The sequence below is a fragment of the Puma concolor genome, chromosome D4 (genome assembly GCF_028749965.1).
Source record: "Puma concolor isolate L17-30 chromosome D4, mPumCon1.1.hap2, whole genome shotgun sequence".
Taxonomy (NCBI): domain Eukaryota; kingdom Metazoa; phylum Chordata; class Mammalia; order Carnivora; family Felidae; genus Puma; species Puma concolor.
The window spans coordinates 14276312-14336125 of NC_141679.1; the positions used below are offsets into that span (position 1 = coordinate 14276312).

At 41.1% G+C, this 59814-nt stretch overlaps 1 long non-coding RNA gene and 2 pseudogenes across 1 annotated transcript; 2 read left to right on the forward strand and 1 right to left on the reverse strand.

The window, feature by feature from the left end:
- Nucleotides 1-10900: 10900 nt before the first annotated feature.
- LOC147574725 (uncharacterized) lies at nt 10901-44814 on the reverse strand. The gene is made up of 4 exons (XR_015243462.1): nt 44549-44814; nt 37600-37786; nt 21356-21493; nt 10901-11077 (listed from the first exon to the last, which is right to left on the reverse strand). It is a non-coding gene; the product is annotated as an uncharacterized LOC147574725 (long non-coding RNA).
- On the forward strand, nt 17131-17244 carry LOC112868762 (U2 spliceosomal RNA; annotated as a pseudogene).
- On the forward strand, nt 17406-18115 carry LOC112868621 (glucosamine-6-phosphate deaminase 2 pseudogene; annotated as a pseudogene).
- Nucleotides 44815-59814: the final 15000 nt, after the last annotated feature.

Here is a 59814-nt window from a genome sequence, read left to right on the forward strand (position 1 = left end):
AGTCAGATGCTTAACTGACTGAGCCACCAAGGCACCCCTATAATCCTTCCCTTTTTAAATAAATGCATATAGGTGTGTGTGGAAGTAGAAAAACTCTGAAAAATAAATATACTGAAATATCACTAGTGATGGATGGCCTCCAGGAAAGACTAAAATTGTGAATTTTTATATCAATTATTACTTCATTAAACAGGAAAAATAGTTATTTTATTGCAAGAAGAAGCAAATATCTTCTTTTCATTCTCACTTCTACCAGTGAATATTAACCACTGCCAAAAGTATGTGGAACAATGTTATGAAATTGTTATTGGAGACATTATTCATAATATCCAAGATCAGAATTTCACTAAAGATACAGGGAAGAAAGCCATACCAACAGTGTGTTTGAAAGTGGAATTATGTAACTGGGGTTAGAATACGAAAAGGGGGTGCCTAGGCAGCTCAGTCGGTTAGGTGTTTGACTCTTGATTTCGGCTCAAGTCATGATCTTGCGGTTAGTGAGACTGAGCCTGCATTGGGCCCTGTGCCGATGGCTCTGCACATCTCTCTCTCAAAATAAATAAATAAACATTAGAAAAAAAAGAATCTGAAAAAGAAAACAGGGTATAGCTCATTCATTTGAGAATAGCATGTTGTGGGAAATTTTTTGTATGGCTAGGTGGAAGGATGGTTGGAAGGACAGATGGATGGACAGATGGGTAGGAGATGGAGAGATGGATGCATGTATGCCTACATGAGTGGATGGATGGGTGGATGGATGGATGGTTGGGTGGGTGGATGGATGGATGGGTGGGTGGGTGGATGGACAGATGGACTTAAGTATGTGTGAATATGTATGACCTACCATCCCATAAAGAATCTGAGGTGGCTGGAGAGATGGTCTGCTAGATTGATCCTAGCTTTTCCTTTAGTATTTACACTCAACTTTCACAGTAACTGTACATATTTCAAGTTATTACACTCTCTTAAGAAAGAGAAAGGAGAAGTTCAGGCCTCTGCTACCCCTCCAATCTCTGCCCAATCAATGCCCTATATTAGCAACAAAGAGTAGATGAAGGCCAATAATCACCACTATTTGAGGAATTCTTAACCTCTGGAGGAGAAGTTGGGGCCCCTGCAAAATCCAGAAAAATGTATACCCAATTCTGGCTCAATTCCAGGAGACTGTTGAGCCTCCAGAATCCTATCCATTAACTTCACTGAGGTTCATCAAGTCCATGTTAAGAACTCCCAAGCTAACCTGTAGCAAGAGGTGACTGGACCTGGCAGTGACAGGCAGAACTGACCATAAAAGCTTTAGAGACCAAGCCCTAGTATTTCCATTTGACACAGGGGATCTTGCTACCCTGAATGTAGCTGAAGCGAACAGGCACTTAGAATTAGGAAGGAAGGGCATGGAGGTTAGTATATTTTTCTGGTTAATACTTCGAGTTAAAACAATGCCTTTCAGAATAAATCATTCACCCCAGTCCCAAGCGGTGAAGTAAGGACAAGAGTCCATAATTCCTTACAAAGAAAAAGAAAGAAAGACAACTGAGCATGCATTTATTTATCCAACAAATCTATATTGAGTTTCCACTATACACCAGGCCTTGTTCCAGGAGCTAGACACAGAACAAGGAACAAAACAGACAAAGTGCCTGCCACGTGGAACTCACTTTCCTCTGGCGATGGGGGGAGGAAGACAATAAACAAGTAAACAAACAATTATGTGATATAATGTCACAATGCAGTAAGTGCCAGAAAGAGAGAGAGAAAGAGCAATGGGAAGGTTTTAGGACAGAGGAGAGTGAGGGAAGACTTGGCTGAGAAAGACGCTTGAACAGATGCCAGAATGGAATGAAGGAGCAAGGCATGCAAGCATCTGGGGAAAGAGTTTTCCAAGAAAACAGTACAGGAAATGCAAAAGCCCTGAAGAAGGAATGTGCTCCATGTGTTAGGAACAGCTAGGAGGCCAGTGTCGTTGGAGGGAGGTGAACAAGGGAGACAGTGGAGCAAAGTCTAGGAGATGTCCTGGAGTCAAACCATGTAAAGGCTTGGAGGACAGAGAAGGGGCTTTGGATTGTCTCTAAGAATCATGGGAAGCCACTGGAAGGAGGCTTTTCAGAAGGGCAGTATCACGATCTGACTTCTATTTTACATGACAGGTCACTCTAGCTGCTATGTTGAAAAGAGAACACCAGGCGCCTGGGTGGCTCAGTCGGTTAAGTGCATGACTTTGGCTCAGGTCATGATCTCACAGTTTGTGAGTTCTAGCCCCACATCAGGCTCTGTGCTGATGGCTTCAGATTCTGTGTCTTCCTCTCTCTCTGCCGCTCCCCTGCTCGCACTCTGTCTCTCTCTCAAAAATAAACATTAAGAAAAAAAAAGGGAAAGAGGAGAGACAGCAGGAGGGTGAGAGCGAAAGCAGAAAAGAGAAAAGAGAATGCTTATTTGTCCCTTTCTACATGGCAACAGTGATTTTTGGTGGCCCTGGGGAAAAGAAGATAGATATAAAGATTATTGGATCAAACTGAGTCCTTTAGACCAGTTCTACCGTATGTCACCAATATCCTGGAAATGAGACAGCAATCACCCACTTAATGTTAGCTGGGATACTGTGATTTGTAATAATATATATTTTGTCTTTGTCCCCATTTCTGGCACAGGGCTTCTAAAACCCTTGGAACTTCCTAGCTAATGAGAGTGACAGCAGTATCTTTGGTTATATTAACAAGATGTCTTCAGGAGACATTCTCTCTTCAGGAGAGAACCTAAGGATGGGGGCTGGTTACCTGGGGAACCAGCCAGGTGACCAGAGCCTTGCAGATTGAATCAATCTCCAGTGGTCAGTAATTTAAGAATAAAAAATTTTTAATTTATTTATTTATTGAGAGAGAGAGAGAGAGAGAGGAGTAAACAGAGAGGGAGAGAGAAAATCCCAGTTTCTGTGCTGTCAGTGCAGACCCTGACGCGGGGCTCAATCTCACAAACCGTGAGATCATGACCTGAGCCGAAATCAAGAGTCAAAGGCATAACCTACTGAGCCACCCGGGCACTCCTCCAATGGCCAATAATTTAATCCACCATTCCTTTGTAATCAAGCCTCCATGAAAACCCAAAAGGACAGGGTTCAAAAAACTTCCCGTTTGGTGAACACCTGGGATTCGGGGAGAGTGTCCTGCTCTAGAGAGACCATGGAAGTTCCACATCCTCCCTTGCCCCATACCTTCCTTGCCCTGTGCATCTCCTGAATCTGACTGCTCCTAGTTATATTCTTATAAAATAAACCAGTAATTTAGTAAGTAAAATGTTTCTTTGAGTTCTGTGAGCCCATCTAGTAAATTAGTCAAACGCAAGTTGAGGGTCTCGGGAACCTCCAATCTATAGCTGGCCAGTGTGAGGCCCAGGTGACAAACTGACTTGTGGTCGGAATGTGACGTGGGGAGGTAGGGGGTGGTCTTGTAGGACTGAGCCCTTAACCTGTGGACTATGACACTATCTCCAGGTAGTCGGTGTCTGAATTGAATTTAATTATAGGACACCCAACTGGTGTCCAAAAATTGCTTGTGGTATGTGTGGCGGCAGATGTAGCCCATACCTCGTTAAAAAAAACAAGCAGTATTGCATTCTAACATCTAAAGGATTTAGGGGTCATGGCCTCCATCATATTTCCATTAATTCACCAGTGTGGCACCTGTAGAATGCATCTGGTAGGATGATGTAGACTATTGCAAACTGAACCAAGTAGTAAGTAGCCTGATCGCGGCTGCCAGGCCAGATGCAGTATCTTAGACAGAAGATGTTCACATGACCTCAGGCACAGAGACTGTAGAAGACCTATCAAAAGACATTGGTAGACACAGTGCTTCTGTTGGACACGTGCACCCAGCAATATCAGTTGTAAGCACAGATGATAATCTAGCTTGACCTCTGAGACAAATCTCGACACTGAAGGTCGAAACCGATAATACATCACTTTAGAAAGGTAACTGAGATAACAGCTGAAGTCTCTTTCTTCTTCCAGCCTGGAAGAGTATCAAGATATCTTTCCATCAGGGAAATACAAATCAAAACCACAATGAGATACCACCTCACACCAGTCAGAGTGGCTAAAATTAACAAGTCAGGCAACAACAGATGTTGGCGAGGATGCGGAGAAAGAGGATCTCTTTTGCATTGTTGGTGGGAATGCAAGCTGGTGCAGCCACTCTGGAAAGCAGCATAGAGGTTCCTCAAAAAGTTAAAAATACAACTACCCTACGACCTAGCAGTTGTGCTACTAGGCATTTATTAATGGGATACAGGTGTGCTGTTTCGAAGGGACACATGTACCCCAATGTTTATAGCAGTACTATTGACAATAGCCAAAGTATGGCAAGAGCCCAAATGTCCATCGATGGATGAATGAATAAAGAAGATGTGGTGTATATATATATATATACATATATATATATATGTATATATATACACACACACACACACACACATATATATATACATATATATTTTTTATTTTAATTTTTTTTCAACGTTTTTTATTTATTTTTGGGACAGAGAGAGACAGAGCATGAACGGGGGAGGGGCAGAGAGAGAGGGAGACACAGAATCGGAAACAGGCTCCAGGCTCCGAGCCATCAGCCCAGAGCCTGATGCGGGGCTCGAACTCACGGACCGCGAGATCGTGACCTGGTTGAAGTCGGACGCTTAACCGACTGCGCCACCCAGGCACCCCATATACATATATATATGTGTGTATATACACACACACACACACACACACACACACACACACACACACACAATGGAGTATTACTCGGCAATCAAAAAGAACGAAATTTTGCCATTTGCAACTATGTGGATGGAACTAGAGGGTATTATGCTAAGCGAAATCAGTCAGTCAGAGAAAGACAAATATCATATGACTTCACTCATATGTGGAATTTAAAATACAAAACAGAGGGGCGCCTGGGTGGCGCAGTCGGTTAAGCGTCCGACTTCAGCCAGGTCACGATCTCGCGGTCCGTGAGTTCGAGCCCCGCGTCGGGCTCTGGGCTGATGGCTCAGAACCTGGAGACTGTTTCCGATTCTGTGTCTCCCTCTCTCTCTCTGCCCCTCCCCCGTTCATGCTCTGTCTCTCTCTGTCCCAAAAACAAATAAACGTTGAAAAAAAAAAATTTAAAAAAATAAATAAATAAATAAAATAAAATACAAAACAGATAAACATAAGGGAAGGGAAGCAAAAATAATATAAAAACAGGGAGGGAGACAAAACATAAGAGACTCTTATAGAGAACAAACAGAGGGTGGCTGGAGGGGTTGTGGGTAGGGGGATGGGCTAAATGGGTAAGAGGCATTAAGGAAGACACTTGTTGGGATGAGCACTGGGTGTTAGACATAGGGAATGAATCAGTGGAATCGACTCCTGAAATCATTATTGCACTATATGCTAACTAACTGGGATTAAAAAAAAAAAAAAAAAAAGGATATCTTTCCATAGATCAAGCTTGTATACTTGATCAGTTTTATATTGCTTTTGTCAATATTCCTGTCCATATTCTACTTCAGCTTTGGATATAGCCACCAAGTGTCTAAACCCTGAATTTCTAGACAGTATTGCCCTCTCTCCAAATATTCACTTACCCTAGAAAGCCCTCATATTCCAACCACGACACTGGCTATAGTGTATGCCACCTGTCATTGTATAGGCCATCTGTAAATATCCCAGACGACAATCACCATTCGTGAAGCACTCTGAAAATATTTCTATGTCATTATTTTAAATAATTTCAATGGTTGGGACAATGAAAATTGATTTTGATTTTGCAAATGTGTTCTTTTCTATCCCAATCAGAAAAGAAGGACCAGAAACCATTTGAATTCACATGTAATAGACAACAATATACATTGATAGTTTTCCCTCAGTGTTATATATATTCTTTGAAGTTTGTTTGTTTCTTTGTTTCTTTGTTTATTTATTTAGTGGGGGGTACAGGAAGAATGGGAGAGAGAGAGAATCCCAAGCAGGCTTCTCACTGTCAGCGCACACCCTGACACAGGACTCGAACTCATAACAAGGAGATCATGACCTGAGCCAAACTCAAGAGTCTGATGCTTAACCAACTGAGCCACCCAGGTGTCCTCCCTGTCAACGTTGTATTAACCTTCCTTCGTCACAATATAGTCCAAAGAAATCTAGACCATCTTAACAGACCACAGAACATCCCATTGATCTATTACACTTGTGACATTGTGTTGATTGAGCCGGATGGCCTCAGAAGCCTTGGTAAGACACAAGTGATCGAGAGGGTGAGGGAGAAACCCTGTGAAGATTCATGGCCTGCCAAATTTATATTTGAAGGGGTATTTCATCTTGTATCTCCTACCGTGAAGAAGGAAGCACAGTGCCTTTTGGGCCTCTTTGGGTTCCAAAGGCAGTACATTGCACACCTAGAGGTAAGGCTTTGAACCATATACTGAGTGACACAAAAGGCTGCCAGCCTTGAGTGAGGCCCAGGTCTGTATCAAGTCCAAGTGGTGGTGCCCGCAGTCCTGCAACCAGGCCACATGATCTGTCAGACCCTATGGTGTCAGAGATACAGAGTGGTGTTTAAAGGTTCTCCCAGTGGAGAATCCTGGCACAGGCTACCCTCTCCAAGTATGGCCTCTGAGCTGTCCTCAAGTTGTGCCTTCAACAGGCTGTTCCAACACTCCCTCCACACTGCAGCTTCTGGCGGCATGGTATGTGAGAAGACAACCACAGACCCACTCCGACATTTCCTATGCTATAAATTGAGTCCCCGGGCTGATGCAAAGTTGCGTGGGATCCCATACGAGTGACTTAAACTCTTTGTAAGCCCACAGACAGTGGTTCTGGCTGAGGCTCAGAATGCAGAGAAAGGCAAACCCAGGCTCAGAATATGTACCTATTCCTGAGACTAAACTGCGGGCACTTCCAGGATAAAAGGGACCCGGTGCAGTCAACCTCTTCCCTAGGGTCTGTTGCTGGTAGTTGGACATCCATCAGGGGCAGTCTTGGTAAGTGGAAATCAGTAATGCTTGTTCTCTGCCTGGTCTCCATTCCTACTACCATGGCCACTTGATTTCATGTGTCTATCGTGCCAGCACGGAAATGGCCAATGACAGGGACTGGCTGTCAGTCAACTGACCAGGTCGTTCTACTTGGTTGTTTAACTTGTCTTCTGCAGATGCTCTCTGAGAGATGTTAACATTTGACGTGTCATGCCCACTCCTATGCCCCCATGCCAGACCTCCTTGTCTGCAACGTTCCGATCTCTTTTTTCCTTCCAGACCCCTGGTCAACTGGCCAGGCCATTTGTCATATATATTCTAACCTCAGGCTACTTCTCTTCCACACAAAGTGGACCCCTCAAAGCTCTGCCCACTAGGAGGATTTTCCCTTGCCGTTGTATTTTAAGGCTGCTGAGGGGTCTGTAGAAAGGATACCATGCATTTTTAGCTTGCACGCACCTGCAGGGTGGACCCGTCTGCAAAACAAACTTGACCCATTTCTCATTCTTTGGTTGGTCATGCAGAATGCCCGCCATACGGCCGGCCGTGAGCATGAGCAGAGGAGGGGCACTGAGGAAACAGTGGGAGGGATCGGGGCGTGGGGTCTGCGATATACTGCTCATGCAGCTTACTTGTACCCTCTGGTCCTGCTTATTCTCAATTCTGGAAGTAGCATCTTCATTTTAGGATGGATTCCTGCCAGGACCCCCTGATTTATGACTTGGTTGATCTGCCCCAGTTCATGAGGAGGAGTTTCACTGCATGATCACTCGGTGATCACTGACGGGCCTTCTGTCTCAACTAGAGCTTTACAGCATGGCAGGAGTCATTTTTAAAAGGCAGATTCTCTGCCGATTCTCTACTGCAGATAGCATGGCCTTGCTCTCAATTCGCAAGGCCCTGAATTGCAATCCCCCACCGGGGTTTGGCAGCCTCTTTCCTACCGCTGATAGTTCCAACGTCATGGGGTCTGCAGGATCAGATGGCCTGAGTGACAGGGCTGCTCAGTCCTTACCCTGGACCTGATGCAGAGCACTTCCCTGCACAAGATCCCACCCAAACCTGGCAGTCTCTTAGGTCACTGAGTATAAGAATTGCAGCAATAACCAAAAAATACATATGCCTTCAAGTTTTCATCCTTTGTGACGAGCATGATAACGAAGGTGGTTAAAACCTGGCAGACCCAGCAGAAACATTTCAATTTGCATGTAGAAACCAAGCCTGGGTAAATAAAAGCTAGAGAATACAAACCCCAAAACCATCTAGGATCTTTTCCTTCTGCGGCATGCAAATATCAGACTTTCTAGTTGATTAGCCAGGCATGAGAGTTCTACCCTGAAAATAAAAAAGTGTATCCTGTTGTCTTTATATCTTGATCTCACATGGGTTCTCGTCAGATATTAATACACTGCATTTTTTTAAGCAGAGGAAGTGGGGAGAGCAAATGATTTTCTCAAAGGCTCAGAATGCTACAATTCTCCATTTCCCTTCCCCACACACTCAGAAAAGATACCTGAGTATCTATCTGGCTGAAATGAGTAAAGTTTTCATTGACTCCAGTCTAGCAGAAAGGTCCCAGCAATAATCCCGTGTCCTAATTGTTCTACTATAAATAAAGGCTTACTGTTTATATATGTTTATTTTAGGGGAATCCACTTTGGAAAATGTTCAGAAAAGTTCAAGGTTGGCTAGTGTCATTTTTCTGTTCCATGTCCTTTAGCATAAGATTCAAATTCACCATGTTATCACAAGATAATAATACTTCTAGTTGCCATTTATTAGTGTTTATTATTATTTACTACTATAATATTATGCGAAGCATAATCATATTTAATTGGCTAGAAAAATCTAATAAAGTAAGGTTGTGTGAGGGGTCTGCAAGGCCACGCCCAGGCTTACTGATTTGCTAGGAAAACTCATGAGTCTCAGTATATTTGCATTCATGGCTATGATTTATAACAGTAAGTGGATTCAAGGAAAAATCAGCATAGGGCAAAGTCGCATGGGGTGTAGTTTAGAGGAAACCATGAGCTTTCAAGAATCTTCTAATACAGTCACACAGGACATGTTTAATTCTTCCAGTAATGAGTTGTCACAATGCATGTAAGAGGTGGTCTCCAAGGAAAGCTCATTAGAAGACTCAGTGCCCAGGATTTTTCTGGGGGACTGCTCATATAGGCAGTCTATGCTTAGCATACACTCAAAGTCCAGACTCCCAGAAGGAAACCAGGTGTGCAGCGAAAACCATATCATTTGCACAATTTCAGCACAGTGAACGACTCTTTAATAAGACAATAGTGGGGCGGCACGTGGGTGGCTCAGTCGGTTAAGCATCTGACTTTGGCTCAGGTCATGATCTCGCGGTTGGTGGGTTCAAGCACCGCATCGGGCTCTGTGCTGACAGCTCGGAGCCTGGAGCCTGCTTCGGATTCTATGTCTCCCTCTCTCTCTGCCCCTCCCCCGGTCATGCTCTATTTCTCTATCTCTCAAAAATAAATAAACATTGAAAAAAAAAGACAATGGGGGAACCTTTACCAAACCCAACCTCCCAAGTGCCAACCCAGGGCCAACCTTGCAGGCAGGGCATTCTCAGTGTTATGTCTGTCTATGCCATATGTCTTTTAACCCTTTTCTGTATACAGGCATTATTAGCCTCCTTAAAATATATTTTACATGTTTATATTTTATATTTTTCTGTTCTATCCTACTTACATTATATATGTATTTAAAATATTTATATTATAGGGGTGCCTAGGTGGCTCAGTCGATTAAGCATCCGACTCTTGATTTCGGCTCAGGTCATGATCTCGTGGTTTGTGAGTTCAAGCCACGCATTGGGCTCTGTGCTGACAGCACAGAGCCTGCTTGGGATCCTCTCTCTCCCTCTTGCTCATTGTCCCTCCCCCACTCATATGCATGCTCTCTTTTTCTCTCTTTCAAAATAAACTTTTAAAAAATAAAAATCAATATTTATACTATACTTTTATATTCATATGTATTACCCACTTTTAAAAGATGTAAAACCAGGGGTGCCTGGGTGGCTCAGTCAGTTGAGTGTCTGACTTTGGCTCAGGTCTTGATCTCACGGATTGTGAGTTCGAGGCCCACGTCGGGCTTTGTGCTGACAGCTTAGAGTCTGGAGCCTACTTTTGATTCTGTGTCCCTCTCTCGCTCTGGCCTTCTCCCACTCATGCTCTGTCTCTCTGTCTCTGTCTCTCTCTCTCAAGAATAAATAAAACATTAAAAAAAAATAAATAAAAGATGTAAAACTGAAACTCAAATACATTAATATCTTGCTCAGAACCCTACAGATCATATATGGCAAGAGCCAGTATCACAGTATATTTGCCTCCAGAAGTCAGTTTACTATTACATTGTAATGTCTCAAATCCTAGCATCTAACATGCATAAAATATGTTTTACATCAAGATTATCTTACTACATACAGATTCCTCTATGAATCAATTCTTGCACTGGTAATTACAGCTGCTATAAATCTACAGACAGAGGAAGAAAAGGAACAGGTTTTAGTCTCAGTATTTCTCATTTCTAAAAGATGCTTGAGAACTTCTGCTGTCCAGTACTGTTTCTAGGAAGCGTGGAAATGCTCACTCCATCCCAATAAAAAGTGAAAAGCTGAGCAAACTAAAAAATCAACAATTCTCTTTAGATTCCTTAGAGAATGGAAGTCACTGGGCAGACTGGTGAGCTTTCAAGAATCTTCTAGTACAGTCACACAGGACATGTTTAATTCTTCCAGTAATGAGTTGTGACAACGCATGTAAGATGTTGTCTCCCAAGAAAGCTCATTAGCGCAGATTTTTCTGGGGGACTGCTCATATAGGCACTCTATGCTTCACCCCCAAATTGGAGAGAATGACAGGTAGATACAGAGGACTTACCAAAGCAGAAACCTCCATGGGAAATCAGTGTCAGGGTAGGGAAAGCTGAACTGTCACTGATGAATTACGAGAGGCTCAGCATGGACAAGTCCAGGAGATAAAAACTTGAGGGAAGTCAGTTATCAGGAGGACCCCCATCCTTCTATGTTTGACGTCCTGGAGCTCTACCAGGCAGGGGGGAGGAAAAAAAGAAACTATTTTGAAATACATCAGATCATTTCCTTCTTAACAGGGTCTGCCCTCAGGAGAGACTCTTTGACCAGAGCCTAACCTGCTGGGGTTTTATCAGAGCCCCAGTGACTTGGGGAAAGGAAAATATCCAATTCCAACCAGCTCTAGTTTTCCAAACGGGAGAGAAGAAATACCCAGCGCCAGCCCCTTCTGGTCATCCTGTCCCACCTAAGGAGAGGAGACAAAAAAAGAGAGAAACACTTGCGAAGTTCACAGTCCAAAAGGCACAGCCTCCCTAAGAGCCCGAGACCTAATGAACAGTACAGAACACTTCCCCTCCCCCACCTCATTATTAAAAGTAAATGGATGGGACAAACAAAAGAAAAACAGACTCAAATACAGAGAACAAACCGGTGGTTGCCGGAATGGAGGGGGGTGAGGGCGTGGGTGACATAGATAAAAAGGACATAAGAGGGACAAATCTGCAGTTATGAAATAAATGAGTCATGGAAATGGAAAATACAGCACAGGGAATAGAGTCAATAATATTGGTCAAAATGGATGAAGAAATAACATATGTGCATTTGTGAGCCTTTTGACCCCAAGATAAGGCCACCCATGAAAACAGGTTACCCACCCTCTTTGCTATATTAAAGCACAACTATGGAAAGGTAAACATGTTGTCTAAAAATAATAACGAATCAATGTATTCTTATCCACTTCTACAGGGCAGAGAGAATAAACCATGACAGGTAGCAGTCTAAACCACGGCGTTTGCTCTGCACGCTTCTTGCATTTGATTCGCGAAGCAGAAAACTATCCTCTTAGGGGGCAGTTTTTACATATCCGCACAACAAATACTTTGATCAACTACCCAATCCTAACACAATGAGGAGTCATTGATGATTCATCTTCGGTCCTACGTGTTTCCTATCAAATCACAGAAGCTTTATACAGATGATCTCAGGTTTAGGCTGAAGGAAGGAAGTCAGTGGTTACTTGAGTCACCCCTTGGCCCATCTGTCCTTCCTTTGTCTCCCTGAACAATGCTTTTATGACCAAAATGCCACTCTGAGCCTTGGTGAAGATTTTAGCCCTGTAATTTACAAATGAAGTGAGCTTGAGCAAGCTACTGTAACTTTCTGGATCTCAGTTTTCTCATTTGTAAAATGGGCATAAGTATAATATTTATCTCATGAAGTGACTATAAGGATTACATGATATAATGCATGTAAAACTGTTGCACACTGACTGGCATTAAAAAAATACTCAATTTTATTAAACAATTTTTTTTTAACCTTTATTTATTTTTTTGAGACAGAGAGAGACAGAGCATGAACGGGGGAGGGGCAGAGAGAGAGGGAGACACAGAATCCGAAGCAGGCTCCAGGCTCTGAGCGGTCAGCACAGAGCCTGATCCTGGGCTCGAACTCACAGACCGTGAGATCATGACCTGAGCCGAAGTCGGATGCTCAACTGACTGAGCTACCCAGGCACCCCCAAAATATTCAGTTTTATTCTTTCTCACTATAATCACAAGGGTCATTAAGTGATCATTGGCAATCTTTTTCTGAAAACTATGCAATCTATCAGAACAGACATCTTTTCTTTCTTTCTTTCTTTCTTTCTTTCTTTCTTTCTTTCTCCCTTTCTTTTCTCCTCTCTCTCTCTCTCTCTCTTTTTTTTACCAGTAGCAATTTATGTAATGTTAGCATTATTCCTATCTAAGAGGGCCAGATATTAGTAAAGTCATGGAAAAACCCAAATGGGACCTTTGGTGCCAAATGCTGAGAGTGTTGGGATCCATCTGGGACTTTTCCAGAGCTCATGAGCAAGAGCTGAATATCACAAGACGCCAGACAGCAGGAAAGGGAGCACCAGCTGAGACGGAGAGATAACTTTGGAACTAGGAAGAGAGGCTGCATTTGCTTAGCACTTTCTTGTAATCTTTCCTGATAAACTTCTGCTTATTTGGCATGTGGATTACTAAGGTGATGAGGTGATGGGAGGGAATTGTGCAACAGATGGTCCTAATAGGTTCTTTCTCTTTTCTTTCTTTCTTTCTTTCTTTCTTTCTTTCTTTCTTTCTTTTTAATTACATTTATTTATTTTTGAGAGACAGAGTGAGACAGAGCACGAGCAGGGGAGGGGCAGAGAGAGAGGGAGACACAGAATCCAAAGCAGGCTCCAGGCTCTGAGCTGTCAGCACAGAGCCCGACACGGGGCTCAAACCCCCAAACTGTGAGATCATGACCTAAGCTGAAATCGAACACTTAACAGACTGAGCCACCCAGGCACCCCGGTTCTTTTTTGTTGTTGTTACATGTTTATTTATTTTGAGAGAGAGAGTACATGAGCAAGCGCACGAGCAGGGGAGGGGCAGAGAGAGACGGAGAGAGAATCCCAGGCAGGCTCCGTGCTGTCAGCACAGAGCTCCATGTGGGGGTCCATCTCAGAAAGTGTGAGATCGTGACCTGAGTGGAAATAAAGAGTCAGATGTGTGACTGACTGAGCCACTCAGGCGCCCCAGTCCTAATATATTTAAACTTTAGTAAAGTTGGCTCCTTCGAGGTAAAGCTGTAACATACACACCGAACTGCCAAGACACCAGGGAGCAGAGTGAACTTAGACCGGCCTATCTTTCCTATATTTCCTTGTGACCCAGCAAGCCACTGCTGGGGCCCAGCAGTAGGAGAGTTTGGCCAGGCGTGGGGAGGGTTGGTAGCAGTAAGAGTTTGCTTATTAAAGGATCTGGTTTTTACTGGGATGAGAATTTCACAATGTATACAAATATCAAATCATTGTGTTGTACACCTGAGACTAATATAATGTTGTTTGTCAATTATACCAGCATGATAATAATAATAAAGCCCTTCCCCCAAAAGGATCTAGAACATTTTGCCCTAAGGTTGTAAGAAAAAGCTGGAGATTTGGAGTCACAAAGATTTGGAGTTCAAAGCTTGCCTCCACTGCTTAATAGCTCTGTGTCCTTGGAGATGTTCATTCAACTCTGGAACCTGATAAAACAGGAAAATAGCAACTGTTTTCACTACCTAAGGATTGTTATAAGAATCAAATGGAGGGGTGCCTGGCTGGCTCAGTCTGTGGAACACACAATTCTTGATCTCAGGGTTGTAAGTTCAAGCCTCACGTTGGATGTAGAGATTACTTAAGCATTTTAAAAATCTAAGAATCAAATGGATTAACAAATGTGCAAACATGTTAGAACAAGTCACATATCATAACATTATTAAGGCACTACCTAAATGAATGCCTTGGAGTGAGGCTTCGTGCAACCTTTTCAGAGAAAGATGCTTCCCGCCTGCCTCCCAGAAGGAGCTGAAGGAACTGAATTAGAAGGTGATGCACTCCAACAATGCAGCAATTTAATGAGCACCCCAAATAAAAACTCTAGAAAAGGGGGCACCTGGCTGGCTCATTCAGTAAAGCACCATGACTCTTGATCTTGGGGTCATGAATTGCAGCCCTATGTTGGGTGTGGAGTTTACTTCAAAACAAAACAAAACATGGGGCTCCTGGGTGGTTCAGTCGGTTAAGTGTCGACTTTGGCTCAGGTCATGATCTCACAGTTTGTGAGTTCGAGCCCCGCATCGGGCTCTGTGCTGACAGCTCGGAGCCTGGAGCCTGCTTCAGATTCTGTGTCTCCCTTTCTAGCGGTCCCTCCCTCTTTCTCTCTCTCAAAAATAAATAAACATTAAAAAAAAAAACAAAAACAAAAACAACTAAAATAGAGATTGGAAGTGGTACAGGTCCCTTTAGACTTTACCTAAATAGAAAAAACCAACCTGTAAAATTTAGTGACACTTCAAATTTTTCTGAAAAATGCAGTTAGCAAGTATGGGTAAGGTTGTTAAATATTTTGGGGGGGTGGCTGGCCAGCTCAGTCGGTGGAGCACGTAACTCTTGATCTTGTGGTCGTGAGTTCAAGCCCCACGTTGGGTGTAGAGATTACTTAAAAATAAAAAATCTTAAAAAAATTTTTTTCACATTGATTTTTCAACCTATTAAAAGGTTTGACAGGCCATGCCTCAGTTTCCTTGCAGTAAGTATTATGAGTTGTTACCAGGCAAAGGTCAAGGCTTCTGTCTTTGGAGTTACAATTTTTAATAATGTGCCTCTAGCTTTGAGATTTTTTTAAACAAGGAAATTAAGACAGAGAGCTTTTTATTTTTATTATATGATTAATTTTTGCCTCTGAGTATTTTTTCTGTCATGTGAGATACATAAGCGTTAAGGGCTTAAATTTGCCTGTGCCCATTAATAACAGCAGAGCAAAACAAATTTCAACATACGTGAAGTTGCCTCAGATCATTTTTTTAAACGTATGCTTCCATTTTCTATCTGTTCTATCTTCAAAAATGCCACATCCTTTGTGAGGAATGTGAACAAAATATAAAGGTATATTTCCATCTCTCCAGGATATATTTCACTTCATTAAACCTAATATATAGATTTTATGTAGACTATTCTAAAATTATTAGAGTGCCTATATTAAGATATAATCAGTTTTTTTATTGTTTTTATTGAAAAGAAAACTTTTTTCTCCATAATATGCCGTATTTTACAAGATTGCAACAACATTTTCAAAAGAATTTTCCTCTTGGTATGAATAGTCTTTTTTCTTCTTAATTATGCAATAAACGGAACTATGCAAAAGAAGCCATTGGTTTAAAAATACATGGCAATATAAAAGACTTTTGTTTTCCCTTGCTTTGAGGAAATTCAATATGGTAGTTTAGCAAGGTTGGCAGGGGTGATCCTAAAGAGAAAAGGAGGCCCCTTTGCCCCACTTTCAAGTGTTTGAAACTGAACTTGTATTCTAGGCCATTTACTACGTGGGGCGCTTAGGTCCTTGAATTAGAATATTTTGTGTAAAGAGAGACCACCCCCTTAAAAATTTTTTAAAAATATTTATTTATTTTTGAGAGAGACAGAGCGTGGTGGGGGGTGGGCAGAGAGAGAGGGACACACAGAATCCAAAGCAGGCTCCAGGCTCTGTGCTGTCAGCACAGAGCCTGAGGCAGGACTTAAACTCATGAAGTGGCCACCCCCCTTTTAAAGCAGGTGTTTCTTAATATATATGTGAAATAAAAATAAGGTGGTAGCAATTCCTACCACACTGTGATGTCAGTCTGCCCGTGCCAGATTCTTCATATCCCCAAACACAGTGGTCCCCAGTGATTGGCTGTGAGATAATCTCAGGCCTCTGTTGGCAATGACAGCATGAAAGAAAAATACAAAGTGAGTATGGTTATTTTGATGCACCCTCTGTTAATGAATGACATGCAGATTACCTCTCTAGATCTGGTTCACTGTCAAATGACTCATCATCTTGGGCTATTCTGCTGACACATTGTATCAGCACAAAGGAGCTTGAAAATCATCATGGTTAAGAACAGAGTATAGCAGTTTAATTTTTAAAAATAGAAAGAGACATCTTTTTTTTTTTTTGTATACACGTGAGTTTGGGTCATTGTGGTGAGGAATCGAAGCAGAGAAATGTTCACCTTAAGCCCGGAAGGCTGACCCATAGCTTGCATAGTTCCCATAAGGATCAGATGCATCCGGGTTGCTACATTCTTAAGGGGTCTCGTGACTGCCTGTATATCTCACCAATACTTAATATAGACCGGAATGAGAAACACCAGAAAAATCTTGTGGAAGTGGTTTTACAAGTAGAACTTCAAAGAAGACATTTATGGTTGGATACTCCCTGCACATCCCCTCCCACTTGAGTACTAAGTGTATAACTACCAGCTTCAGACAACAAAAGTTCGGTTCTTTCTGCCCGCGGGTCCTGTCCCCGAGCTCCTTAAATAAACCTAGTAAGATGCGGCCATACAGAGTGTCAAGGACTCTCGTGCTCGGGGACCCTGCAACAACTGTGTCCAAAAGTGTAGCATTATCCAAGTTACTGTGTTAGTCACTGGAAGTTCAGAAGCTGGTGTTTGTGTACGTGATCATTCACAACTCTTGCCAAGGGAGAAGGAAATCAACACGGTTGAATATTTAATAATGCACGATAATCGCTTCTCGGCCTTTTGGCTAAGATCAAGTGTAGTATCTGCTCTTATCAGTTTAATAATGCACAATCAACTTTTCTCTCTTGAAAAGTTATCAGGGGTTCCTGCCACTCCAGCATCAGAAGAGTGAGTTGGTCTCCCAGGTGTACTAACGTATCATCATTAGTATACATCATTAGTAAAAAAGCCTGATAGTGGTCAACTATACTCACCCCCCCTCCAACAACACAGAAACAAAACCAAAAACCAACAGAGCATCGAATGAGAAATGACCAGAATGAGAAATGACCAGAATGGAGACCTCTCTCTTAAATATACGGAGACATTTAATGTGGATGAATATGTAGAATTTCCCACCCATTGTCCTCAAGTCTCCCAATCGTAGGTGTGGAATACCTTTTTAAAAGCATATTGATGTTGATCCTAAAACAGCTCATACCCTTGTGGGAATGGGAATCCTGCAAACTTACAAACAGAATGTGATGCCTTTGAAAAGAAAATAAAAGCTGGCGGAATAGATCTGTTGCAGGTAATCATTCTCCTAATAGGCATACACAAGGCATTTGTGCTGTCTGTGCACAGCAGTGGAAGAAGGAGTCAGTCACAGGTAGAATATATCATCTTTCCAGCATCATCTCTGAACTACATTTGTGTACGATGAAGATGCTACTTTACTTATTCTTTTAATTTTTTTTTAATTTTAGAGAAAGAGAGCATGAGTGGGGCAGGGGCAGAGGGAGAGACAGAATCCCAAGCAGGCTCCACGCTCAGTGCAGAGCCCAATGTGGGGCTCCATCCCATGACCCTGGGATCATGGACTGAGCCAAAGCCAAGGGTCAGACACTTAACCAACTGAACCACCCAGGCACCCCCGAAGATGTTACTTACTTCAGAACTAAGAGTTAAAACTGTGAACTACTTAACGGTTTAATGCATGTGCACAATAAACTTGTAGGTCCACTATAGAATATGGTAGAAGGAAACTGAAGAAGATTGGAGCAAAGTCCTGCTTGAATGAACACAATGTTTTTTGTAAGAAGTAGATGAATTTCAGCTTTGCAGTATAATAAAACTGGGAATTTAAAAACATTTTTTAAATGTTTATTTATTTTTGAGAGAGAGAGACAGAGTGCAAGCAGGGGAGGGGCAGAGAGAGAGGGAGACACAGAATCCGAAGCCGGCTCCAGGCTCTGAGCTGTCAGCACAGAGCACGATGCGGGGCCTGAACCCATGAACCCTGAGATCGTGATCTGGGCAGAAGTCAGATGCTTAACCAACGGAGCCACCCAGGTGCCCCTTAAGATGGCCATTTTTAAAAGTTCAATATCTATATATTAAACATTCCAGGGCGCCTGGGTGGGTCAGCCAGTTAAGCGTCTGACTCTTGATTTCCACTCAGGTCGTGATCTCACAGTTGTGAGTTCCAGCCCCACACGGGGCTCCTCACTGACAGTGCAGAGCCTCCTTGGGATCCTCTCCCTCTCTCCCTCTCTCTCTGACCCTCTCCTTGCTCTCTATCTCTTAAAAAATAAATTAATTTAAAAATGAAATAAACATTCCATATTTGGAAAGCATGTATTTTACACTAGGGCTTAGAAGAAGTCATTGGTTCTCATAACCGATAAGCTGTTTATCATAAACATTTTATTTAAAAACCAACTTCATTAAAAGTAGTCTATAAAACAGCACAGAAATGAAATACCTGCCTGCGTAGAAAATGTCAACTGTCATTTTAAAGGTGGAGATTCTGCATTTCAAGTACCATTCAAGACATGACTCTTGAGGCACAATATACAAGATTTATGTTTTTTAATTATATAAAGATACAACAAGACTTTCAGATATGAATTGACTATCTTGACAATTTTAATTTTGGAATAATATCTTTATATTTTATCTGCATTACATACATGCTTTTCTGCACACGACTGCCGTAGCCATCTTCCTACAATGCCATCTGGACATTAAAGTCCTGCTATATATTGTTGGTCAAGGAAATTTGAAGAGAAGACAGTGCTGAAAAGTATAGTTTATGTCCTTTTGAAAAAATATGTATAGGGCATTTTTTTGACGTACCTTCTTCTTTAGCACTTTTTCAAGAAATGTGCTTTTATTTTTATTTAATGAGTTGGGTTCAGGCCCTTAATATAAACATCTTGGCTATTTAAAAAAAAATTAATGTTTATTTATATTTGAGAGAGAGAGAGAGAGAGTGCAAGCAGGGGAAGGGCAGAGACAGAGGGAGACACAGAATCCGAAGCAGGATCCAGGCTCTGGGCTGTCAGCACAGAGCCCAATGCGGGGCTCGACCTCATGAACCACAAAATCATAACCTGAGCTGAAGTCAGAGCCTTAACTGACTGAGCCACCCAGGCGCCCCTAAGTGTCTTGGCTATTATGAGCTTTATACCAATAGCACAGTAAGGAAATTTTTTTTGAGGAGAATTTTCTCATTATTGTCAAACTTCCTAAATGATTAACCTTATTCCTTATATATAAAAATGTCTAAAAGGATAATATGACAAAGTGTGTATAACTATTTTAGATTGCCATAGCAACTTTCACCTTAACCTACAAATAAAAGTATATTGTTTTCTACCTTTAATTCAAATAAAGGTTATATAAACAAAAAGCTAGCTGGAAGATCCTAGTATGTGCTATGGCATCAGATTCTGCATTCCCCTTCTGGAAATACTCCACTCTGCCACTAGAGGGCACCATGTACACACTGGGCAGAGAGAGCGCCAAAGGCCTCTTTCTTGGTCTTTATTCCTTTCCCTGAAGGAGTAACCCAGCCAGTGTGGGTATGAGTGGAGATCAGAACTGGTGGGTGGTGTTGCTTCAGCACTTCTGTGCAACTTCGAACTTTTTTATGATGTCCCTAATCATTTCAGCCCCCAGATGAACTTGAGTTCAGCCTTGATTCAGATGGGAACACAGAATGTAATTATGACTGAATGTTTTTGGAGGTTGCTGACAATAGGGACAGAGTTAAGAGTTGAGGAGGGTCTTCTGTGTGTGAAACAGTCCATTGCAACAATCAGACCAAGCCCAGTTCTGTTCTCAGCTACACCAATTTCTGAGTAACTTTGTACAAACTAAGAGGGGGAACCAAGTTCCACATACAAACATTTGGTTGGAAGAATATGTTCATACTTTTTATTCATAGTATGTTTCAGAATTTCACTCTAGGGGTGTGTGGCTGGCTCAGTGGTAGAACATCTGACTCTTGATCTCAGGGTGGTGAGTTCAAGCCCCACATTGGGTATAGAGATTACGTTAAAAAAAAAAAAAGATGAAAAAAGTTAAAAATTGTTATAGTAATCTTTATTTTTAATATTTATATTAATATTTATTTTTAAGAATGTAATGTTAACATAATCCAAACTAACCTAATTTTATATCTAGCAAAGAACACACAGCAATAGCTGACGTTATTGTAGAAATCTGCAAAGTTGTGAATATTTGATTCAATATTTATTTGAGACACTCCTAAAAGCAGACCTGCAACGTCTCAACATAAGATTGCCCAGCTTTTCAAAGGCATAATGTTAGATGGGGGGAAAATCTATATCCGAGGAATTGTTCAAAATATTAAAGAAAATCTATGAGGAGAAGCTGATACATAAGAAAGGGTCTGTTTTTCTGTTTTAAAATAACATTATGAGTGATGCCTGCAATTGACGTAGCTCTCCCTAGCTTTTAAATCAAACCTAAAAACAACGGGACCATGTCATGTGCAGGTATCTCACGTTGTCATGTCTATAAGGAAGGAAGGCAATTCTGCTCCAAAGACAAATGAAGAGTTATGTAGATCTTACCTCTGGGTCTCTTGAAGAGGCAGCAAAAAATTGAATTTAATTGCACGATACAGAGCAAATCGTCATAAACATCTTCCTTAGCAAACACCAACCTTTCCTTTCCTTTTCCCCAAGACAGCTGCTCTAACTTCTTCGATCCTCCTCTTTTTTTTTTTTTTTTATTTAAAAAAAATTTTTTTTTCAACGTTTATTTATTTTGGGGAGAGAGACAGAGCATGAACGGGGGAGGGGCAGAGAGAGAGGGAGACACAGAATCGGAAACAGGCTCCAGGCTCTGAGCCATCAGCCCAGAGCCTGACGCGGGGCTCGAACTCACGGACCGCGAGATCGTGACCTGGCTGAAGTCGGACGCTTAACCGACTGTGCCACCCAGGCGCCCCACGATCCTCCTCTTTAAAACACTCACCATTCCAGCCTTCCTTCTCAATTCTCTGGCTCCTCTTTCTTGTCTTTGCTTGGGTAGTGCCTCGCACCTGCTTCCGTAGAATACTCTGCTCTCTTCGATGTTACATCTTTTCATTTCCTCTCTTAGCCAAAGAAGTCCCTTGGAAAGTGAAGGAAGAAGAAAGACTGTGTTTCCATCTACCCCACAGAAGAAGTGATGGGGATATCATACTGCCAAAAAGAGAAGGGAAAGAACAGGAAGAGAAAGAAATTACTTTTGCTAAGAGATACTTTGTGAAATCATGTTTGCTTTTGTTAGGTTTGATATCAGCCAAATTCGACATTACCTGGCCCAATCACCTTCTCAAAATCACAAATAGAATCAGAAACTCTCTGATCTGGAAGGGATCAACAAGTCCAAATCTTGCATTTTATAGATCAGAAGGCTGAGATGAGGAGAGGGTATTGGATTAGCCAAAGTTCCTCCACTGATGATAGAGCTGCATTTCTTAACCCAAATCCACTGACCCTGACCTCCTTTGTCCATTACAGCACATTGCTTTGAGCTCAGGTTTTACTTTGAGCTTAGTTTTGTTTTGTATTTTTTTAGCATACACATTATATTGAGGTCTTCCTTCCCAGAAAGGCCAAACTCTGAAACAAAAAATCAATATTAAACTACTATTAATGGCAAACCTTTTTTATATAAATGATAAACTATAAACATCTCAGAAATATAGTGTGTATATTTTTATGAAAGTGATTTCATAAAAATATTTTGCAAATATTGAAAAAACATAGGTAGGTAACATTATATTTGTTTATTTTAACTGGCTTTATTTTATTTTATTTTATTTTATTTTATTTTATTTTATTATTTTATTATGTAAGCTCTATGCCCAAAATAGGACTTGAACTCATAACATCGATATCAAGAGTCACATGCTTTACTGATTGGGCCAGCCAGGCACCCCTATACTTATTTATTTAAAATAAAATACAACTATGGGGGTGCCTGGGTGGCTCAGTCAGTTAAGTGTCTGACTTTGGCTCAGGTCATGATCTCACGGTTCGTGAGTTCCAGCCCTGTGTCAGGCTCTGTGCTGACAGCTCAGAGCCTGGAGCCTGCTTGGGATTCTGTGTCTCCCTCTCTCTCTCTCTCTCTCTCTCTCTGCCCCTCCCCCACTCATGCTCTGTCTCTATGTACCTCAAAAATAAATAAACATTAAAAAAATTTTTAAATAAAATACAACTACAAAACTTTTTAAAAATTGAGATTTATCTAATCATCTCCACTTCTTTGATAGAAAACACAAAGAACTCTTTTTTTTCTCCTTTACCATTGATGCTTCTCTTCTCTGATCAAGTACAGCCCTTCACGAGACATACTAAATTCTGCCTAGAACACATTTTCTAGCACAGCTCTAGGCGCTAGGAATACAAGCACCAGTAGGTCATTCTCTTGAGCATCTTGATTTAGTAAAACAATCTAGCCACGCTCACTCCTAATTATTGAAGCTATCCCACCACCCAGAATGCCATCCTCCTCATGAGCATTTTTTCTTAAGATTTTTAAGTAATCTCTACACCCAATGTGGGGCTCGAGCTTACAACCCCAAGATCGAGAGTTGTGTGCTCTTCTAACTGAGCCAAACAGGTGCCCTTCTTACATCTTTTAAGTAATTCCACCAAAAAATGTTTCATTTTTCTTTCCCAGGAGGTAAAAAAACAAAACAAAACCCTACTTCATTAATACTTCTAGTTTCTGAAACACAAAATACATTTCCTTTTTGTCACATTATTGCTACAGAGAAGCATTCATCTTGACTTTCCTGGTGGCATACCTAAGATACTCACAGAAATAAACATTCATTGGGAGTATTCTGTATCATAACTGCAAAAGGCAAGATGACCACTTTTTTCCTCTTAAAACAAACAAACAAACAAACAAGCAAACAAACAGATATAAAGGCTTATCTGCTCTGGAACAAGTATTATCATCTGCAAATGGCAAATAAGTAAGATAGCATCATCACTTATTGTGTAATTAACAAGAAGAGAAAAAGATCACGTAATCAAAATAGCCCCAAGTATGATTGTCTTTATCTGGGAACAAATCTGACTGTCCCTGAGTCTTTGTAACCTTAGCTTGGCTTAAATTAAGGAAATGTGGGGCACCTGGCTGGCTCACTGGAAAGAGCATGTGACTCTTGATCTCGGCCTCAAATTCATGACCCCCACATTGGGTGTAGAGATTAATACAATAAATAAATAAATAAATAAATAAATAAATAAATAAATAAACAAACTATAAAAATTAATTAATTAAGGAAACGTGTGGTGGTCAACCACCTACATTTAAGGGTAAAGGTAGAATGCTAACATTTTTCACTTATCACTTTGGCAAATGTTTTAAAAGTTAACACCCCATGGTAGTGAGGACGCTGAGAAGTTTGCTCATGGGTTTATATTAATGGAAATGTAATTTGGTATAACCTTGCCCAAAGGCAATTTGGCAGTGGGTATTAAAACCTTTATTTATATTTATTTATTTATTTATTTATTTATTTATTTATTTGTAATTTTTTTTAATGTTTATTTATTTTTGAGAGAGAGAGACAGAGTGAGCAGAGGAGGGGCAGAGAGAGAGGGAGACACAGAATCCAAAACAGGCTCCAGGCTCTGAGCTGTCAGCACAGAGCCTGACGCAGGGCTCGAACTCAAGGACTGTGAGATCATGACCTGAGCGGAAGTCTGGCGCTTAACCGACTGAGCCACCCAGGTGCCCCTAAAATTTTTTAAAGTAGAAACTAGTTATGACTTTAACAATTTTGCTTTCTTATGAAAATAATCAGTTAGGCAAAAAGGTTTATCACTCATTACTTCAAATAACAAAAAGCTGAGGAACACTTAAATATCCACCAATAGGGTTATAAATATATATGGTATAAGCAAAGGATGGAATACTATGTAGCTACCAAAAATAGTGTTAAATAAGATCTACTAGTATACAAAATTGTTTATGATGTATTTTAAGAAAAAAAGCAAACATAAAAGTACACGGAGAATCCATTTGCATATGTTTTAAAAACTGTAACGAATATATAACAGAAACTTCCTGATGATTCTCCTAGAATGGTACAGATACATAATAATCAGATACATAGCATTTGTTGTCTTCTCTATATTTTTCTGTACTTTCTAAATTTTCTACAATAAACATGTAGTGCTTTTGTAATCAGGAAAAAAAATTCTGGGGCACCTGGCTGGCTGAGTCGGCAGAACCTGTGACTCTTGATCTTGGGGTTAAGTTTGAGCCCCACATTGAGTGTAGAGATTACTTAAAAATACGATCGTAAAAAAAAATCTTTGTTCTCTTTCTTTCTTTTTTGTTTAAGGCAGGCCTTTCTCAACTGACTGTCCAAATGTGACAATGACAAGTATTCAGAAGACAGTTTGCAACAGTGTTGCGATTGTGTTCAGATCACGCTTGCTGTCCCAGATGCATGCAGGCCATTTGTCACCCTTGGCTCTGGAGCTCAGCGGAGTTTCCTTTCCTTCAGCAGAACACAATCCAAGGAGAAGCGCCCCGGCGGGCTGGCCCCTAGCCACCAAGCCTTCCCAAACCCTGTGGGGGGAGCAGAAAGGCCAACTCCCCACTAACAGGCAGATGGCGAAAACATCCTCTTGGCTCTTGTAAATTCAGCCATATCGGTGCAGACACAGCTGAAACAAGGCAGGCGAGCTCCGTAAGGCCAGGCAAAATTAGTTCCCTCTCAAGAGAGTGTTTTGCCATGCCAGCTGGCTTTTCCTGCCATGCCCTTGGCCGGTTCAAGGCTGAGAAACCAAGCGGGTAATGGGCAAAAAAGTGAGGCCGTGAACTGGGGACCTGAGCATCTCAGCTGGTGGGGAGCTGGGCTTCAAGCCCGGTGGGTGTGAAACCGTGCCCACAGGGCTAAGGAGGTTACGACTGTCCCTGGCAAAACTCCCATGGACTCCCCCTTCTTCTTCACGGAACGTGAACCTTATCTTTTGGAGGCAAACAACAAACAGGAAAAGCTCCAGGCAGCTGAGGGCAGTGTGAGTTTGATCACTGACTCACACCTGCACAGATGGGCGTCCAGTCACCCCTACCTCATCGTAATGTTTAACTCTGCACTCCAGGAGGAACACAGCTTCATGAACATAATACAGGACACCCATACAGTACCCCTTCTGGCCTTCCCTGCAGCGATAAAACTGCCCTTTCTGAACATTCATCTTAACACTAAATAAAAGAAACCCATTCGCCCTCACTCCAGGAGTCATGGTTTTGGACGTTATGCCCTGAGATTTCCTTATTTTCTGCAAATGAAATTTCTTTTGGGTGACAACTCCACCTGGTATAGTCTCTCTCTGTCACTTACCAAGGAGCGAACTCACGTTCGTTCAATTCCAGATACACTGAGAGGAAGCGGGAAGAATTCCATACAACAGTCAAGTGGGAAGGAGTTCTGGATTGTGAATGAGGAGCCCTGGGTGCCAATTGTGTCTCTCTTTCCCTCTCTCTCTTTTAGTTCCTTCTTCTATAAAATAGTGGGGTGGGAGGGGAGATAGTTTAAATGAGCCATAAAGTTGCTTCCAGCCTTCAAAACCTTTATAATGATTTATAATGAGGTTATCCAATATACATTGCATTCCACACGAATTCATTAAGTACCTACTTTACCTAGCAAGCAGGAGCCAAGGTAAAAAACACACTGCTCAGCCACAGTACTCACAGTCCAAAGCAGTGACAAATTTCCCAGTCCCAATAATTATTATAATTATTATATGTAATTCACTATATAATTATAATAATTCAATATACCATTTATTTAGGAGAATATTTTTTTACCAAGATTACATTTTTTCCATTGCCCAGAAAGTTTCTTTTAACTTTTTAAATAGTTTATTTATTTTTTGAGAGAGACAGAGAGAGAGAGAGAGCAAGCGAGCAAGGGAGGGACAGTGAGAGAGGGAGAAAGAGAAAATCCCAAGCAGGCTCTGCACTGTCAGTGAAGAGCCCAATGTGGGGCTCGAACTCATGAACACTGAGATCATGACCTGAGCTGAAATCAAGAGTCAGATGCTTAACCAACTGAGCCACCCAGTGCCCCAACCAAGAAAGCTTCTTATTCTTTGTTAATAAAACAATGTACTGGGGGGCAACATAGGTTTGGGTTAGAAGCTTGAGACAGAATCAGAGTTAAACCAGTTAAATTTGAACCAGAACCAGTTAAATCTGAACTTCTCTCATTTGCTAACAGGATGGCATTGGAAAAATTGCTTACATTTGGCTTTAGTTTCCTTACCTGTAAAATGGGAATAATAGTAGTGCCTATTTTCTATTGTATTTTTTTTTTAAGATTTTATTTTCAAGTAATCTCTACACCCAATAGGGGGCTTGAACTCACAACCCCAAGGTCAAGAGTTGTCCGCTCCGCTTACTGAACCGGACAGGTGCTCCTTTACCTAGGATAAGTATAGGGAGTAAATGACCTGAATCGCCTCAACTAAGTTCGCAGTAAATCATAATTGTCAATATAGAAGGTGTAAAAATAATTTTAATATATTTAACCAAGCACAAAATCTTAGAAGTTTAGACCGAAAGGGAATTAGAAAGAATCTATTTCAGGGCATCTAGGTGGCTCAGTGGGTTACGCATCCGACTCTTGATTTTGGCTCAGGTTAAGATCTCAGGGTTTGTGTGTTCAAGCCTCCATCCAGCTTTGTGCTGACGGCTCAGGGCCTGGTTAGGATTCTCTCTCTCCCTCTCTCTTGGCCCCTCCCCCACTCACGCATACACACATGCTCTCTCTCAAAAATAAATAAATAAATAAAAACTTTAAAAAAAAGAATCAATTTCATTTCAATCTTTTCATGTTACATAAGGAAACTGTGAGTCAGAGAGGTTGAGTAAGGCCTTGGGAATCCCTAAGAGCTATTTTATTTTCTTTATATATCCCAATAATTAATTAGAAAATGTGATGTGCTTCCCTGAGAGACACAAATTATTTTTCTAAGCCATGTGGAAATTACTTCTATGATTTCTATTATTTTGAATCTTCTATGTGCTTTATTGAAAATTTGACTATCATTTCAGAAAGTCTTTCCAAAAAGGATCTGGCATTTTGGCTAAATAGCCCAACTGATCCTTGCCCCAGCTTCTTTGCAAAATCCATTGTGATTACTCCAAGTAAACTCAGACTCTCCCTTTCTTGTGTCTGTGCCATGCAGGCTGTTTTCTCTCAGTTTTTCTGGCCACTTTTGGCTAGCTAGAAAAAAATACTTTCAACTTTAGAAAAGCCAAGTTTGGTTCATTGACTCCAATTAGACAAATACCTTCTCTGGAAATAAAGACTCAGGTTATGCGACATTGTCTGCAGGACAATAAGACAGAAGGAAACGGCACCCAGAGAGAATAGAGAGAAGGCAAACTAACATTTATCCCATGCTTTCGATATGCCCATGAACTCCCTTAATCTTCACAACCCAGGAATTAGATATTACTATTCTCATCATAGGTGAAAAAGCTTAGCACAAGGGAGCAACTTGCCTGAAGTCACACAGCCAGGAAATGGAGTTGAAGTTTGAACCCAGACCAGTCTGTCTCCAAATTCTTTCTAGTATATCAGCTACACTCTCTCCCACTCATGATCGCCATGATAATCAAACTAAAATTTTTAATGCTTTTATTTATTTATTTTTTAGAGAGAAAGAATGCACACAAGCAGGGCAGGGGCACGGAGAGAGGGGGACAGAGGAGCCAAGCAGTCTCTACACTGACAGCAGCAACCTTGATGTGGGGCTTGAACTCACAAACTGTGAGATCATGACCTGAGCCGAAGTTGGATACTCAACCTACTGAGCCACCCAGGCGCCCTGTCATCTTCATGATATTCAATTGATGGCGTACCTCTTGATGTTAAAACAAAACACGACAAAACACCCCCTCCCCCCAATTCCTACAAGATGGTGGAGTCACACATTTGGAGAAAAGAAATCCATCATGCAACTCACTAAAAAGTGTGATGAATGTCTAAGAGGTGTTACCAGGACATTGCACTTCAATTGTTAGGACTCATCCCAAGTAAGGTAGGTGAGGCTTTAGTCCTTCCTAATAACATTTTCTTATATTGTATTATGATTCTTGTATCACAGGGCAGAGGAACTTAATGGATGTAGACAGAGAAGAATCGTATAGATTTTATTTCCATAAAAGCTTCTCTCGAAATCGAATCTCCTTGGAATTGATCAAGTCGTTTTCCTGGCCTTTTTGAGGTTAAAGGTTTTGTGTTCTCTTTCACCTCCCACCTCTGGCTTTTTTTCAAGCATTTTTGCAGTCCACTTACAGTTCAGAACAGATGTGGATGCTGGCCTGTTCCCAGAGTCTTGCTGCTAAATCATGACTCCACCATCCCCATGGACCGAGTCGTGCCAAAGTAGAAAGTGACTTCAACTCACAGCAGAATCTATGTTGCTGCCAATCCGGTTTAAGCCCAAAGGAAGCAATTCTATTTGCAGCATTTTTTTTTTTCAATTTCCAATTTATGCTGAGAAGGTATAGTACATCACATTTTGGTGATTTATACAGTATATCCTAAGGCCTGTCTCTCCTCTATTGCCCCAACATTGCATTTGTCAAGTCCTCAGACTGGAAGAACAAAAAAAAAAAAAAAAAGAAAGAAAGAAAGAAAAAGAAAAAAGAGCAAAGTCTTCGGCAAATTGGAGATAAGCAGATTAACAGGAACTGAGCAAGAAAATAAAATAGATCTCTAAAAGAACAACAACCTGCAAATCATTTAAAATATGAATGATGTTAGAGAATATGACCCGGGAGATTAAGACAAGATAACTTTGGGTTACTCACGTGTAATAATGTCAGCTGTATCACTTCCCCATCACTGATGGGTACAGGAAACTGTACTGTGTTGATAAAGAGCGTATGAGAAAGGGAACGGCTGTTAGTAACTTAGCCATTTATTATGGCAAAACGACTCCCGGGGAACCCCCCGTCTGCCCCCCCGGGGCTTGAAAAGCTGCAGCATGCCGCAAACAGCAGAACACAAAGGGACTAAAAAGTTCTATTACAACTTTCAATTCCAGGACCATTTGGAGAATATCCATCATGGAAAGGCCTGGACTGGGTGGCAGCTGGACATCTCCAATACAGATGAAGCAGAAGTACCAAGTGTAATCCTGATGGCAAAGGTGGGGCCTTAAAGAACCTGTCCCTTCAGGGTTCTCCTCTTTATTTGCTTGAATATTCTTAGGTTTGAAGCTCTGACATTTCCCCAAACAGGCTTATTGACTTCATTCATTCATTCTCTGACCTCGTGGTAGGGTCAGGCATTGTCTGAGGCCCTGGCATGGAGTGTTGAATCAGGAAGACCAGGTCCCTGCTATGAGGAAGCATTCATTCCAGAGTCACACTTATGTTCCCAACAAGCAGATTTTAAGCATGTGCTCTGTATTTCATCACCGTAGGAAACACTCAGCCCCTCAAGTTGTAGCCAGGGGCACAGGGGTGCAAGAGCACATGGCTCCAAGGGGGCCCAAGCAGACCAGGTTGGGCCACTTTGCTGCTGGCAAAATCCAAAGGCAGAGAGACAGTGGCGGTGAAACAGGAAGGGAATTTATTTCAGCGAGGCCAACGCTGGCAAGACAGCGGATTCGCGTCTCAGAGACTGGCTCCAAAGTGTCAAAAATGCTTCCAGGTTTATATGAGAAAAATGTGGGACAAAGGTCGGTGGGTATGTGCAAGTGGGCAGTAAAAGTCAGTTCGATCATTGTCTTGGGGTTAATCACGCAGGGTCTTATGGACCCAGGGCAGTCCCTGTGGCTGGGGGAGGCTGTTTCAGTTCCCATCACGGGGATGCTTTGCCCTCAGGGTCTTCTGCTTGAGTTAAGAGACAAAGGGGAAAGATGAACTGAATCAATTAGAAAGTACCTGAGGTCAAAATGGCGGTAGGTGACATCCTCTTTCAAAGTGGTATTTCAAAGTGAATAGGTTCCACTGGCAATAAGTTTTCTTCTTCGAACTTTTAGAAGGGTCACTTATTGCTATAAACAGTGCTAAGTTTGCCCTACCCTGAAATCTTCACAGAAAAATCCCCCGTAAGAATCCAAGGGGATATTATCCATATATCATATGTATGTATGGGGCATTCTGGTCTTTGACTTAAATAACTCTCAAGAAATAACTTGTTAGTTTCTATTAATATTTGATAAGCTTTGACAAATCAGCTCAGAGGATTCAATGAAACGATCTGTCTTAACAGGAAGCCAAAGCAAAGGGAAGAGAAAATAAAATGTACAGAAGGGGAAAAGAATGTTCTACCCCCTCCCCCCCCCAAATATGCCTCTTTGGCATAAAGATTATTTTAGGCTGATTAGTTTTGAGAAGGTACAGACACAGGAGTAGAAATTGCCCTTTTCTGAGGGACATTTACATTTATAAGGAATGTCTCCATTTAGAAGGGTGTCTCCCTCTCTATCAAGAAGAGAAGAATGCACCTAAATCTCTAGAAACTCTTATCGATGGAGAAGGTCTGACTTAAATCTGTAACAACCTTATCTTCTGTTTATTGTGCTTTTCCTGGTAACCTCCCATAATTAGCTTCTCTGCCCAACCCAAGCATTCTTCTTTTGTCGATAGCTGAAGATGGTAGTCAAGGTGGTGGCTTGGGCCATTTCAGGGAGTTACCCAGTCTTCCTGGGTCTCTCCCATGTATACAGAAGGCATATGTGTTATTACACTTCTGTTTATTTTTCTCTGGTTAATCTGTCTTTTATTATAAGAGGGTATAGAGGAGGAAAAATTATTTTCCCTCTACCCTTCTAGATTCTTGGCTGACACTCCCCGCCAGCTCCCCGCCCCCCCCCCCCCCCCCCGCCCTTCAATACCATCTTCAACTAAAGACAAAAGGAAAATGTAGGAGGTAGAGAGCCAGTTATGGGAGGCTACCAGGAAAAGCATGGTAAACAAGGGTAGGGCTGTTATGCAGGTTCAAGTGATGTCTTTTTCATTGATGAATGTACAAAGGGACACACCCTCACAAATGGCAATTTCCCTTATAAATGTAAATGTCCCTTACAAAAGGGTACCTTCTACTCTTTTTTGGAGCTTATCCTGTGTCTGCTGTTTCTTAAAAATAACCAGCTGAAGATAATGTTTATGCCAAAGAGGCATGCTTTATTGTATTTTTTAAATGTTTATTTATTTTGGAAGAGAGAGAGTGAGCAAGTGAGAGTTCATGCATGAGCAGGGGAGGGGCAGTGAGGGAGAGAGAGAATCTTAAGCAGGCTCTACTCTGGGTCCGATGTGGGACTCAATCTCATGACCTGGGATCATGACTTGAGCCAAAATCAAGAGTTGGAAGCTCAACTGACTGAGCCACCCAGGTACCCCTAAAGAGGCATAATTTAGAGTGACATATTTATTCTTCAGGAAGGAAGCAGCCAAGAACCTAGAAGAGTAGTGGGAAAATTATTTTTTTTCCCCTACATATACCTCTTCCAATGGATACTGGACTAAAGTGTATGTTTTTTATAGATGAGAAAACAAAGACTTGTAAGAGGTATATTAACTGGTTCCAAAACACAGAATTAGAGTAAGGAAACGAGGTGCTGGGGTTGGAGGAGGTCTGTAAGTAACACAGATCACCACTGGATTTCAGCTCAACAGTAACGACTCACTTCCTCCATATGCAGAAGAAGTTTTAAAAACAATTTGGGGAGAGTAGCCAGGAAGCAAGCTTCAGCTGGGAACAACAGGAAGCTGCAGCAAATGACAGTCATCACGACCACTGTAAATGGCTAAAGGTGAAGAACCAGCATGGTCTGGCAAATACAAATGTATCCAAGAGTGCGAGAGGCCAGAAATTGGGATTTTAGGCTCTAGGGTGCAATAATGAATGACTCAGGGGACTCTGTTCTTCAAGATCTCTGAGTTTAGTATAAGAAACAGACTAATTATATACTACATGAGAAAAGGGCACAGGAGTCAAAATGAGAAACACATTCAGCCCAAGGAAGTAAGGTGATTCAAAAACCACAGGCACAATACAGGAAGGATTATATGTTGGGTCTTGAAGTATACACGGGAGTTTTCCAGGTAGACAAGCACTAAAGGCCATCCTATTCCAAATTAGTGAACACCCAACTGCAAAAGTAAAGAACTACAATCATGGATGATGGCTGAAGCTTAAACACCGAGGAGGAAAAATAGTAGGAGATGAGTCTGAAGACGTAGGTTAGCCAGTGTTCTGTTTGTTTTGAAAATCAAACTTACAAAAAAGTTGCAGTAATCAAAGAGTACATAGAATACCTGCATACATTTATCCAGATTTATCTATTGTTAACATTCTGTCCCATTTGCTCCATCATTCTCTCTCTCTTTCTCTACATACACACATGTAACACTTTTTACACCCTTTCAGAGTAAATTGCATACTGTCACGGATGTGATTTTGTTCACCGGGGGACATCATCAGATTCGTGAAAACAATCACTCATGGAGGCAGGGAGACTTTCAGGAAGACATGGAGGAGGTCTGGAAGTGAAATGAATGACGAAATGAAGGATGCATCTGTGGAGATAAGGAGGAAGGGAGTAGATTTAGGAGAGAAATAAATGTTACCAGTTGGATGCAATAACAGAAACAGGGAAGAGAAGGGAGGAAGCTGGGTTTTAGGAACAGATAACTGAGTGGTAAAAGTCCTACCAAGACAAGAGAATAATGACAACACAACATTGTCATCACTGACATATATTAGATCCTAATTACATATAAGCATTTTTCTAAAACTGTAGATTATAGGGGCCAAGGGCAGGCCACCCCAGGATGGGCCACTTTGGCATGAACACTATTTGGAGTTAAAAGCAATCAAAAGCCCTCAGATTCAGGAAAATCTGTTTACTTCCGCCCTCAACTTCCTCCTTATGCCAGGAAGACAGCTATTAACAGAGATTCCTCTTTACCTAAGAAACTTATCTACATCATAGGGCAACCTTCGTTTTCCAAACGTCCTCTTACCTTCTCGCTAATGGCATTTTTCCCCTTTGTGCCCTCAGACCCTACCCCTCTCCTTAGCTTAGTGTCCAACCTCTCTCAGAAATGTAGTCTTAACTGTAGCCAATGAGTCAGCACCAGGGAGTGCCACAAGGGCACTAAACATGAGGTAGTCTGCCCTAAGACCCCTTGCTTTTTCCCTAAGGGAAAGCCAGCCTGCCCCAAACAATCGTTTTCTTCTGTTGATGACTTTCTTGCCTCACCCTCCTTCTAAGGAAGACTTTCCTCGGAACCCCTCCCCTCCACTTCTTGCTAGATGGGATGCTGCCTGACTAATGAATCATTTAATGAAGCCAATTAGACCTTTAAAACTTAGTCTGTTGAATTTTTGTTACTTAACAATACATATTACATAAGTATAGTTTCAGCTCACGCAGAAGAAAATAAAATCCCAAATTCCAAAGAGTAAAAGATACTTTCAGCCACATATTTGTTTTGAGTTATATGAGGCAACATTAGATATGGAAATGACAAATCGATTTTCTTTCTATTTTAACATTCAAAATGGTTTTAAAAACTGAGATGGAGATCAGTGTCTCCCAGACGCCCCCTTGTGGTTTGGCTTAGTGATTCCCAAATTTATCTGATGGGCAGAATTTACCTGGAGACCTTGGGGAAAATAGTTTCCGAGGCTGCACCCACAAATGAGCAGAAAGGGTAGAGAAGACTTGTCTATATATTTTAAAGCTCTCCAAGATCATTTTGATGACCAGCGACTGTAAAAACTGGCGGCTTAAAAATTTCCCCTTTTTCAAGTTCACTCGAAACAAACTAGAAAACAAATTTTTGAGCCAGAATGGAACCGAGAGTGCATTCTGTTCCACTGTTTCATTTTACATGTGAAGAAAAAAAACGAACACTGAAAATGTGAAAGGCCTGGCCCAAGGTCACAGAGGATGCAAATGGCTAAAGCAGGAGCAGAGCCTGACATCTCTCGCTGGCTGTGAACTCCACAAGGTTCATGGGAACAATTCTGATCCCGTCCGTCCATCGCCACATGTTTATCCCTCAACTCACTGAGGGCTCTATGTCCCTACAGTCCACTTCAGTCCTGACTGGGGACAGCCCAGGCAAATATGCCGACAGATAGCCTTTGGAGAGAAATTCTTCCCTTTTTAATATTTGGCATGTCTTAAAGATTGATTTTAAGGAGGCAGAGGGAAGTAAGTAAGCAGGATGAAATATTCCCTAGAAGGAAAGCCACTTGGATGGGCATCGTCTCTTCTTTCTCCCAGGATTTGTCTGTGTCGGATACTGAACTCGTATTGCCTATTGTTCCACATTTAAAATTTTGTTCTTTTGGGTCTTGAAACTTGAAAGTGAAGTTGTAAGTGCAGTTTACCAGGCAGAGTAAGCAGGAGGATAACAGGAAACACCACTTTCCAGTCTTATCCTAGACAAGGATTAGTCAGTTAATCAGCAGAAAGGGACGACGGCATGGGCAAGAGGCTGAACAAGGGAAGGAATTTGGAAAGTGGAAACAGGCCTGGGAACATATGTCTGCCTCGCCATTTTGCAAGGTGTAACCTGCTTATCCCTAACATAATTCCATTTCTGGGATTCCTCTGGGTCCTTCCCCTTTGATCTTTCTCAGTCCCCACGACTACTCTGAGAAGTTCTGGGCTCATCTGCGCTCATCTGAAACCTTGCTTTTCCAAAAGTCAGACCAGCATCCCGGGCATAGCCAGTTAAAAAGCAGAATCTCAAGCCCCACCCCAAACCTACTGAAGCAGAATTGGCATTTTAACGAGATCCCCATGTGATTCGTACACACATTAAGGATTGAGAAATACTGCCCCAAAATATAAATGTTAGAATCTTGTGGCTGCGAGAGGCGAAAGGTTACTTAGGCCAGTTCAGAGTTTTCTCAACTGTATTGAAATCCAGGGTTTCATGGAATATTTCCATGATTCTAAGAAGCATAATTATCTTTTGCTGAAATTGTTGAATGTATAAATATCTTAAGCTTAAGGACCACATCATGACCCAGTTTCCTTCTCTCTTCTTCTGTCTTTTTAGAAGTTTATTATAATAATAATTATTATTTTTTAGAAATCTCTATACCCAACATGGGGCTCAAACTCGTGACCCATGAGATCAAGAGTTGCACATTCTTCTGAATGAGCCAGCCAGGTGCCTCTCTCTCTTCTTTTAAATTATACACCTAACTCCACCTACGGTTGGGCATTTGTTTCTAAATGGAATCAGAGAGAACTAGTTCAAACAATGTCATTTGACTCAGCATGTAATGAGTTGTGTGGACTTCAGCAAATTAATTGGCTTTCTTATTAGTCACCACAGCAGTAAGACGGAGGTGCTATTGTCTACCCTGTGTATCTCCCAAGAATATTAAAGGGTCAAAGAACTCTTAATGTCTGCATATGGTATTGCTGATTACTTAGTGGCTCAAATCAGAAATGTAGGAACCATTCTTGACTTCGCACATGAGCTCCATCGCCAATTACTATCAAGTTTATCACTTCTCTCAAAACCTTCCATTTCTGTTATTCTCACTGCCACTAATCTGGACTCGAGCTGCCATTATGTGTCACCTAAACCAGGGCCTCCTCTGGGCACCCTCTGCCTCTACCGCCCTTTAAATCATCACATACCCTGAAACTAGAGGCATATGTTTTTTTTTAAGCACGATTTTGATCACAAAACTCCCCTACATAGTGTTCCTCAATAGCTTTCAAGGCCCTTAACTCCCAGATCCCCATGTGATTCATTCATCTGGCCACCTTCTCTACAGTCTCTTCCCTTGCTGCCTTCCAGTTACGCTGACTTTGAAAATCAGAACTCTATCAGGAAACCACTTAACATCTGTCTCCCACCGTTCCTTTAACCTTTCCCATGACTCTCTTCATTCACACTTGGATGAAGATGCCAGCAGTTTCAATGGCTTTTTGATTTCCTGCTGGATGATAGAAAATACCATGGTCACTTCCAGTGTCAAGCACCTTCTCAGTTCAAGATTTCAAAATATCCAGTCCCATACAACATAGAAAACACCAAATTTGATTTAAAATGAAATTGTGCTCATCCCCAGGCTGGAGCCCAATGGGGACTGGCTGCTTGTGGAGGAAGGGGCTGGGTCATGGTGCTTTCTCTTTTTCTCCTGTGTGGTACTGCCACCTACCCACCCCCCCCCCCCCCCCCCCATCTTGCTCAGTCTCTGACTCCACCAGGAGCTTGAAGCAAGGGAAGAGAGGTGAGGAAAGAGGAAAGGATTGCAGTTTTTTCCCTGGCCAGTGTTATGCAAAGATGCCACACCAAGTGTAGAAGTCAAGCTGTGCCCACCTCCGGTCTCTCTGTCCTAGTGTGTGACTGGGGACTCCAGTCATTTCACCCGTGCACTTTTTTTTTAATTTTTTTTTTTTTTCAACGTTTATTTATTTTTGGGACAGAGAGAGACAGAGCATGAACGGGCGAGGGGCAGAGAGAGAGGGAGACACAGAATCGGAAACAGGCTCCAGGCTCTGAGCCATCAGCCCAGAGCCCGACGCGGGACTCGAACTCACGGACCGTGAGATCGTGACCTGATTGAAGTCGGACGCTCAACCGACTGCGCCACCCAGGTGCCCCTCACCCGTGTACTTTTTAAAGCATGACTTGGGGCGCCTGGGTGGCGCAGTCGGTTAAGCGTCCGACTTCAACCAGGTCACGATCTCACGGTCTGTGAGTTCGAGCCCCGCGTCGGGCTCTGGGCTGATGGCTCAGAGCCTGGAGCCTGTTTCCGATTCTGTGTCTCCCTCTCTCTCTGCCCCTCGCCCGTTCATGCTCTGTCTCTCTCTGTCCCAAAAATAAATAAACGTTGAAAAAACAAAATAATAAAGCATGACTTGACGTCATCCACCGTGTCCTCTCAACACCATGTCCCTCGGGATGCATATGAAATTCTCCCCCTCGTTCCACCAAGGTCCTTCTCTCTAATCTCGAGGTGAAAGGGTAGCACCCCTCCCCCGTCCCCTTGGAGAGGTCGAAGGAAACAGCGCTCCCTCCAAAAAAATCACCTCCACAAATCATTCCTGCATTTCTACTCTCTCAACTGTTATATATCCTTATGTGGCTAAGGGATTCCAGAGTCATATAACCGGTCTCTGGATATGTACTTGGAAATTACTACAGGGTGGTCTGTCTTGAAACTTGCTTCAGTTTCAGAACTCTCTCACCTTGAAGTCAAAGCTTGCACTTCAGCATTGTGTTGTGTGAGAACCAGTTGGTTTCTTGAATGCACCGCATTCTCCTTGACTTCTGAGCTTCCAAACACGGTGTCACCTCTTCTTGGGACACACGTTATGCCCCATTCCTCTTCATCTGCTTCACCACTTCTCATGTATCTGCAACCCTTCGTCCACACTGTGGAAATAGGAGGGTTGAGGGTAAAGATAAAGAGAGGATTTGTGAGCCACGTAGAGGAACTAGTATTTATTTCTTAGAGGAGGAAATCAGAAAAGCCAATAAAATTATGGAAAGACATCCCACCAAATTAATTATGGAAAAAATTCAAATTAAAACTATAAGCTACCATTTTCCACCTACCAGACCGGCGAAGGCACTGAAGAAGTGTGACAATATCAAATGTTGGGATATACAAATGCTTAGCTATTGCTGTGTAGCAGTGTAAAGAGGTGCATACTCTTAAGAAAACGATTTGACATGGTCTTATCAAGGTGAACATACGCATACCTTAAAACTCTGCAATTTACTTCTAGGTAGTATGTACCTAGATCACCCATATGTTGATCAGGAGATGTGTAAGAATGCTCATGATAGCACTGGGATGGTCAAAAACCGGGAACAACCTACATGTCCATTGACAGAATGGGCAATAGATCGTGGTATGTTCATGGTATGTTCATTTGATGGGATACTCTCATGAATTAATGATAATATCAATGAATGAATTACAGCTCTATGTGACAAAATAGATTAAATCGGGGAGCATAATGTTAAATAAAAAAGCACATGGCAGAACACTTGCAGCATAGGGGTGTTTGGGTGGCTCAGTTAGTTAAGTGTCCGACTGTTAATTTTGGCTCAGGTCACTATCTCACCGTTTGTGGGATCGAGCCCCACATGGGGCTCATGCTGACAGCGCAGAGCCTGTCTGGGATTCTCTCTCCTTTCTTTCTGCCTCTCCCCCCACTCGTGCTCTCTCTCTCTCTCTCTAAATAAACTTTAAACAAAAATACTTGCAGTATAATACCTTACATATAAAGTTAAAAAACAAAGTGAACAATATAGTTTGTACATACATATACAATGACATGTAATAAAAAAAAAAGCAAGGAAAGGCTAAACAAAAACTCAGGACAGTGGTGATTTCTGGGTAAAAGACAGTAAAGAAATGAGACACAGAGGTGGGTGATAGACACTTGAGTGTTTATTACAGTCTTTATAACATCTCTATCTTATACATATTAAAGATAAATGATTGACAAACCCATAGGTGATTTTACATGTCTAAAAGATTTGATAAAGCAAATCAACAAAAGGTAGGGTTTTACTTATTTTTCCCTTTCTGTGCCCAAATCGGCTGCCTCTGTTATTTCAAGGGGAGGGCCTATGATTCTGGAACATCAGCCTGTTTCAAGGCTGTACTCTGAGCCCCAGTTCTGAGGAGGCATTTTGCCCATGTACTAATCCAGTATCAGACAGCAAGGAAAGTGAGCGGTTAAGAAACACGCCCCACTCCTGGGCCTGCCATTTATCGGCTGTGCGATTTCAGGAATCTCAGTCTCCTTTCGCTTGCCTACAAAATGGCACTAACAAGTCCACCCTCACGAGGTTGTTGTGAGCATCCCAGGAGAAAAACATGCATAGAGCGCTTGGGGCATGGTAAGTCCTCCGAACACATTTGCTTCCTTCCCCATCATGACAGGAACAGGTAAGAGTGTGCGTGCAAAGTGGTGTACAACCATCTCCGTTATTTACAAACCAAATCTGGCCTGTGCACTCCTTCTGCCAACTCGTTCTTTCATCTGACAGGCATTCCGATGATGGATCAGGAGCTTCGATCTCACAAGTGAAAAACGGCATCTTTTCTAACCTCAGGACTAGGCCTAATGAAGAGATTTCTGACCCAAGTTGTGCACTACATAAGCATAGAGTTATAGGGACTTAGGCCGTGGGCCAGAAAAATGTTTAATAAATAATGAAAATATGACCCCTGGCGCCAGTTTAGTACTTAAGGCCATTCATCCTCCCTTGCCATCTGCTGAGTCATTCCTAAGCTGGGGAAACATGAGTTCCTGAAATCTACCTGAAAGGCTGGTTATGTCATCTCTGGCTGAAATGGATCCCAAAATATATGTCATCTCCTGGGGGGGAGGGGGGCATGACTCCTGGGAAGTGAGATATTACTTTGTTCCAGTTTGCAAAACAGATCTATTAGACTCCATTCCCAGAAACTGTCTCCTGAATGACTTAAAGTGGGGCTAAGGAAACACGATGCGTATTTTTAATTGATTCTGTCTTTCTTTGACCTGAGTTCCAAGTCGCCTAATACATTTTTAAATCCCCAAAGAGCTAGCTGCATTGAGAGTGTCTCCAAAAAAGATGTTCTAATTTGGGATGTCACAGGCATCATGGCCATACATCATCACAATGAATATTGCTACTCTGGCTAATTGGAGGACATATGAAAGGCTGTTCTCTTCACCCATCTGCCTTCTCCTGCCTTCTCCTTCTACTGGCTATCAGTTCTTAAAATTAGGAGTATGAATATGATCTATCCCTCTGTTGATTCAAAAGTTAGGTCATAGGAGGACCCTAGGATTTCAGAGCTGGTAGCTGGAGCTCAGAGCTCTCGCATGCATTTCCCAAGGTCACACATCTCAGTGCGGTGGTTCTCAAACTGCAGTAATAGAATCACTGGGAGGGCTTGTTGAAACACAGATTGCTGGATCGCCTTCCAGAGTTTCTGATTCAGTTTGTGATTTATAGGGTGCAGCCTGAGAATTTGCATTTTTGGCAAGGTTTTAGGTGCTATTGATGCTTCTAGTCCAGGGACCACAGTGAGAACCACTGTCTCAGTTCATTGAAGGACAAGGTATAGAGGCTACTGCTCAAGTAGTCCAGTACTGTTTCCAAGGAGGCTCTTCTACAGGGTATAGATTACATGCTAAAATTATGGAAATCAGTGTTTCTTCTCCTCTGGGACTCCTGAAAAGCAAGAATTGCCTCGGAGGTAGAACTAAAAGCATGAACTTTAGAATCAGATAGACCTGGGTAAGGGATCCACCAATCCATGGTTTAGCTGTCTGACTTTGGGCAAGTTCTTTAACTTCTTCAAATCCAGTTTCTTCATCTGCAAATTAGAAATGATTAGTTCTTGGGGCACCTGGGTGGCTCAGTTTGTTAAGCGTCCAACTTCAGCTCAGGTCATGATCTTGAGGTTCATGAGTTCGAGCCCCGCGTTGGGCTCGGCACCGACAGCTCAGAGCCTGGATCCTGCTTTGGATTCTTTGTCTCCCTTGCTCTTTGCCCCTCCTCTGCTCAAGCCCTTTCGCCCTTTCTCTCTCTCTCTCTCTCTCTCTCCCTCTCTCTCTCTCTCTCTCTCACACACACACACACACAAATGAATAAAAACATTAAAAAAAAATAAAGAAAAAAGAAATGAGCACTTCTAACAATTTGAGACTTCCAAAGAATAGTCCAAGAACTATTTGATATAGAGTTATAGGACAACTCTCTCCCTCTCCCCCTGCCTCTCTCCACCCCTTGTGCATGTGTGCTCTCTCTCAAAATAAATAAATAAAATTAAAAATAAATAAAGAAAACTTATAGCAACTTTCCAAAACTGATTTTATTTTTCTTTGCCATGGATTTTCAAAGTCTTCCTCGTGGCATAATAGTGTTTTGCAAAAAGGTCATGGCTATTTAAAAACTCCTGCTTTTCCTGTTAGAAATGAGTACATTTGAAAAAGGAGAGTTTAGTAGATGGGAAACCAATTTCCACACGAAGGAGGAAAAAGTTTTAAATGTATTAGGAAAATGATAGTAAATGTTTAAAAGAAAAACGTGGGGAAAAAAGGACATCATTCAATTAAACTGTACTTGTTTGGGACATATACAAATTAGAGTATTTTAGCTAGCTAAAACTCCTCACCCAGTAGATATGAACCCTGTGGTACAGTAGCGTTGAGAGAAAATATTAGTATTTTTAAAAATATTACTTAATATTTGGGGAAGTCGAGAAATAAACGGTAATTAAGAAACCAGGGTATGCATACAAAAAAATGAAATTAGGCCACTTTCTTAATCCATATACAAAATAAACTAAAAATGGATTAAAGACCTAAATGTGAGACCAGAAACCACAAAAATCCTACAAAACAGGTAGTAGTTTCTCTGACATTGGCCATAGCAATATTTTTCTAGATATGTCTCCCAAAGCAAGGGAAACAAAGGCAAAAATAAACTATTGGGACCACATCAAAATAAAAAGCTTCCCATGTGCAACAACGTGGATGAAAGTAGAGTATATTACGCTAAATGAAATAAGCCAGAGAAAGACAAATACCATATGATTTCACTCATATGTGGAATTTAAGAAACAAATGAGCAAATTAAAAGAGACAAATAAAAAACCAGACTCTTAAACACATAGAACAAACTAAACTGGTGGTCACCAGAAGGGAGGTGGGTGGGGGGATGGGTGAAATAGGTGACTTATTGTGGGACACCTGGGTGGCTCAGTGGGTTAAATGTCCGACTTTGACTCAGGTCATGATCTCATGGTTTGTGAGTTTGAGCCCTGTATCAAGCTCTGCACTAATAGTGTGGAGCCTGCTTGGGATTCTCTCCTTCCCTTCCCCTCTCTCTTTCTCTCAAAATGAATAAACATTAAAAAGAAAGAAAAGAAAATTAAACAAACTAAAAAACAAAAAGAATACACCTCTTGTGATGAACACGGAGTAATTGTTGAATCAACTATATTGTACACCTAAAACTAATATAACACTATATATTAATTATACTGGAATTAAAAAAAAAAAAAAAAAGGAAGAAACCAGGATATACCTTGGTGTTTTTTTGTTATTTGTCTTGATGTGAGCCAAATGTTTACACCCAAATCACCATGTAGTTTATAGTAAGACCAGGACCAATGGCTTATTTTATAAAGTCTATTTGATCCAAGGAATTTAAAGCTTTAATTCTGAGAAGAGATGTATCCACTAAGTGGCCACTAGCTCACTAAGGAGATGAGTTATAGGCCTTTTCTCATAACTGCTTAGTGACCTGTTGTAACCTTCGGTACCCAGACTTCATCAGTGATGTGGCCATTCCAAGATGGCAAGAATTTTGAATTGCCTGAAAGGACATACTGATCTGTCACACAGTAGGGCAGCAGGGGAAGGTTTTTGTTACAGCGAAGGGACAGAAGATTGTGCATATCAAGAAGCCTAACTTATCTGCCCAGCACCTGGTAATTAACAAACGTTACTAATGGGAAGGTGCAGTCTCAGGGGGATAATGATGGAAATTCCTTTTAAAAAGCCAATTTGACCTTGGCCAAAATTTGCAATGTGCTCTATCTACCCCGGATGATTCAGAGCTCATTTTAATAGGCCTGAAAATCTGAAAATAAATTATTTTGAAGTGATGATATAAATTATGTATGAGTATCAATTGAATATTCAAGTATAATGAGTTTATGGAATACAAGAGAGTATTTCTTTTGAGATGCTGCAATACTGCTATTGTTAGGTTCAGAGACCAGCTGATTGCTTATAGGGAGCCTTTGTGCAAATTTGAAAAAGGCACCCCCTCTGGGTGATGCAGCCCTGTGGGTACACGATTTGGCAAGCAGAGCCTGGGCTGGATCTCAGCTCCTTTTTGTCCCATTGGGTCGGGAGCCTCTGTGCCATGTACAAACTGCATTTCCTTAAGTGGCAGCTCCAATGGCTATTTGAAATGTGTGCCAGCAGAAAGGATTTAAAGCCTTGAAGTGCTTGTGTCTGTTTTTGGAGAGCACGTTTGAAATATATAAAAGTGACAGTTCCTTCTCTTAACCCAGTACAGAATTTATCCACAAGAGACAGAGTCAATTAAGCTCTAAAATGCCGTGAAAGCAGATGAGCCTCCATGATAGAGGAGAAGTCTTGTCTTAGCAGGTATGTTCTCTGAAGAAGCGTATTTCCCAAGCCAGGGGCAAACCACCTAACATCTGGGAGATTTGCATCTCTGGCACAAGAACTATCTTACTTGCCCCTGCTGCACTGACACTGGAGGGGATACACTATATTGTGTCAGGTGTGGAGCTAAAACCCTTTACATCCAACTAGATGGACTAAAACTTAGGGGTGGTGAGTGTTAGCAGTGAAAGGCATATAGGCTTGAATGTCCATTTTCCTATGTGGAACCATCGCCTTGCAGTACCAAGGCAGTGAGAGCAGAACCACAGGTATCTGAAATTGAATTTCCAGTTCTGGGACAAGATGGAGTAGACACATACCTCCCTAATCCTCTGGCTAAGTACAGCTAGAGACCCCGGACATTGCATATAAAACAGACATAAGAAGATTATAAAAGGTGGAGAGAAGGCAGGCCTGCTAGGGATTTCAGGACCCAAGAAGCATGGTGACAGGGTTTTCTTTCTGACTCCTGAAGCCCACCCTGGGTGCTGGAGAAGCCACTAGTCACAGACAAAAAAAGCAGCAAGAAAAGTCAGCTCCCTCTAGCTAAAAGACAAGGAGAATGGCAGCCTAGTGAAACAGATTAACTTTCGGACAGTAACTGCTCTACTCCAGCCAAACACATGGAAAAAAATGTGAGTAAAGAGCCTAGACTTATGCCCTTTCCCAACTATATCAAGACACTTCTCTGTCCTCCGCCTGGGTGGTGTCAAGGAGGCCAACTGGGGAGTCAGAACTTTTATCCACACCTAGCAGTAATGAGACCACCCTACCTCTGCCCCAGGTTGTCAGCAAAGACCACTAGGGAAGCCAGGAACCCCAGCCCTGCCCAGTGGTAATGAGGCACCCCTCCCTGCCAAGGTGGTGTTAGAGGGGGAGGAGAGGGAGGCGCAGACTTTTACCACATGCCAGTGGTAACTAGGCATCCCTGCCCCCCTGCGGTGTCAGCAGAGGCTTAGTGGGGGCCCTGAGCTCCTACCTGCACCCAGCAACAGCGAGATGCTCTTCTGCTTCCAATCTCAAGGTTCAGTGGAGGCCAAGTGGGGAATCTGAACTTCTACACCACCTGCCAGTGATAAAGCATCACCACCCTTCTTCCACTGCTGTGGTGTCACAGGACGCCTGCTAAAACAGAGGATTGCAATATGATCCAGGATCTCATAACATAATACGAAAAATGTCCAAGATACAATTGAAAATCACTTAGATCAGGAACCAGAAAAATTCCACCTTTTTAAATTTTTTATTAAAAAAAAATTTTTTTTAATGTGTATTTATTTTTGAGAGAGACACAGACAGAATGCGAGTGGGTTGGGGCAGAGAGAGAGGGAGGCACAGAAGCAGAAGCAGGCTCCAGGCTCTGAGCTGTCAGCACAGAGCCCGACACGGGGCTCGAACTCATGAGCTGTGAGATCATTCATGACCTGAGCCGAAGTCAGATGCTTAACTGACTGAGCCACCCAGGTGCCCCCAGAAAAATTCCACCTTAAATGAGGACATAATCAATGCATACCATACCAAGATTATACAGATGTTGGAATTACCGGACAAGGATTTTAAATTAACTATTAGAAAAAATGCTTTAACAAGCAATTACAAACAAAGACAACATGCCATTTGTTGTATTTCTGGGCATATTGAGTCTATTATCAACTTTCGTCTGATAGTCTCAGGAATCAGAGCTTTCATTGGGTGTTCTAATTCTTTGGATAATGGTTCTTTAATTTTTCACTCCCAAACCATAGAAATAAATTCCTTTATCATGTGACCCTATTTAGTATCCAGAATACTGCTAAATACTTTCAACTGGAAGCCTGGTGAACAGTCAAAAAATCTAAATAAATCTTTGCATAGATGTTGTCAGACCTCACCCTTCCCTTCTCCAGCCAGTATAATGGCCCAACTAGAAATTCTCGTAATAAGAACATATCAATTTGTTATCCTTCCCTCCCCCAAGAATCAAAACTATCCTCTTCATCTATTTCTTCTTCTTCTTCTTCTCCTTTTTTTCTCTCCATTCTTTTCATATCCAAGTGAGTTCTGCCAGTTAGCATTTCCCCAATGTTTTTCTCTCCCCATCCATGCCCCGTTTGATCACAGGAATTGCAAGAACTGCAGAGTCACCTTGATTCTGTTGAGGTTTGGTTTAAAGCTTTGCTATAGTGAGTGCAGTGTTGCCTTTGTTATAGGGCCAATTAGCCCTTCTACTAGATCCTTCTCAGATCTCTTAATGACCCCAAATATCCAAAGAAGTCCATCTGGGTCAGATGAATGGAATTCAAATATCCTCAAGTCTGTGTGAACTCGTCAAGTCTGTCTGTCTTTCCTCCCCCATTCCCTTCCCTTTTCTTCTTTCCTTCTTTCCTTCCTTCTTTCCTTCCTTCTTTCCTTCCTTCCTTCCTTCCTTCCTTCCTTCCTTCCTTCCTTCCTTCCTTTTTGCCTGGCTTTGTGGAATTTCACTCTGTGCACACACAGAATAGGGTAATATTCAGTCAAGAGCCCAAGAGGACCCTTGGAAACATTTCTGGGGCTCTTTTCCTATGCATCTTGTTCCCTAATAGTATTCTGCCCTGCAAATTCCAGCCACTGCAGCCTCCCCATAGAACTTGTTTCCTCATCCTATAGAAATTAGCACATTCCATATGAGTTTCTTCCTTTATTACAGCTTAAAAATTGCTTCCAGTAGGTTTACTGGATTTAACAAAATCCCAATATTGCATTTTTATATATACTTATGCTAAAAATTATTCATTATGTATCTGAAATTAAAATTTCACTAGATACCTTGTATTCTCTCTGGCAACCCTACTGGAGGAAGAAAACCAGAAAAATTGTGGGGCTCAATTCAATCATTTCTCTAATCTCAGGAATCACAATTTTGAACTGTGGTCCCAATATCTGAAAACAGCTGTTTCATAAATGTTGTCCAATTTTCTAGTTGTTTACAATGGAAGGACAATTCTAAACCAGTTAGTCCTTCTTGACTAGAAATGAAACTCTGTAGTGCATCTTTAAAGCAAGCAAACAAATAGGATAGCTGCCCTATGTGGAATTGTTCAGGAGAAGTCATTAAGAAACAGTACATAAATGTGCCACTTCTACTCATCCTGGACTATGCTATATATATATACAATTACTCACGTGAAAAAGAGCTTTATTACAATTTAAGGCCCCCCCTTTTTTTAAGAGCAAGAGTATGAGCAAGGGAGGGGCAGAGAGAGAGGGAGAGAGGCATTCCCAAGCAGGTTGCCTGCTGTCAGTGGGGACATGGGGCTCGATCCCACAAATTGTGAGATCATGACCTAAACCTAAATAAAGAGACAGACGTTTAACCCCCAATTCAAAGCATCTTATTTAAAATAATTTTATTTGAAAATGTCTTACCTAAAGTCACTATTTCTCCTTTGCTCTATGGGCTTTACATTGATCTGTTTCATCTGGTCTGTGCAATGTTAACCTATCTCTTTGGGAAGTCACAAGAATCCTGCAAGGTGAATTCTGGGCACTTCATACATTGTCTATTGTTAGAAAGAGCAGTTCTAATACACCCTCAAAAGTAGTGAGATGTTGTGCAGCCCTTTTCACTTCAGAGAGTCCATTTTATTTACATAGATTATTACAACAGTAACTCATTTCTTGGGAAGGTCAAAGAGAGAGTGTTCATGAAACAATAGTTACATGGCATGGTAAAAAGAACCTGTGGCTTGTGAAGATGAGAGGGCAACTACTATTTATTGAGTATCTACTCCATGCCAAGTGTTTTATATTCAGTGGTGTGCTGGAGCCAGTCTGTGCCAGCTCACATGTGCTTGTGAGAGGCGATTGTTAAGTGTTCAGGAATCTTGCCAACCATTTCTTAAACTGCTGGAAGCTTGAAATTGACAACAGGGGGAATATTTATGCTCTGAACATTATCAAATGACCCAAATCATGGTTCCTCCATCAATTCCAAGAGCTGATTATTAAGCTTTTACCGGCACACCACTGTCATCACAATTTTCAATTTATTTTATCCTCCAAACAACTCGATATTTATTTTTTTTTAATTTTTTTTTTCAACATTTATTTATTTTTTGGGACAGAGAGAGACAGAGCATGAACGCGGGAGGGGCAGAGAGAGAGGGAGACACAGAATCGGAAACAGGCTCCAGGCTCTGAGCCATCAGCCCAGAGCCCGACGCGGGGCTCGAACTCACGGACCGCGAGATCGTGACCTGGCTGAAGTCGGACGCTTAACCGACTGTGCCACCCAGGCGCCCCAACTCGATATTTATTAAAATGCAAAGTTTAAAGATGGAAAAAAAAGATGCCAGTTACATAAGTAACGTCCAAATTTTCCTAGAGAACAAAAAACAAAACTAATTCTGCGTAACTCTGTCCTTTCTGCTTATATCTCTACACCTTTGAGCTAGGAGACTTAAAGCGGTTTGTCGCCATAACATTGACCGTATGTTCTCGGACCGACACCTGATCACTATGGATCAGCATTTGTTCATCTGTAAAGTTGGAAGCAATGAATTACTTAACATCCAAGGTCTCTTTTGGATGTAACAGTCTCTATTGTTTACGAATTCTACTGCTGCCCAAATGTGGCACAAATGCTAAGAACAAACACCTACCAGGTGGTTGTTAGAAAAAGGGATTTGGACCAGGAGGGGCTTCATGGGACTCAAAGCTATGATACTATCAGATTTTTCTTTTCTTTTTTCTTTTATTTCTCCTTTCCTTCCTCCCTCCCTTTCTTTCTTGCTTGCTGTAAATGTCCACCATCAGGGAGATAAAACAGAGAAAAAGTATGTAGCAGGTTGATTTATTAAGAATTTGACAGGGCAAAGTAACTTCCTGTGAATTCACTGTCTTGTTTTCTCAGACTTTGACCAAAAGTTATCCACCAGTACCCTCTGGTCCCAAAAGAATAAACAAGTCTTTGTGTCACTGATGAGCTTATCCCTGAGGACAGCTATGTAGATATTTGTTTTCAAAGGATTCATTAAGGAAAAAATTAAGGAAGAGGACTTCATACGTAGAAGAGAATAATCCCATTTTAGAAGATGGATCTATTTCTAAACACTGGGAGAAAAACTGCAGGTTGTAAGGTTCAGAAAACTCAGTTTATGGGTTGCATACGGGAAAGATTGCAGGGATGCCTATATGGGCCAGGTACTAAGTACCTTGGCTGCAGGGCTCCAACAAAGTTTCTATTAATGGGACACTACCAGAGTAGAGTCTCTAGAACAATTGCTAACCTTTGAATGGACCAAAAAGTGATTTCTGAAGCAACCACTGAGAAAGCAAGACTGAGAATCAGGACTTCCTTGCTAAGCTTAGGAAAGAAAAGCGAGTTCTGAAGACTGACTATTGTTTGATTTTAATTATGAGGCCTTACACCAAGTCGAATCTGGTTGTCATGGAGAAACGTATACCTGTTAAATACAAATAGACATAATTCATAATATAATACTATCAGCAAAGAGATTCCATAATGACACCTGTGTAGCAGAGTGCAGAAAAATGATGATCTTACATGCTGGCATCATGGTCCTTCTTAGGGAGTATTTTGGTTCAGGTCTTCCAAGAAGCAGATGGAATTATATGTGCAATAGATTTACTGGGGAGAAAGATGTGAAGGATAAAGCAGAGAGGGGAGGAACAGGCAATAGGCACCTTCCAGTTATGGTGAAGATCTGATGGTGGTAAGAGGAGACCAGGAGGAGGAATTTGCAGGATAAGCAGCATAGTGCTGAGAAAATCTTGGCCAGGTCAATGGGGAGTCCCTGAGTAAAGTTCCAGGGACTCACATGGAGGACTCCCATGTCAGGCAAGAATGATCACTCCAGTAGACTCACTGTGTATAGTCCTTGGCTGGGAGCTGCTTGGGGAAAGCACAGACTCAATGTGAATGCCACAGTGGAGACAATGGCATGGTGGCTGGAAGATATCTGAGGTCTGTGGTCCTGCAGGACATTCCCTTGAAGGGAATTCAGAGGGGTGCCCGCCATGTTTCGGAAAATTAAGTTTTAAAAAACATACCAGGGGGTTCTGTTGTGAGGTAGAAGGTAAGACCCTGAGGCATGAGCTCACTGGGGAAAGGGCAATAAAAGAGTGATCACGTTTTCACCTGGATGGGATTAGAAATTTGGGGGCATGAATCAAGAATAAGGTAGACACAGGCTGAACATGGCAAAAAAAAATTCCTTTTTACAGAGAGGGGTATCTAATATTCAGAATTAAATTTTTTAAGCTCCAAAGCCCCTGTACCCTCCAAACCTTAAATAAAATCTAACATATGTACAATCGCCTCATGGGACTGTGTGTGTGTGAGGTATGTGTGCGTGTGCGTGTATGTAAATTAAGGAGAAAGGCTGAGTTCTATCTATGAGTCAATAAGATACAAAACAGAGACTTTGTACATGGAAAAGAAAGACAATAGATGACTGAATTGATTCTGTAGAAGCCATTTCAGAGTCAGGGTGGTCACTAAAGAGCATAACCTCCAGGACTTCACAGAAATCTTGGAAGGTCATTAGAAATTCCACAGGTTGTGCAATGAGAACATTAGATCAATCTTTAGCTCTGCTAGGGTCCGCAAAGATTGACTGCAACTATAAGGCCTTATGCTTAACCACAGCCAACCCACAGATGTGTATGGAGATGTGAAACCGAGAAAAGAAGCCAGGAAATCACATTGCTCTCCAGGGTTTCCCTGCCTTTCTGTCTTCTAGGCAATGTCTAGTGTAATCTTGCTAACCTCTCTTTCTTCCTTCTGTACCTCTTCTACAGCAAAATGGTTTCCATGGTCTGTCACATAGAACCCTACTCCTCAGGCTGGGCAAGGAAGAAACCATAAAATCTATAAAGTACTAGACATTATTTTTCTCCATTCTGTAAACAAGATTTTTGTTTTAAGGCCAGCTGATCTATTAGCATTATTCCCAAAACCAACCACCTGCCTCAGGCCTAAAATGCCTTCTTTCTTCATTTATCCTAATTTCAACAGTTGCCTTGAAGCTTTCCTCAATTAATAATTACAACAATAATAATTTTTGTATGAATTTCTATCTACCTATCGGTAGATCGATCTATCCATCCATCCAACTCTTTTAACTGTATTATCTAATTAAGTCTTTGTCAAGACCCATAATGTAGACTGGACAAGTGTTACATGACAACTACTTATAGATGAGGATTGTGAGGTTTAGAAAGGATTGCAAAAGTCATACAGCTAGTAAGACATTTAAATCTAAATAATTTTTCCTCCAAAGTCCCTTCTCTGCCCATTGTACTACTTTTCTAACATTCCTTCCATGTATGTAGGTAACTTCTAGGATTCAGTGACTCTAGGAGTTGCAAATGTTTTAAGCAATGGCAGTATCTTTTAGGAATTCCCAGAAGTAGAAGTAGATCCCAAGACAAAACTTTCAGTGCAAGCAGTTTATTTGGAGGGGTGAAGGCTATTCAGGAGGGGAATGAGGAGGTGAAATGGGGGAAAAACAGCCAATAAAGTCTATAAAGTGAAGCCTGCTAGGACAATGAGTGACTAGAGCTTAATCCCCTTAATCCCTCTGGGAAAACTAGTAGGAGACTGTGTAGGACACATGGCTCTGAGTTATACCACCTGGGAGGCAAGGAAGCTAGAGTGTAAGCTCATCAGTCTTTGATTAAAGGTTGCTCCCAATGAATGTTATTCTGTAATATTTCCAGCTGGTTGGACAGCAAAGCTGGCTCGGAGAGCAAGAGATGGCTCTTAAGGAAAGAAATACAAATGCTGGCAGATGGTAACTGGGCCTGAGTGCATGAAGCGTAAGACTGAGGGAATGTGAGGCACCAACAGCACCTCATTGGAAGCATCAATGAAATATTTTATACACGGTCACCATACATTTTTTCCTAATAAAAAATAATCATTAGAATTAAATATAGCATTACAATTTAAAGAGGCCTTTCACATCTATCATTTCAAAGGATTATCAAACGGGTCTTTGATGTAAGCAGCATTGCACAGGTAGAAAAGCAAGATGTATAGTTATCTCCTTTTAAATATTTAGTTTATTAAAAATTTTTTTCAATGATTTATTTTTGAGAGAGAGAGAGAGAGAGAGACAGAATGTGAGCGAGGCGGGAGAGACAATCTGAAGCAGGCTCCAGGCTCTGAGCTGTCAGCACAGAGCCTGATGTGGGGCTCAAACTCACGAACTGTGAGATCATGACCTGAGCTGAAGTCAGATGCTCAACCTACTGAGCCACCCAGGCGCCCCTCCTTTTCTCTAAAAAACTTTTTTTAAATTTAAACTTTATTTATTTATCTTGAGAGAGAAAGAGAGAGAGAGAGAGAGAGAGAGAGAGAGAGAGAGAGAGAGAGAACATGAGGTGGGGAGGGGCAGAGAGAGAGAGAGAGAGAGAATCCGACATAGGGCTTGAACCCATGAACTGAAATCAAGAGTCAGACGCTTAACCGACTGAGCCTCCCAGTTCCAATTTTCCTTATTTTGGGAATTTGTAGAACGTTTTTGGGGGGGGGGGGGGGCAGGCATGCAAGTCAGAAATTGTAAGAGGTGGGAGTGATAGAGAACATCTAAACATCTTTTTCTCAGAACTATACAAGCTCAAACAGCATATTGGAACATTAAAAATATACAAAGCAGATATTAGTTGTAATCAGAAAACAACAAAGCACATATAGGTGAAATTTAAGTCAATTAAATTTGTTCATTTAAACACATTTTGTCACAGTATGCAGAAGGAACATTTTTTTCATTAAGTGGTTTAAACCAGTGTTCCTCCTTACCCCTTCTCCAATTTTGGCAAAATGAGCTTATTTCAATGAAGCCGCCACTGGGAGTACTGAGAGAATCCTAGGACAGTCACAGGCAGGTTTTGTATTTACTGGCTTGTGTTTCAGGGTGGCTAAGTGAACGGTAACTCTGCTTGGACCACACTTTTAATGAGATGATCTCTTCTTGGTTGAATTGCTGTTTTGAAGAATTTTCCATTGATGGTTGGCTAAAGCAATGACTCTGCTGTCAACACATTATAACGAGAAAACGAAAAACACAGATTATGACAAGAACTCAGTCAAGGTATAGTTCCTTGTAGGCCACATTTTTGTATGGTATTACGTTAAGAAATTAAAGGATTTACATTTTGAAATTCTCAATAAAAAGGATTAAATCTTATTATTTATTAACATGGTAGTAGTTACGTTTTAAAAGTTAAACATCAAGGGATGCCTGGGTCAGTCGGTTAAGTATCCGACCTTGGCTCAGGTCATGATCTTGTGGTTTGTGAGCTTGAGCCCTGTGTCGGGTTCTGTGCTGACAGCTCAGAGCCTGGAGCCTGCTTCAAGTTCTGTGTCTCCCTTGCTCTCAAAAACAAAACAAAACAAAAACAAAAAGGTTAAATAAATAAATAAATAAATAAAAATAAAAGTTAAATGTCAAACCTCTAACAAATTATTCTTTTATCAGTGGAGAAGCACTATGATTGAAAAAATGTATTCAGGATTTAAAATTTTAATTTTAGTAAAAATGAGCACTAGGGATTTGACACTACAGACTAAATCTTTTCTAAAACTATGGGGTTTTTCATTTCAGTTGTCCCAGTGTTATTTGTTTGTCCTGCCTCCATCCTTTCCAGTTTAACTCTCAAAACTAAGAACACAAAGGCAGTATGTTTAGGGACAATAGGACACATTTGGAGCCAAAGCGTCATGGGAGCATGGCAGGCAGGGTTGGACAAGACAAAAGGTGCATTTGCTCGCACTTGCTATGGTTCATCCAGCTGTTACTGCCTTCCCGGACTGAGTAACACTTTAAGGCATGTCAGATAGAAACTTCTGGTTGCTTTAGATTCAACAAGTCACATAAATATGGCCAAAGGAAGAAATGGGCCAGCATTTATCACAGAGTTGCACAGACTCAAGTTCTCTGCAAATCTGCCAGTAAATTGGCACATTATCAACAATAAGAATTCCTTAAAAAGTATCTGAAAGTTAATTCATGGCCTTATCTTCATTTGTTCCTTCCTTTTTTGTTTTTTTTTTAAGTTAATTTATTTATTTGGAAAGAGAGAGAGAGAGAGAGAGAGAGAGAGAGAGAGAGAGAGAACATACGAGGGGGAGAAACAGAGACAGAGGGAGAGAGAGAATCTCAAATAGGTTCCACATTGTCAGAGCAGAGCCTGATGTGGGGCTTGAACTCATAACTGTGAGATCATGACCTGAGCTGAAATCAAGAGTTGGACCAACTGAGCCACCCAGGTGTCCCATCTTTTTTTGTTGTTTTTTTAAGTAGGTCTCACACACTCAGCATGGAGCCCTAAGTAGGCCTTGGAACTCACAACCCCAAGATCAAGACCTGGGCTGAGATCAAGAGTTGGACACTCAAGCAACTGAGCCACCCAGGCCTCCCTAATCTTCATTTCTATACACACATCCACTTTTAGAACACAAATAACCCCTTACATTTTTATATTCCTTTAGAGCACTGAAAGTATTTCCATTTAGTATTATCATTTTCTTCATAGTTAACATCCAAGGTCAACAATGGATACTGTCAATATTACCCTTGAACTGAAAATGAAACCTCAGCTCCAAGACATTGATTAGTAGGTCTAAGATTTCAAAAGCTGCCCATCCTCCAACCCCACTTATACTGTTAATTTGCTGGTTTTTCTTCTAATAACTTAAAGATACAAAAGGAAAATATAAAGTCACAGTTCTGACTTATGAGGGAAAGTCCTACCTCACAATGAAAGAAAATACAACATTTTCTTCTCCTGATATTAATTCAAGTGTCAGGAAGGTTTCAGTTACCAAGAAAGATAAGGGTAAAGATGTATAAATAGGGAAAGACACATTCTCTGCTCTTCAGAGTTTCTCAATCTAAGATAAAATAGCATATAATGTCTTGAAGGGCAAATCTGTAAAGTGAAAGGCTTCTGTCTCTGAGGTTCTTCTTTCTTTATAGTGCTCTGTAGGACACTCTTTATAGAACTACCTAGAACTGGCAGCATTAAGAATGTACATAGTCCAATATCTCGTGTTTCATTCCACCTTGGAATGGGGCTTCATGTAGATGTTTTCTGTGAAGCAATGGGAAGGACCTGAAAGACTGGTGTAGCCACTGGCTACTGTTAGGCTTTATTACGACATGTCTTTTTATATTATTTAATCATTATTTGTTGCTTATTTCTCTTCAGTTTTGAAGCACAAAAATGCAGAGACCAAATGCAATGTAAATAAAAGCTTAATAAGTGCTGAAGAGTCAAGACTGACCCCTGGTCAGACTGCCACCATTATAGCCTGTTTCTACCATTTAAAAGACATTTCCCTACTATTTACTCATATTCAAATTAATTATTAACCCAGGCTTTTTTTTTCTTTCTTTTTAACATTGTGTTCTAGGTATCTCATGAATTGTAAAATATTTCTGAATTGACAGGATGTTTGGGCTGTATTTGCATCTATCTGCCTTTCTCCTGATTGTGGGTATTTGGAAGGATTCATTAGTCTTTTTTTTTAAAAAATTTTTTTTCAACGTTTATTTATTTTTGGGACAGAGAGAGACAGAGCATGAACGGGGGAGGGGCAGAGAGAGAGGGAGACACAGAATCGGAAACAGGCTCCAGGCTCTGAGCCATCAGCCCAGAGCCCGACGCGGGGCTCGAACTCACGGACCGCGAGATCGTGACCTGGCTGAAGTCGGACGCTTAACCGACTGCGCCACCCAGGCGCCCCTAGGATTCATTAGTCTTAAAGCACACTGCATTATCTCCTCCTATTCTGCTTCTTTCTAATATGGATTAGCCTTTTCCTTCATTTTCAGGGTCACTCTAAATTCTATTTCCTATTCCCTGATATTGCCAATTGCATACCTTTCTATGTTCACGATTCTCAAGAGGAGTACTTTCAAATCCATCATCTTGGTCAATGATGGTTATTAATGCTAAGCTGAAGGCTGATTATGCATAGTACCACTTCATATGTCCCCTCTTAAGTAACTCAGATTGGTGCTGTCATTTAGAAGCCACGGTTTCAATGGCAACATTGGAAATGGTATGTTGTTTTTGTTTCTTGGAACTTCATGACTTTTTAAAGTAAGAATCATAGAAGACAATGGCTGTAAATCTGGTAGGTGAAGCAGGCTCCTAGCAGCTTTCTAGGGAAATGCAGATCTTCTGGACAGAACCCGATCTCTTGAGCAGGTAGCAACTAATTCTTACCTCAGGGTGGGGGTAGCCTTGGTTCTTGGTTCAGGCAGTAGCTCATAGCATGGTCTTCCAGGGCTTCAAAAACACAGTCACGTTGCTCTTAACTGAGACACACTTTAAGTAGTTCAGTTATCTGGTTTCCTAGATAATCTGAGTAGAAACACAGGAATAATCAAGTTAGAGCAGAGGAGATAAGCTCACAGAAGCAAGTGGTGGCAGTTCACAGTGTGCAAGGACAACAGAGGAAACTGGAAAGCAAACATTGAAACCCAAAAAGTAGAGCAGGCTGCGGCCTACTAATGTAAGAGCAGATGACTAATTTCGTAATCCTTGCTGCCCTTGAACTGAGGATACCAGGAGAAAAAGATGAAAATGTTTGAAATATGGCAAGAAACTTCCCAAATTTATTGAAAAACAATAACCTACACACCCACGAAGCCCAAGGAAGAGACCCACAGATAGACCTTTCAGAATAAAAAGGCTGATAGTCCAAGACGAGGAAAATATCTTGGAAAAAGCTGGAGAAAAACAAAGCATCACTTACAAGGGAATCCAGTTTTCAGCTGACCTGTCAGCAGGCACAATGGAAGCCAGAAGGCAGTGGGAAAACATTCAAAGTGCTCAGAGAAAATACTGTTAACCAAGAATCCAATATCCAACAAACCTATCTTAAAATGAATGTTAAATACGGACTTTCCCAGATAAACAGAAATTGAAAGAATTCATTGCTAGCCAACTCATCTTACAAGAAATATTGTAGGAAATTCCTCAGACTATAAGAAAGTAATCTCAGACAGTAACACAAATTCACAAGACCAGAGAACACTGGTTAACTATAAATGCATATTCTTCTCATTTATATTCTTAAATAAGTTAAACAGCAATTTCATAAAATATGTATATATAGCTGACCCATATACCACACCAGGCACTATCTCCCTACACAGTAAAAAATCCACGTAGAACTTTTGATTCTCTAAAAACTGAACTGACAGCCTGAGAAGACTTACAAATAAAATAGGTGATTAACATATATTTTGTATATGTACTGTATATTTACAATAAAGTAAGCTGGAAATGAAAAGGTTAAGAAAATCATAAGGAAAATAGGGGCTCCTGTGTGGCTGTTGGTTAAGCACCTGACTTTGGCTCAGGTCATATCTCGTGGTTCATGAGTTCTAGCCCTATGTGGGTGGGGGTCCTCTGCTGTCAGCATAGCGCCCACTTTGGATCCTCTGTCCCTTTCTCTCTGCCCCTCACCTGCCTGTGCTTTCTCTTAAAAATAAACACTAAAAAAAATTTTTTTTTAAATCATAAGGAAAATAAGGTACTCTATTCATTGAGACAAATCTGCAAAAAATGGACTTGTGCAGTTCATGGTTGTCTTGTTCAAGGGTCAACTGTAACCTATTACTGGGCCTATAACATTTGGAAGTGTAATATATGTGTAAGTGCCAACAACAGCACAAATGAGGTGAATGCCAGCAAAGCTGTAATGAGCTGAGGAAATGACCACAGATGGTAAAGTAACAGTTGTTAACAATGCATTGTGTAACATTAACTGATGTAAAATGAAGACATTGCTTAGAAAATACTTGTTACTAGACTTGGTACTCATGGAGATGTTTCAGATACTATTCAGTTTGTTATATTCCCTGCAAAGCACCATCTCCCACCCCCCAGAAAACATCATCCAAATGCAAGGAATCCTTTTATTTGCTGCTCTGACAGCCAGCCCAAAACCTTATTTGGAGTTACTTTTCTTTGGTTTATCATGGGATCCTGATTTCAGAAGCCCAGACTTAAAAACAAAACAAAATCTTTAACTTTGGTGAAGCAATCTATATGACCTCTGACTTTGCCAGTTTTAAATTTGAATGTATTTACAAACCCACATTTCATCTAAGATTTATAATGTAAAATGGTAATTGAATGTCTTGATTTATAGTCCATGAATCCACCATACTTTGGATAATTTGGAATAGAGCAGGTACATTTGAAAATTTAAAATTCAGATACTCCTATATCCATAAACCTACCGGCTACCCTTACCTCCTCATTTCAATATACTGCTGTAGGTAGCAATTTTGAGGGGGGGGGATAAAATCCCCAAACCCTCAATCCTGAATTAATCTAGGACAATTGGAGACATTTGCATTTTATCAGTAAATACAAACACCATCAATAATTTAAAAACAGCATTTCCCCATGATTTTATTTTTTCTAATATAAGGGTTTCATTTAAGGCACACACACTATTGAAACATTTTTCTAGAAGCACTATAATTGTGTTATGCAAATTTAGTACATGGCCTACAAGATAAAGAGGAGTAAAATTATTTCAAGTCCATCTGGTTTCTAATGAAAGAACCAGTTTAACAGCTTTTAGTTCACGGACATTTATAAAGACTCTAGGCTTTACTTCCTGTTTTTTTTTTTTTTTTTTTTTTAAACTCAGGTCTAGTGGGTCATTCCCAGGCTTCCTTCCTTAGCATTACTCAACTATTGAGTCAGATGCACAATCTATTAGCAATGTAGTAGACAAATGTCTTCTCTCTCCTTTCTGCATATTGTAACTCACAACACCATTTCAAGTATCAAATGCATAGTTTTTTGGTTACTGGGCATTTGGCATGTTTACCATCATTAGAATGCAGCATGCTACCACAGTATTTGAATATAATGCCTGTTTTAAAATTAAAGCAAAAAATAAAAGCCCACCCATCACCGATCTGTAATAACTGCTTTAATGCTTTTTTCAATGTAACTGCTTCTCCTCAATGCTATACTTTGTAGTAAATGTGCTGCTTATAGTAAATACCTGTTTATTCCTGTGACCAAAGCTACCATCTTCATTAGGTTGTAACACAACCAAATAGCTGTTACTGAGCCTAGTGAAATGAATTAGTGTTAAAATACTTAAGATATACAAATCATTAATTTGACAAATGTGAAAGGCACAAGCTACCAACTTAAATAATATAATTCAAAAGGTTCACTGGTACATTAGTGCAGATAAATTTGATGAAGAGAAGATAAGCAGTACAACTAATGACAATTACATTGTAGATTTTGGCAAAGTTACTTCTGTTCTTTGGGTTTGCTTCTTTGTCTGTAAAATGAAGGGATTAAGCTACTTCACATCTAGTTTTTATGAGTTCATCTGGCTTTCCATAATTTGTTCTTGAAAAGTTGTTTTTGTCACATAGAATATCTAAATGCACCAAGAACATTGTTTATAGGACAATAGATGTCAGTTTACAATTTAAAACATTTTCTTTGTTCAAGCATTTGTAAAGTGAGCAATACCTATATATTTATAGATATCACCAAGAAAAACTGCAATATATTCTCAGGTAGGATATAGAACTGGTAAATTTAAGTTAGAAGTCTGGAAAAGTGTATAGATGATAAACCAACTTATTAAAGTTCTTGATCTGCTTTATGTACTCAAGTACATATTACCTGGCAGGATTTAGGTACACTGCTGACCATTTCCCCAGGATTAGTGTTATCATCCAGATTGTACCACATTGGTATGCACCAAGCCAAATATCAAACTGAATTCTCTGAGGCTACAGGTTAAAATTTTTTAGAGGGGTCATTACAGATGAACGGGGTTGAAGTTTTCATTATATCAGAAATCTTAAGGGATTACATCAATCAATCAGTTCCATCTCTTCATTTCTAGTGAGGAAACTTCTAGTGGTTCAAAGAAGTAACTTGGCAAGGGCACAGATCCAATTGGTATCAGTTGAGAAGAGAACCCAGATCTGATTGTCAATTCTTCTACAGGATGCTGTCTTCCGGATATCACAGAGTGGGCAATACTGAGAAGGTAGGAGAAAGAGAAATGGAATATAAAATCTTTAATTAAAGGGGACATTCCATGGTCCATCTAGTTCAGCTTCACATGTAAATCTGGAATTTCTTCTGCAGCACTGTGACAGACGTCATTCGGCTTCTGCTCTGTTCCTTTGGGAAGATCCTCATTGACCTTCGGAGGCAATCCCTTTCCCTCATGGACAAATAACCATA